This window comes from Miniopterus natalensis, chromosome 11 (genome assembly GCF_054644295.1).
Source record: "Miniopterus natalensis isolate mMinNat1 chromosome 11, mMinNat1.hap1, whole genome shotgun sequence".
NCBI classification, from domain to species: Eukaryota; Metazoa; Chordata; class Mammalia; order Chiroptera; family Miniopteridae; genus Miniopterus; species Miniopterus natalensis.
In genome coordinates this window covers 76,958,616-77,025,282 of record NC_142091.1, presented here as the reverse complement: position 1 = coordinate 77,025,282, position 66,667 = coordinate 76,958,616, and the positions used below count along the sequence as shown (strand labels likewise).

Here is a 66,667-nt window from a genome sequence, read left to right as displayed (position 1 = left end):
CCAGGATGCCTTGGGCTGCCCCGGGCTGGCCTTGGAGAAGCAGGGCTGCCTTGTGTTTGATTCTGAGGACAGCCCAGCTCGCTGGGGCCGCTTGGCTGCAGGAGGGCTGCCCGAGCTGGGCCGAGCTGGGCTGGCTGACCTGGCAGCCCACGGGCGTATGACTGCGCCCTGCCCGCGCGTGGCTGTGTCCAGCTCTAACCCAGCTCGGGGAGGGGCGCGGAGCCAGCCAGAGCCTCGGCGAGGCGTGGGCCGAGGGGCGGGAGCTGCGCCGCCCGGCTCTGGGCCACAGCCCAGCAGCGCCCGGTGGATCTTTGGCACACACAGGCCCCTGCCAGACACCCCTTTCCTCTCCGTGACCCGTGGCTTCCTCTCTTCTTGGCCCCGCAGCCAGCTCGGCTCAACCCTCCAGGCGGCCCGAGGACCCTGCTCTACCAGGGTAGCCGCAATGTCCAGAAATGTCCCACAGCCTGGGCCCCGGACACAGCCTCGACCTCGGCTTCCACGTGCCAGGGGCACAGAGGTGCCATGGGCGCCCTGGGGGCTCCCAAACATCTGGACCTTGGAGACTTGTTTGCAGGTTAAGAAAGGGAGCGTGTGCATGGGAAAGGTCTGAACCCTGAGCTCAGCCCACGTCACACGCCTGAGCAGGTCACACGCGGGTTCACGTGGGTCCTCGTGGGCTGGCCCAAATGTCTGTGCTCAGGGAGAGCATGGGGCCGCCTCACCCCTGCCTGCGTGCGACCTCCCACCCCGCCCAGGCCTCTCCTCTGCCCGGCCAGCCGCCTTCCTGCAGCCAAGCCAACTCCTCGAGTCCCTGCCCCTGCCAAGCTCTGTGTCATGGCTCCTGGCTCGTCCCTCCGCCCTCGCTGAGGTCCCCAGCCTTCAGGATGCTCCTCCTCCCCCTGGAGCCGCTCTGACCCTCACGGGGACACGCCTCACCCCTGCCCGTCAGCTCTTCACCTGGTGCCCCTTCCTAGCTCCCCGTCCCTTCCTGGTGGCCGTGGCTCCTGCCTCACCTCTGCAGTCCCATGGCAATTTGCTGCGCCCTCCACCCATTGTCACCCTGTCCTTGTCGGGTTCAGTATCCTTCAGTCCAGAGCAGCCCCCTCTCTCTGAGCATCCCGGACTCTGGGAAGCAGTTGGAGGAGCCCAGCCCACCACCCCAGGAGCAGAGCCCAGCCTAGACCGACCTCCATGCCCATTTCCTGGGTCCCTTGCTCTGCGCCCTCCTACTGGGGGCATCAGGACCCTCAAGACCACCTGGCCCCCATGAGAATGGCTTCTATTCCCTCTGTTTTTATTAGAAAGTATAATCAAACACCCCCAGGGGGCCCTGCCAGCTGGCATGGGGCATCCTCATGGGAGTGGCCTCTGGGTGCCAAAGGGCCCTCTGGTGCCCGGGTGCTGGGCCAGGCAGGCCCTCAGCTCAGTCCTCTGCCCGCTGGGCGGCGACCACACCCCTAGCTGCAGCACCTGAGCCAAATGCCAGGCCTGGCAGCCACATGCTGATCTTGCCTGAGGCTGGTACCAGGCCACCTGCTTGGCTATGGTACCAGCAGGTACCCGCTCGCCTCTGTCCTCTCCCAGCCAGCACAGGGGTGTGGGGAGGGCACCAGGGAAGGGGGACCAGGGCCCCAGGTCAGGTGTGTCTGCCCGACAGTCCGTCAGGCTGGCCAGACCGGGAAGGCCTGCAGGAGGCTGGCCTGGGGGTGCCGGGGGACAGAGCCCTGCCCGCCCTCTCTGGGCACTTATTCCCAGGGCCCTCGTGCCCTGGATCTCACTAGCCCGCCTTTCACAGGGAGGCCCAGGTCCCAGGTTCCCCCTGACCCCTCCCAGCCTCAAAATTGTCCCCCTTTTCTACAACTTAGGACTTGCTAAATTTGGCCAGTATTCATCCACACGTTTATTGGGTACCTGCTTGCTGGGTCCAGGTCCCATGTGCCCGTGACTGATGGCAGCTCTGGACTGGCTTGGAGCCAGGGGTGCCCCCCCCACCTGCACACATTTATCTCAACCCAACCTGAAGCCACTCTAAGGGCGGCCTTCCCTGAGACGGGGTGGCCCCTGTCCCCTCGCAGCCCAGATAGGTCACTGCACAGATGTGTGGGACAGGTGCCACCACCACACCTTGTCACCCCGACACTGACATCACTGTCTGCTGGGCGCAGCAGGGGTCACTTTCCGGGGCCAGACGGGAAGCCTGCCCAGGGCAGGTGGGAGGCCCATATTCCAGCCCCTGAGCCCACGGGCCCAGGAGTCACCTTGGGGTGGCCAGGCCCCACCCGCATGGCTCCTGGTCCTATGGGCCAGCCTCCCTCAGCCATTCTCCAAGTCACGGTCTCGAGGGAGCTGTGACCCCACATGTTCTGTCGAGCCCCCTGAGCCCAGGTGTGGGGGGTGGTTGTCCTCAGATCACAGGTCTGGATGCTCATGGCCACTGTGTGGAGACTGGCTTTGGGGACAAGTGCTCGCAGCCTGCGGGCTCATGGGATGTCGGGGGGACGGAGCTGGGAGGAAGACATGGTGAGGGCTCGAGCCCTGCAGATGAGGGGGGCTGGCAGGCGGGTCAGGGTGGCCTGACTGGCTGGAGTCGGCGAGAGGGGCTCTGGTCAGACTCAAGGAGAGTCAGGGAGGGCCGGAGCCCTCCACGCTCCACACCAGCGTCCTGGCAGGGGCACCTGGTGCTCAGAGGGGGGCTCCGGGGCCCACCCCCTGCCTTCTCAGAACCCCTCTGACAGCCACAGCAGGCTGGGCTCACTCCCCTCCCTGCCCCCACCCCAAAGAGCCAGCGAGCCCACTCACACCCCTCCCCTGGAAGCCCCACCTTGGCCCACCATCTAGGGGACCCTTGGGCTGCACTCACCACCCACACTCCCTCTCCGGCCACCGTTGTCTCCAGTCCAGGCCTGGACGTAGCTGAGTGCCAGCTGCAGCCACATCAAACTCTTTGCAAACCCAGAGTGCCAGCGCCTCTCCCATCTCGTCCCCTCTGCCGGAAATGTCCTTCCTGCCTCCACATGGAAAACTTCTATCCATCCTTCAAAACTCTGTTCAGACCGAAAGAGCTCTGGGTACCACAACCATATAATTCATTGTCCAAACCAAAGTTCTTGGAAGTTAAGAGGGGCCCATGAGTGCTTGTGCTGGAAAACTGACAGAAATTGAACCTGTGGCCACCCAGTTACCATCTGAAGCTTTGTTTCCCACTAACACTGCTCAGGTCATCCCAGGGGCTGGGCACTGGCTGCTGAAGCCCAGGGCTGCAGGATCCCTTTCCTGGTGGGCTCCCTGGAAACAGGGCCCCCACCTCAGACCCTCCATGGACCCTCTTACTCTCTCCACCTCAGCTTCTGCCTGGGATCCCCTGAAAATGCCAAGTCAGGCCGATTCCTGCTCCCACTGACCATCAGCAGTCTCTGCGACCCACTGCACAGAGCAGCAGGCTGAGGCCACAGGAAGGGGATGCCTTTCCAGGGTCACACAGAGCCAGGGGAGACCCTGCCCCACTGGGACCCCCGCCCCTCTGTGCCCCACGCATGTTTCTGTCACTTGCATCATGGAAAATGGAAGGTCTTGACAGGACAGTCCCATGTCCCAGCCCTAGTCTCAGACATGACTCCTGATGGATCGAAATCTATAAGCCACAGATGCAGAGGACAGAATGAGGCCGAGGAATTTATTCAAGAGGTTTTCCTGGCAGTGAGCTTCCAGTGGTCAAACCAAGATGCAAACAAAATTGTGATGGAAAGAGTGGTAGATGAATGGTGAGTGGATGAGTGGACAGACGGACAGATGGATGGATGGATGATGGACAGATAGATGGACAGACAGAAGGATGGATGGATGGATGGATATTAGGATGGATGGATATTAGGATGGATGGATATTAGGATGAATGGATATTAGGATGGATGGATGGATGGATGGATGGATGGATGGATGGATGGATGGATGGATATTAGGATGGATGGATATTAGGATGGATGGATATTAGGATGGATGGATATTAGGATGGATGGATATTAGGATGAATGGATATTAGGATGGATGGATGGATGGATGGATGGATGGATGGATGGATGGATGGATGGATGGATGGATGGATATTAGGATGGATGGATATTAGGATGGATGGATATTAGGATGGATGGATATTAGGATGGATGGATATTAGGATGGATGGATATTAGGATGGATGGATGGATGGATGGATGGATGGATGGATGGATGGATGGATGGATGGATGGATGGATATTAGGATGGATGGATATTAGGATGGATGGATATTAGGATGGATGGATATTAGGATGGATGGATATTAGGATGGATGGATATTAGGATGGATGGATATTAGGATGGATGGATATTAGGATGGATGGATGGATGGATGGATGGATGGATGGATGGATGGATGGATGGATGGATATTAGGATGGATGGATATTAGGATGGATGGATGGATGGATGGATGGATGGATGGATGGATGGATGGATGGATGGATATTAGGATGGATGGATATTAGGATGGATGGATGGATGGATGGATGGATGGATGGATGGATGGATGGATGGATGGATATTAGGATGGATGGATATTAGGATGGATGGATATTAGGATGGATGGATATTAGGATGGATGGATATTAGGATGGATGGATATTAGGATGGATGGATGGATGGATGGATGGATGGATGGATGGATGGATGGATGGATGGATGGATGGATGGATGGATATTAGGATGGATGGATGCATGGATGCATGGATGGATGCATGGATGGATGCATGGATGGATGGACTGATGGCTGGGTCGGTGGGTCAAGAGGGACAGGGTGGGCGGGTGGTGTGGGTGTGAGGACAGGCATGGACATGTAAATGCGTAGGCAGAGGGGCTGGATGACGGGTTGGTGGGCACAGGGAGGGTAGAGAGACCGTGAGCCGGGGGATCAAGTGGATGCTTGAACAGCACTTTCTTTGCTCAAGGTTGTAACCGAGCCACGGAGGGTGGTGGCAAAGGTGCCCTCCACCCTGTGCGTCTGGTTCCACGCTGTGACTTCCAGGGCTGCACATGCAGCGTGGCTTCTCCATCCCCAAATAAGGTGGACAAAGTCCACTCTGGCAGCCGGGGGCAGGAAGCCGGGTGGGTGGGAGGCCTTGCTCCCGGAGCTGAAGTCAGTTCCTTCTTTTCTAGACAATGGACCTGGCCTGAGCCTTGCCCTCCTCGCCCTCTCCACCCAAGCGGCCTCCACCTCCAACGGGGTGTTGGGGCCCTCGGAGATGGCTGCCAGGGAGCTGGGTGGGGGCAGGAGGGCGGAATGACCAGGGCCCTGCACAACTTGCAGAGCGCCCAGCCTTGGACAAGGTGCCATCCTCCTGGCTTTGCCCCCGCTGCCCCCAGGCCCCTGAGGAGACTGGCCTTGCTGCAGGAGGGGTAGGGAGGGGACAGGTGACACCTCCCACTCCCCCCCCATTGTCGAGGACACTGCTCTGGTTCCTTATTTGTGTCTTTCTTCTTAAGTCATTAATTTGAAGGCCCACCATGCCCTCTTCTCTCTTTCTTGTCCTGTGGTCACCCCCCTCCCCTCCCTGCCCCTTCCCACTCACTCCCACTAGCTGGCATGTGCACACTCTGACACACTTACACACTCACACACTCGTGCGTGCACACTCATGCATGTGCACATGCTTATGGGCGTACACTCACAAGTGCACACTCATGCACACTCAGTCACGGTGCCCTCTCTCACGTGTGCACACGCATTCTTGCACACTTTGCACACATACACATGCAGTGGGCCCCCTAGGTCAAGGCCTCCAGGGCTCTGTTCTTCCGCAGGCCTTCAGTGGACAGGCAGACCCAGAGCCCTGGGCCCGAGTGGGCATGCCCAGGTCCTGAGCCCACCCCAGCGGTCCCTGGGTCTCTGCCCTCTGCCAGCAGGAGCCACAGCCCCACCCCTAATCTCCTCTGATCCTGACAACCTCGAGCTGAGGGCAACCTCGGGGACCCTGGGCAGCTCAGAGTGTGCCAGGGAAGGGGGTTCAAGACAGGTCTCAGGGTGACACACCCGGTGCTGGGATCCAGAGAGCCCAGGAACCACCGACCAGGCCCCCCCCGGAGGGTCTGGGTGCCACTCTGCATCCTGGCAGTCACACGGCTCAGGACCCTGGTTGCCAGGATTAACTCCAGATTAGCCCGAGTTTCTAGGACCCCATGCAGGGTTCCAGGTGCCATGGAAACCTGGCTGCCCTCAGTGGGCAGGGCTGGCCCCTGGGGGGCATCTGAGCCACCCCACCCCCACCCCCGCCCAGCACCTGTGCCTCCTCCACAGAGCATTCGGCCCAGGAAAGTCTTAGGTTTCCAGAATCTACGATTTTCCATATATTGGAATAAAAACAAGTGACCAAACCTCTTTGTGCCCAAGTGGAAAGTGGAGCACTCCCCCCCCCCCCCCCCGCTGCTTTAATGCAGAAAACAGCCTGGCCGATTCACCCCGGGCCCAGGCACACCTTGGAACTTCTCTCCCCCACCCAGCCCGGGGCCGCCTGCTCCGGGCCCCTCTTCCTGCACCCCCGCCCCACCCCCTCTGCTCTGGGCGGTGCCTGGGCAGCCCTCCCAGGACTCCAGGGCCAGGGAAGGTGAAGGGGGCCAGGACGCGGGGCACCCATGGGGGGCTTTGAGAGGCCTCCCCAAGGAAGGGACTCCCGTGGCTGAAGGTGGGGGCAGACAGCAGCCAGGGCCCGACCCCTTCCCCGGCTGGGCCCAGCCGCCTGTCCGTGGCACTGTCCACCTGCAGACCCTTCCACAGGTGCCCGGCCCTGAACCCACCGTGCCCTTCTGAGCCTGCTGCCCCCCCGCCTCCTCCCGCTCCACCCATCAGGGCGGCTCCGTTCTCCCAGGTGCTTGGGACAAACCCGGGAGCGTCCCGGGCTCCTCCTGCCCCTCAGCTCTGCCTTCAGCCCCCGTTCAAGACCAGCCGCCATGGCACTTCCTCCCCAGGAGTCCAGGCGGGCGCCAGGCTGGGAAGGACTGACGGATGGAGAGATGAGTGTGTGGAGAGGGGCCGGTGGATGGGCGGTGCGCGAATGGGGGGGGGGGATGGAGGGATGGAGGGATGGGATAAAGGATGGATGACGGAGGGAGGGGGAGATGGGTAGGTGGATGGATGGGTGTGTGCCTAGAGGGATGCCAGCTGAGTCCAATGTGGGGGAGACTGGACGCTGCCTGGGTGGTGCCCACGAGGGAGGAAATAGTGTCGACGAGACAAGCGATGGGCGATGCTGCAGGTCAGTCATCCTCCTGCTGCTGCTCTTCTGACACCTGGGGAGCCCCCCTCCCCCCAACCCTACTGGCATCCCACCCACTCTGCCTCTATCTGGAGTGGACCCATCTCCCCCTCACCTGGGGGTGAGTCCACACCCTGTGTGGGGAGAGCAAGGTGGCCAGGCGCTCAGCTGGGGAGGCCTCGGGGTCCCAGGGGCCCCCTGGACACTGAGCCCTTCCGATGCTGCCTTGGTCCCACTGCCTTGTGGATTCACCAATCAGGGGGGACGGAGAGTCTGGGGGTCCTTGACTAGGATGAAGGGCTCAGCTGGGAGGCCATGAGGGTGGCAGAAGGGAGAGGAGGGCAGATGAGGCCCCGGGGCCACACTGTGGCACTGTCTGTGTGGCCACCTCCCTCCGCCCCAGCCAGGAGGAGTCCTCTCGGCTAGGACCCAGGCCCAGCTGCCAGGGCCTTTGAAGGAGGAGTCTTGAGGGAGAGTGGGGGGTCTCTCTCCACTTTGGGGGGCTTGGGCCCCTGGGAGAGGGAGCGAGGAGGGGAGGAGGGGAGAGGGTGACTCATGGAGGGGCCGGCCTGGAAGTTGGGCGTCTGTGGGCCCCAGATCTGCTGGCCCTGCTGAGGGCCTTCAAGGTCTTTCTCCCTGAGGCCCACCTGGCCTTGGAGGGCCTTTCGCCCCCGGCACTGACCCATGGATTGGGGAGGCTCGGAGCCTGGCTGGGTGGCTCCTCCAGCTTCCCGAGGGGCAGTGCCAGCCCTGGGCCCGGGCACAGCCAGCCATCGTGGCCCCACTGCCCTCCTGGGAGCTCCTGGCAGGTCGGCCTGCCCAGCAGAGAATTTAAAAATGACGCCTGTTATGGAAAGAACGTCATAGGGCCCCGGGGCCAGAGCTGAGCGGGGGTCATTTTTTTATTAAAAAGCAAAGCCTAAACCAAGAAAACAAAGTGATTAAGTTTCTCCTCGGAACAGCAGGCCCTGCAAAGATGGGGAGCTTGCGGCTCAGCCGACCGCCTGCAGGAAAACAAGCGGATTCTGACACAAACAGGAAGCAGCTGCCTCTCCCCAAACGTGAGGGCCGGGCAGGGGTCCCCGTGGGCCTGGGCTGTGGACACGGACACGGACACGGTGGGACTGGAGCCAGGCTCTCAGGGAGCCTGGTATGTGTCCGGGGAGGATAGGGCTCCCAGCCCACAGTCTGCTCACCACTGTGGGGGTTCAGCTACCCCACGTGGGCTGCCGAGACCAGCCCCAGAGCACGTGAGTTGAAGCAGGGGCTCTTCCGAGGGGCAAGGAGGGGGTGCAGGGTGGCAGAGATGCTTGGCAGGTCCAGGGCAGGCATCCTGCAAGCTGACCCGGGCCCGTGAAAGGCTGACCCACATCCACCCCACCAGCCCCTCCTACCTGCTCGTTTCTTCAGGCAGAGTGGATTCTGGGCTAAGAGGAGATGCATGTCCACCTGCGAAGCCCTAGTGTCCTTGCAGGGGCAGGGCTGCCTCATGGGGCCTCCTGGAGCACCACTGGGCTGCAAAGCTGGGACCAGGATGAGAGAGGTGGCTCAGATGGAACTCAGAGCAGAAATATGTTCAGTTGGGAGAACATTGGCTCAGCTCAGCCCAGCTGGGCATCACCCTCAAGGAGGCTCCCACCTGCTATGGTGAGGAGATGAGCGGGGTCTCAGGAGGAGAGCCAGGGTCAGGGGCTAGCAGGTCACTGTCAGTCTTGGGCAAGAGTGAGTTCCTTGTCAATGGGAGTGTGCAAAGAGAGGCTCACACAGGGAGGCCCCAGGCAGAGTGGACAGAGCAGGATGGAGACACAGACTGGGGTCCCCTGCTTGGTGGGGACAACATTTGAGACAGTAGTGCTGGAGTCTGTCGGGTGCACCTGGCCCAGCCCTCGGCAGTGGTGGGGGCTCAGAAGTGGAGTCAGGGTGGGGAGATTCGGGCCAGAGTGGGAGGACCAAAGAAATTAGCATGGGTTTTCTTCTTAATACTACACCAAAACTCGTCAAGTGGTACCTGCTCAGGGGCAAGATGCAGACTGGGCTCTGAAGCCAGGTCGAGGAAGCTTTCCGATGCTGTTACGGTCCAGCAGACAAAGGAGACAGGGCAGAAGAATGTGACGAGGTGCCCCGGGTTGGGAACAGAAACAGGACCTGGGTGACCTCCAAACGCCTGGAGCTGAGTCACGGGCCCATGTTTGTCTCCTGATTATCACAAACGCCAGTGATGCCAGGTCTTAGTGTGCAGATCTGGGAACTCTCTACATACTTGCAGTTTGTCTGTGAATCTAAAATTATTCCCAAACCAAAAGTTTATTGGAGGAAAAATTTGCTAGTCTGTCTTGCACACTTGGAGGTGGGTTTCCTGAGCACGATTCTGTGACACCTGCCCTGGGCACTGGGAGTGTTGGCCCGCCATACGCGCACCTTCCCAAGGCCCGTGGAGAGCTGGCGGTCGTTAACACACTGTCGAGCTCAGCAGGAAGGTCTTCGAGGAGTGGAGGCGAGGGTTCCAGAGTCCTGCTTTTTGCTTCAACACTCAAATGTGACAGCTGACAAGATCCATTACCGCCTTCTGTCTTCTGGAGGTAACAGCATTGGTTCATTCTAGAAAACACCCAGCAAGTGGCCTTGGCCACAAGTGCTGTGGCCAGTTGAGCTTGTAACTTGTGTGACCCCGCTCCTCACTCAGGATATTACAGACACACTCCAGGGTTGAGATTTCCTGGAAGGAATACAGTTTCCTGCTTCATCAGGGACATTCTAGGTGCCGGTTCCTCAGAGTGGAACCCCATGGGCTCAGAGACTCTCGTCCTAGCCCCATCTGGCCCCAAAACCAAAGTTCCCTTCTGTACAGAGTCCTGGTGGGGAAGCTGTCCCAGGCCCTCTTCTGTGTACTCTCTCCCTCCTGATTCAATTATCCTGCATCTTCAAGGCTTTCTCTGAGTGTCTCCTCCTCCAGGAAGCCCTCCCTGACCAGCTTGGCTGAGAGGAACCTACATCCTGGAGCCCCTATGTCCCCTCCTTCACCATCCCATGTGTTCCAGTGCCCCCAGCCTAGGCTGTGGACTTGCCAGGGGCAGAGGTCTCCCATCATTGAGGCCCCTGAGCTCTCTCCTGGCCCTTGGCCACCCCACGAGCCCCTTTCCCCAGCCTGGCAGTGGCTGCCTCCTTTGGTTCTGGGAATTCTTCTGACCCCCTGGTGACCCGTAGAGAGCTAATTGCAAGCAGAGGGTGGTGGGAGCGTGCGGCACTGGACGGGCCCCGCCCCGGGTTTCTTCTCATGCACGAGGCTCAATAATGAACTTCCTAGAATGTCACAAGGAATTAGACCTGACACCCAGCTGGCACGAGGCGTTTCCATGGGACTCGAGGCGGCAGGAATGACTGGGATTAAGAGACCTGAGTCCCTGGCCTACCTCTCCTGGTAGTGCTTACACAGGGGAGTCCCGGCCGGGGAGGGCGTCCCAGGCTCCAGGCCAGACCCCACCCCAAAGCAGCCCCTTCTTTGTGCCAGGGGCTGGCTATGCCCGGATGTGGCTCTCGCCAGGGCAGCCCCGCCAACACTCCCAGACTTGCCCCGTCACCCACAGGAAGAAAGCAGGCCAAGTGCCTGCCCCTCATTCCCGAGCTGCAGGCATCACCCAGACACCTCACACACAGACCCAACCTGCAGGATGCATCCAGGGGGAACCAGGGCTGGTGGGAGGGTCTCTGTCCAGCAGAGAGAACAGACCTAGTCCAACCCAACCCAACCTGTATGGCCTCGCACAGGCGGCCTGCTCTGGGGAGGCATCGCCTGTTTTTTTGTCATTTCTGCTTCCATCCTTCTGCCCCAAGCAGCAGGCCCAGCGGAGGGGATCTGCCTGTCCTGCGACACAGAGAAGGAAGCCTGGACACAGGAACATAAGCCTACCTACATCTGCACCCCCCAGGATATTTCCTGGGCCCTGAATCTAGGAGATGCTGGGGGGAGGGTAGGAGTGGTGCGGAGCCATGTCCTGGGGTGTGGGAGCCTGCGGGAGGGCTGGAGGAACAGCTCTGGCCTCTCTCCCCAGTGAGCCTGGGAACCGTGATGACATGAGGGCCAGGGCTGGGGGTCAGGGCTCAGGAACAGGTCCTGTTCACCTCTGTTTCCATGGTGGGGACTTCCCACAGAACTGGAAGTGGGGCTTGTCTGGGTGGGGGCCAGCCCTTCCTATCCATGAGCCCACAGGCCTGCCCCGGGGGTGCAGGGAGGCTGAAGCAGGCCCAGAGCTGGCACCTGAAGCCCCTCGGCCCAGGAAGAGCTGTCCCTGCCTTAGCTTGTGGGAGACTGACCATTGGAGCACCTTTCCAAGGTGCAAGAAGCTGCCCACTGCACCTGCGTCTGGGTGCGGGGGTCTGTGAGCTGAGTCTGGGCTGCCTGGAACACTCTGGCCCTGGGGTGGTGGAATCAGCAGCCAGGAGCCCTGTTGCTCTCCACAGTCAGCAATTATGTAATTGGCTCGTTAAACACCTTGTTAGCCGCCAGTCTCTCCCTCCAGACGGTGAGCTTCCAGGGGCGGGCAGCTTGCCAGCTGACTTGGCAATGCCCAGCACAGTGCCAGCACCCGGTGTGACCATCTGTGATGTGGGGGAACAGGCTCCACCTCTGGGGATTAAATGATCGTACAGATGCACAGCAGAGAGCATGGAGTGGCCCCCAATCGGTAGACACTGCTGGGTGAAGGCTGCCTTGTAAGTAGCAAGACTGGCAGACTACAGGTGCCTCAGATATGCCAGGTAAAAGGGATGGGGGTTTCTGACACCCAGAATCCTGGCTCAGGCAACTAAGTGGCTAAAATGGTCATTCCTGGAGATGAGAGCCCTGGAAGAAAGCCATGTTTGAAACACAAAGATCCGTGGGTGCTAATGGGTACGTTGAGCAGACATGAATCCGTGTTCCCGACCTTGGGGAGTGACACCAGGGATCCACGTTTGGAGTCTTCGGGACATACATGAGCAATAAGCTGGGGGAGCAGAGGCCCTCACTGGGGGACTAAGTCAGAGGAGGGGGAGGAAAACCAACACTGAAGGAGAGACCAAAAAAAACCCCAAAAGGTGAACAGGGAAACTGGACCCAGTGGCCCAGAGGCCATGAAGGAAGCCTGATTGCGGCTGTGAGAGACAGGTTCCATCGTCACCGGTGCCCACGGTTCTGGTGAGAAGTCTGTGTACAGGATCCAAGTCATCGTTTCCTTCTAAAAAACGTGTTGTTTTCTCCTTCCAAGATTTTCTTTTTCTCCATTTTGACTTTGATGGGTCTAGGCATGGTTTTCTTTCAGTTGATCCTATTTGGGTTTTGCTGAACTTCTTGAATCTGGAAGTTTGTATTTTCAACCAATTTGGGGGGTGTTAGGCATTATTTCTTCAACCTTTTCCTCCCCCATTCTCTCTGTCATCCCCTTCTAAGACCCCTATGACCAGGATAGTAAACCTATTAATATCATCCATATGACCTCGGGCCTCTGTTCTTCTTTTAAATTTTTTCTCTCAAAAAATTTTTTTTCTCTCTCTCTCTCTTGTTCACATTGGACAACTCCTGCTGACCCATCTTCAGATTCACAGACTTTTTCTTTGTCACCTACTTTCTGCTACTAACGTCATCTGGTAATGTTTTTATCTCACAAATTGTATTTTTCATTTCTAAATATCCATTTTTGATATATTTGATATTTTCTATTAGTCTGCTGAAATTTCCTATCTTTTCATTCATTGTGAATGTGTTTTCCTTTATCTTCATGGGCACAGTTATCATAGCTCCTGTCTGATCATCCCAACAATTGAGCCACCTCAGAGTTGGATGCAGTTAACTATCTTTTCCCTGGAGAGGAAAACACATCACCTTGGCCCTCACGTATGCCACTTGATTTTGGATTGTATCCTGGACAATGTGAATATTATGTCATGGAGACTCCAAATGTGTTGTATTTCTCCAAAGAGCACAGATGTATTGGTTCTAGCAGGCAGTTCACTTGATGAGGCTCCAGCTGTGAATCTCAATTCAGACTGCCTTCGGCCCCACACTGGAAACTTGGGTAGCATTTATACAGAAAATTTGGGATGCCCCCTTCTCCAGCTCATTCCAGGATTCCCATATCACTCTCCAGTGACCTTGATTGCCCCAGGCTCATATTCCTGGGTCCTCCAGGCAGAAAGATGGAAGTGTTGCTACTGGGAATTCAGATGTTTGCACCGTGCTGTGAGTGCCCTTCTCAAAAGACCTGCTTTTGCTAAATTCCTAGAGCCCTTTGGATAGTTTTTGCTAGTGTGTTTGTTGTCCGGGGTTTATAGTTGTCTGCAGGAAGGCTGGCTTGTTAGACACTTACAGCTCCACACGGGAAGTGGAACCCAGAGAAGTTTCAGGATGGAATAAAGGTGGAGCTGCAGCAGCAAATGCTCCTGAGGGGCCATCTGATGAAGAAAAAAGTGTCCATTGAATTCGGCTACAGGGATACTGGTGGTGAGGTAGCAGGATGGGACTGAGGGTGACAGGATGGGCAGTAACATCTCCTTTTGGGTTAATAAACTTTCTTTCTATTCCTAGTCCATTAAACGGCTTTTACAAATGGGAGTGCACGTTAAATTGTATGAAATATATTTTTGTCGCCTGCCACTATTATCGTATGACTGGTCTTCTTTGGGCCTATTGACACGATGGCATTTGTGGATTTGTTAGTGCTGAGTCATCCTCGCATTCCTGGAAAGGAGCTCCACTCGGTCTCGGTGTGTTATTGTTTTAATTCAATGTGCCTCTGGATTTAGTTTGCAAGTTCTTTTATTTACCACGTTTTCATCTATGTCGTATGTGAACTCGGTCTGTGGCTTACCCGTCCTTTCTGTTTTCATGATTGGGCTTTGGTATCAGGTTATACTGCACAGAAAATGAATGGAGATTTTGTCCACCTTCCACCCTTGAAACATTCTGTACGGTACAGGAAGGATCTTGAGCATTAAAAAACAAAACTTACTCATAAAACTCTCTGGGCCTGGTGCTTTTTCTAGGGTAGGGTTGAGTCACCTTTATCCACAGCTTGCTTATTGACATGTCCAGGTTTGCCAGGTCCTCTTGAGACAATTTCCAGATATGTGCTCACTTAAGACCTTTAGATTCCATTTAATAAACAAATATTGTTTAACTGCTATTATGTGCCAGACTCTAAAGCAGGATAGAGCACATAGAATTTTTAGGAGAATCGACATCCAGTAAATTTCAGTCCCTTCGCTCACCTCTTCATCTCCCACTAGGACTGTCTCAGGTGGGAACACAGGTAGATATTTGTTGACCTGCTTACATTTTGCATGCACAACACACCCATTTGCCTACCTACACATACACGTGTACATATGCATATATATTACACACGAGTGCATGCATATACCCCGTCGCTTGCCTATATCTACCTATCCACCCATACATGTGCACACGTGTGCATACATATCACACAGTGTATCTACCCATGCATACATGTGTGTGCACACATTACACACACATGCCAACCCATCTATTCATCCATGTGTGTGTATATATACATGCATGTTACATACGTATATCCACCTACCTCTACACCACCCATCGGCCCACCCATTCCTTGCCCATTCTCGGAGCCCACACTGAGTCTCCTCTGCAGGTCTAGGTGTGGGGTCCATGGCTGGGAGGATAGCCAAGTGCTGAGGGTTAGAAAACCAAACAGAGGTTCAGAAAGGTCCAGCCATCTACGACCATGAGTGGACAGAACGAGACAAGATGCTGTGCTGAGATCAGGGGCCCAGGGATCCAGGGTGGCAGATCTAACTGACTGGTTCTGGGGGGTGTCACCCCAAGCTCCCAGCGACTGGCCCGCCACAGGGCCCACCTGGGTCAGGAAGGACTTTGAGTCAGTGCCAACTGGGCATGCCCTCAGCCCCACTGTCCTCCTCACTTGAGTTGACATGCAATCCGCTCCTTCACTAGGACCGACCGAGGGCAGGGATGGACCTTGTTCACGTCTCGCCTCTGGGGCTGCTAACCCGCCCAGCACAGATGTTTTCCAGATAAGTAAGGAAGGACAGACAGGTGGTGGGAGGCAGTGGGCTCTCTTATGGCGACTGGGAGGGGCCCCGCACTCGGCCTGAACGCACTGGATGTGCACGGGCTGAGGAGGGCGCTGCTCAGCGCTGGTCAGGCTTCCTCCCTCCTACCGAAGCTCTGCACCCAGGTCCTGGGGTGGGAGGCCCACCCCCACCTGCTGGGGACACTCCAGCTGACAAGGGGCCTGGAAAACCTTTCTCACCTGAGGTGCCAGGCTGGGGCGAGAGCCCTGTGCACAAGGAAGGTGGGGTGGGCATCGCTGGTCCTCACTCCCCCACTCCCAGCTCCACAGAGAACCGAAGTGCCTTATCAGGAGCTCCTGCCAGTGACTGGTTAACCAAATAGCTAGAATTCCTGCTCAGAGGCACATCTGGTCCTGATCGAGGGAGGCCAGGGTGGCAGGGCGGGAGGGGAGCCGAGGTAGAGGCCAGGCCTTCTCCAAGTGATGCTCTGGCCAGGCCAGGGGGTGGGGCTGCCAGCTCTGCAGAGAGTGGAACCCACTTGCCTCCAGGGCTCCTGAGCCCCCTACCTCTGGTGCCCCCACCCCGCCACCGGGGAGCCAGACCTGCCCACTTCGGGGCGGGAGGAGGGCTGAGAAGACCCCCACCCACCCACGAGAGCACGGGTGCAGGGACGCTGGGCCACACGGGGCCCCTCCCAGCCGGCTGCCCGGCCTCCTGGCTGGACACTCTGGCACACCTAACCTCTGGCTGCAGCTTGTGCCCACACAGACCCTCTCTAGAACGCGCATCTGAGCAGCTCGCCCTGCCCTTGAGAACCTTGCTGCCCAGAGCTCTCTCAAGGTCAAGCTGAGCTTCTTGGCTGAGCACTCAGGGCTCTTGGCGCTCTGGTTGCCAGGCAGCTTTGGGTCCCTGTCGGCCCTCACCTGTGCTTTGCTCCTGAAGAATGGCAGGTTGATCCGAAACCGCCATGCTGTTCCCTCTCCCAGAACGCCCTTCCAGCCCTCGGGCCCTGCCAGCTCCAGGAGTTCCTTCTTCTTAGGCTCTGGCTCCCAGCACCCAGCACCCAGCACCCAGTGTGGGCATGGCCAGCAAGGTGTGCAGCAAGGAGCAGGGACAGGTGAGACAGAGGAAGGCGCAGACAGGGAGGCCGCACAAAGGATCCTGGATTACCGAATGGAATGGGTGCATGTGACATGGGGGCCAAGGCCTGGGGACCGTGTGGATAGAAAAGAGCCCTGTCATCCCTCCAGGCCAGGGCACCTGGCATCCCACCTGTCTGCCCACCTGTCCGCCCCACTGGACTCCAACAAGTGCCTGAGGAGCCCTGCTTTGCTCTTGCCCAATCTGGGTTGGCACCGCCAAGCTCCACACCTGACAGCCCATGTACCAGCCACTCTGGGCGCTGGCCCCCAGAGCAGACAGCGTGCCCCCCTCCGGTGGGCTCCTGGGCTGATCTGAGCCAGGAAACACGGGCTTCAGGTGTCAGGAGAGGCCGAGTCCTGTAACCGTGTGTCTGCAGGATGGGGTGAGGCTGTGGGACAGCAGCAGACTCAGGAGCTCCCTTGGGGGGGAGCATCTGGGGCACTGTCGCCCCTCCTCCCCACCCAGAGTGCTGTGGGGTACCCATTCCAGCAGATGGAGAGGCCCCAGGGCACTCCAGGTCACCAACAGCCTCCACCCCGGCCTGCGTCCCCTCCTGTCTCCCCCGGGCCAGGCCAGCACCCCTTCCTCGGAGGCCGCCCAGCGGGGAGGGCACAGCCATGGGTGGGGGGGAAGCCGGCCCAGGCGGGATGTTCTTTGCCAGTGTAAACAGATCATTGCTGTCTGCCTGGGGGGTGGGGGCCAGGGGAGGGAGTTGTCTTGAGCTTTGTTATGTTCTGAAAAAAAAAAAAGGCAAAAAATTTGGGTCACAAACCACAAACTGTTTTGCTTTCTGCACAACTGGCACGAACAGGCCTTTTCTCTGTGGTTTCTGGCAGCCGAGGCCGGGCTGGCTGGGCTGGGAGGGGACAGGCCTGAGGCTGCTGCCTGCCGGCCAGGGGAGGCTGGGCAGGTAGAGGCCCAGCCTCGCGGGGGGCCCTTGGTTGGTGCCCCCTTGGTTGGTGATCATACCTGTGGGGGATCGCCAGCTGGGTGCCAGGCCTGGGCAGCTGGGAGGAGCGGGGACCCCAGGGGCCAGGCCCAGCTGGGCGGGTGGACACAAGCTGTTAGGGATGGAGAGGAGAGCAGGGCCAGGTGAGTCACCAAGGTGGGGAGGCCTCTGGGCAGGTAACCCCCTGCCCCTGGGCCTTTTCCCCGCCAGCCCTGCCCTGGGGCTGCACAGAGCACCAGTGAGCGGGGGAAGACCTGGCCGTGCACCTGTGGTGACTGGCACGTGCGAGGGGCAGAGCGGGGATTGGTGCCAGAGCCCGTCCACACGGGAGCACAGACTCCTGAGACCAGGGCGCCGGGGTGGGGGGTCAGGACTGCAGATCCAGAGAGGTGTGCAGGGCCGCCAGGGTCAGCGCAGACCGGAGGGCCCAGGAGAGAGCAGCCAGCCCTGGAGTGAGGGGGGACTGTAGGGTGGGAGGGAGGGTTGCAGGTGCCACAGAGCCCAGGAAAGCCCAGGCTGGAGTTTGTGCTTTACCCAGAGGCCCACGGGAGCCACTGAGACTCCTGAGGGCAGGGTGGCAGAGCAAGCTCACCTGGCCCCACATGGAGAGTAGCCAGCAGGATGAGACTGGAGCCTGGACGGCCGCAGGTGGTGGGTGGAGCCTGTGCGCCTTGTGGGCCTACAGATTATGGGGAGGGGGGAGAGGGAGGGCCCTGGAGCAGTTGGGGAAGGCGGGCACCCAAGGAGGTGTCAGCAGCCCAGGGATTCAGTCCAGCGCCTCCTGCTTAGCGAGTGGCCGCTCTCCCTCCAGCCACACATGGCCAGAGCCTGTGTCACCCTCTGCCCTCCCCTCATCCCGATTATTTAGCCGGTAGCTGGGGACATGCCAACGTGGGCCGCCATTGTGGGAGGGTGCTCAGGGCAGGCTCTCCGAGCTGGTGCAATTCAGCAACAAGGTCAAGGTGGTGAGGAGCGACCCAGGCGGCCTGCAGGGCAAGCGGTCCAGGCAGGGCGGCCATGCAAAGGCTCTGAGGCAGGACCCTGTACATGGGCTCACCCAGACCCGGGGGCCGGGCAGGCCAGGGCGGCTGCCCCGTCACCGTGAGGACTTCACTTGTCTCCAGGAGCATGGGGAGCAGAGGCCGGGCCTGGCCTGGTGTCTCAAAGGCGACTGGCTCACTGTGGAGGCCAGTCGTGCAAAGAGACAAGAACCCTCTGGACAGAGGCGCTGGGACGGGACCCAGGGTGGCAGGATCCTGGGCACCCGCAATGGGGAGCGGGCTGAGAAGCCACGTCCTCACGTGGTTCACTCCCTACACGGGCACGAACCGGGCAGCTGAAAACAACAGAAACTCATTTTCTCCCAGTCCTGGAGGCCGGGAGTCTTGAGGGGCCAGAAGAGGCCCTGCCTGCCCCTCCCCAGCTGCTGGGGCTCCAGGCGCTCATTCCCAGGCTTGTGGCCACATCCGTCCAGTCCCTGCCTGTGTGACCTGCTCCTCTCTTATAGGGACACCCGTCGTCAGGCTGAGGCCCACCCCAGACCCAGGACGACATCTCGAGATCCTTCACCCGGTCACATCTACAAGGACCCTTTTCCCAAATAGTTGCATCCACAGGCTCTGGGGCTGAGGACGGGACACGTCTTTGTGGGGCCTGCATTCAGCCACCGCCAAGGCCCGCTCAGCCCCCATTACCGCTCGGACCTCACTCCCCCGCTGACCCCACCTCTTGGCAGCAGCCCCCCCAGGACCCCCAGGACCTGCTTCGTCTCCTTCCCAGGACACCCCACGCCCCGCACCTCCTCCCGGCCTGCACATCCACGCCACCCTCTCCCCGAAGCCCCTTCGGCTTAAAACAGCACCCCCTGCCCTGGCCAGGGTGGCTCAGTGGGCTGGGTGTCGTCCCATACACCAGAAGGTGGCAGGTTCGGTTCCTGGTCAGGGCGCATACCCAGGTTTCAGGTTCGATCCCCGGTTGGGGTGTGCCGGAGGCAACCGACCCATGTTTCTCTCCCTTTCCCTTCCTCTCTCTCTGAAATCAATGACCACATACCCTCGGGTGAGAATTTAAAGGAAGAGAGAGCACCCCACATTTCCCTCCAAGACACTGAGCCTGCAGCACCCTGCACATGGGGGTGCCCATCGCCTGTCTGGATGGGTGGCTGGGTGGCTGGGTGGCTGGGTGGATGGGTGGATGGGTGGCTGGGTGGCTGGGTGGATGGGTGGCTGGGTGGATGGGTGGCTAGGTGGCTGGGTGGCTGGGTGGCTGGGTGGCTGGGTGGCTGGGTGGATGGGTGGATGGAGCCCCAGGGGTGAGCTGAGAATTTTCGAAGGCGGGGGGGGAGGAAAGAAGGACCAGCAGTCCCAGAAGAACTGGGACACGGTGGCACCAAGCCCAGTGGGGTGGGGGCAGCAGCAGGCTGAGGAGGGTCCAGGCTCACCCAGGAGAGCGGGTGAGGGGACAGCTGTGCCCAGGGAGTCAGTGGAGGCCGTGGGGATCCTGGGGAAAGCAGGGTGCGGGTGGGGTGGGCTGCAGCAAGAGTGGGGGGATCCGAGGGGAGACCCTGGGTGGGGCGGGCCGGGTGCCGGAGAGGGCATGGTTTGCCCACAGCTGGGAGGAAGAAAGACCCTGAATCCAGCATCCAGAGAGTTCTGGGAGGGGGCACAGGGCAGGGCCTTTGAGGGCAGGTCCCACATGAGGCTCGCGGGAGAGGAGCTCTGATCTGCTCTAAAGGGTGGGCAGAGGGTCCCAGCCCCTGGAAGTGTCTCAGAGCATCTCACTGGGGGTGGGGGGCCAATCCTGCCAGGGCCCGGGCCCTCCGCCCACCCTGGCCCCCAGGCCTTGCCTGTCGGGCCCTTGCCTGCCCCAAGAGTTGCACGAGCCCCCTAACTCTCTTTTCCCCTTTCCAGTGCCCTCATGCTTTAAGGCTGACGTCACCTCCTCCAGGCAGCCCCCTGCCCTCCCCTTGGATTAATTCCCAGCGAGTTTGAGCTACATGGCTGCCCCTGTGAATGTGGCTCTAGACTCCAGAGGGCTGGCGTGAGAATGGTCACAGCCACTAAACGCGGCCTGGACCCCGGGCACAGACTCTGTTTCCTTGGTCCCCACCCCAGCCGCCCCTCTCCCCACAGTGGGCACCTGCTGAGGGCTCGGGGGTGGCGTGGATGAAGGGGCCCGGCCAGGCCTCAAGCACCTTGGAGGCCAGTCTCCCTGAGTCAGGAACCCAAAGGTCAGAGGTCTGAGCGGTCAGGGCTGGGGGCTGGGGGCTGAGCAGGGGAGGGGGTTTCCAGGGGCATCTGCTTCAGCTTCAGTCTTGGGGCAGGGGGAGCGTGTCTGCCTGCGCAGGTGACCTGAGTCCCAGGCGTGAGCAGCTCTGAGTCCCCATGTCCAGCAACAGCTCCAGTTTCTAGAATCTTCAGAACCTGCCCCCCGCCCCGTTGCCCACAGCTGGAAGGGTTCCCTGGAGCTGGGGCACCTCCTTTCCCCACAGGCCCCACCCCCTGCACCCTGTTTTTGAGGATTTGGTGCCTGAGATGGTCCCACCCAGAGCCCCCGGCCCCATCATCGGGGGGCTGTCATCGCACTGTGAGCGGCGAGGCGTAGATCCCGGGACTGTCATTTCACCGTGATGGGCAGAGTGGCGCCTGCATCTGAAGGCCCCCTCCCTCCCTCCCTCGGCCCCACACCCACGACCCCGCACCCACGGAAAGACCAGAGAACTCAGAACAAAATACATTTGAAAACTTTATTGGGATTGCGAGCATTGAAGGTTAAAGACAAAACCCAGGCCCTGGGCTTTGCCGGAGACAGCATGTTAAAGGGGTTGAGTTGGGGCGAACACGGCCGCGGTCGATGGCTGGAACAGCGGCAGGTGACACAGGGTGTTCCGCGCGTGGGGGGTCTTCAGGCGATGGCACAGGGAGGGACCCAAGAGGGGGTCCCGCTGAAGACTGTTGGGGGGGGGGACTCGGGGAAGAGACAAGATGGACAGCCACAGCTACGGGCGCGGGCGGTCAGTGGGGAGCCGGGTCTCGGTGGCGGGCGACCCGCGGAGAGCCGCTTACTGGGCGACACAGAGGGGCGTCGGCAGATGCCCCCGGAGCGCCCACCCCGGAGAGGCGAATGTAACACTGGGTGGGGTGGGCGTCCGGCAGAATGGGCAGCGATTTGGGGCGCCTCTAAGTCTTTTTGGATCTCTGGCCAATCTGGGTTTGCCAATTAGGACAATTTGGCTCTTTGTGCTTCTGCCCAATGTTCCGAATGGCCCATTCCCCGGGCACGTGCCGAGGGACCCTCTGTGCCGAGGGTGGGCTGGCGTGGACCGCCCCCGGGGTCACGCCAGCCCTGTTGCCAGGGCCCCGAAGCCTCGGGCCTCTAGACTGCTAGCCGGGTTGCCGGCAGGGGGACTGCGCTGGGGGCAGAAGTGGGGGGAGGTAAACCTCCCAGCCGCCCGGGTCCCTGCGGCAGCCCTGGGCACCGAGATAAACGGTGGCTGGGTCGGTACCAGACCCGTGGGCCTCGGGGCCCAGGCAACCCCGGTTGATGGCTCAACCTCACAGCTCTCCTGCTCTGCGGGGCTCCCTCCTGACCTCCCCTACTACCTGACCTCACCCCGCCTGGACCCCCAGGAGGCCCCGCGGAGCCTGAGCCTCCTGGGCGACCGGACGGGGTGCTGAGGAGGCGGGCAAGGTGTCACCGAGGGGTGAGGGGAGAGCTCCCCAAGTGTGCGGAAGGCGGCCACCTGCTCCAGCCCGATGGAGCCCTTCTTCTCACACAGCTAAAGCCCCTTCCCCCCCGGCGGCCACGGGCCAGCCGGGGGCCCCTTCCTGATGGCCTCCGAGCACCTTCCTGACGCCTGGGGAGACGCCGTCCCATCCCTCCTCCGCCCCTCAGGACCCCCAGGGACCAGCCACCGTCCCTGGGGGCCAGGCCAGGCAGTGGCCTTCTCCATTCCCCTTGGACTTCTCCGTGGGGCACCGTGGCCAGCACCCCACAGAGGCTCCACTCCCAACTCAACCCAAGCAAAAGAGACAGATAAAAAAAAAAAAAAAATTAAATGCAGGGCGATAAATGGCGGGGAGCAGGAGGTGGTGCTGGTGGTGACGCTGGCTTCGTGCACTGCTTTCGTCACTGCTCCCCTGTTTCAGGGTGGGGACGTTACATTGTGAGAGCGCGTGAAAAGCCAAGGGAGGGGTAAAAAAAAAAAACGGAAACAAGCCCCAGGAGCATCGAATTAAAGGGGGGAAATAGATCAATTGGCGTCAATTTGGGTCTCTAATTTGGGCGTGTAATTCTGCAGGTCTCCTCAAAACTTTCTCCCGACTTTGGGCCGAAACCTCGCTGGGCTACTTCCTACCCCAGGGCATCCCCCGCCCAGCCCCCACTGCCCCCCACCCACCCCTCCAACCGCCAAACTTCCCACTCTCCCCATCACCTTTGCCGGCCTCCCGGGGCCTCGCATTTCTGAGAGGCTGCCCGGGAGGCCGGCAAAGGTGATCCCAGGTGCGCGGGGAGCCCAGGTCTTTCGGGGGGCACACCCGGGGGTCAGGCTACGGGGCGGGCATGTCGTGCTCGGCTCAGCACCTCCAGTCTGGCCACATCCTGTCCTCGGGTCTGGGTGCGTGGGGCTCACCCTGCGGGGCCGGGCGGCGAGAAGGGGCACCTCCCTCATCTCACCCAGATGGCACCGCCAGCCCCGGCCTGGGACACACCCGCCCACCTCGGGCGCATCGCGGGGGCTGGAGGGGAGCTGGAGACATGAAAACCTCAGCAACGGAATTTGGGACGAAACGCGGTCTAATCGGCATAACACGGGGTGTTCAGTCTTTCTCATTTTTGCCATCCATCCTGGGTGTGTGTGAGTGTGCGTGCGTGAGTGTGTGTGGGTGGGTGTGAGTGTGGGTTAGGTGTGTGTGTGTATGTGGGTTAGGTGTGTGTGTGTGTTTGTGTATGTGGGTTAGGTGTGTGTGTGTGTGTGTATGTGGGTTAGGTGTGTGTGTGTGTTTGTGTATGTGGGTTAGGTGTGTGTGTGTGTATGTGGGTTAGGTGTGTGTGTGTGTGTATGTGGGTTAGGTGTGTGTGTGTGTTTGTGTGTGTATGTGGGTTAGGTGTGTGTGTGTGTTTGTGTGTGTATGTGGGTTAGGTGTGTGTATGTGTGTGTATGTGGGTTAGGTGTGTATGTGTGTATGTGTGTGTATGTGGGTTAGGTGTGTGTGTGTGTTTGTGTGTGTATGTGGGTTAGGTGTGTGTATGTGTGTGTATGTGGGTTAGGTGTGTATGTGTGTATGTGTGTGTATGTGGGTTAGGTGTGTGTGTGTGTTTGTGTGTGTATGTGGGTTAGGTGTGTGTATGTGTGTGTATGTGGGTTAGGTGTGTATGTGTGTGTATGTGGGTTAGGTGTGTATGTGTGTATGTGTGTGTATGTGGGTTAGGTGTGTGTGTGTGTTTGTGTGTGTATGTGGGTTAGGTGTGTATGTGTGTTTGTGTGTGTATGTGGGTTAGGTGTGTGTATGTGGGTTAGATGTGTGGGTGTGTGTGTGAGGTGTGTGTATGTGTGTATGTGTGTGGTGTGTATGTGTGTGTATGTGTGTGAGGTGTGTGTGTGTATGTGGGTTAGGTGTGTGTGTATGTGTGTATGTGTGTGTGTGTATGTGTGTGTGTGTGTGTGTGTGTTTTTAGGTGGGCATTGATGTATAAGATTTTGGGGTGTGTGGGGTTTTGTAGGATGGAATTTGGGGTTCGTGCCAATTAAGTTTCATTCGCGCCAATTTTGGTTTTCATGTTCCATTTCCTCCTTTGGTCTCATGGTGACAGGTGGTGGGACCCGAGCGAGGGCGAGGCTGGGTGGCCACAGTTGTTAGGGGCCGTTTAACACAGAAAGTGCCCAAGGGTCTTGCATGAGCAGGAGGTGGCTGGGAAGCAATGACATGCCCACCTGAAAATTTGGGGACCCCTCCTTTCTCCTGGATGGTGAGGAACTCGAGTCCATGGCCAATCTGACTCGGGGTCCAAAGGGGAGGAGAAGGAGGGGTGGGGGGGGCCGAATTCGTTTATTTTGCCAATTGTTTTTAAGCCAATTAGTGTTTTAGTATGTTTTAAGCCAATTGATTTTTTGGTTTTTTTTTTTTTTTTGGTTAGGCTTTTCAGGTGTTTTTAAAAAGCCAATTAGTTTTAAGGGGGCTGGTATGTGTGTGTGAGTGAGGGGCTATGTGTTTTAAATTTTGTTTTGTAATTTGGGGGGAATAATTTTGGTTGAATAATTTTGGGGGATAATTTGGGGAAATAATTTTGGATGAATAATTTGGGGCGATAATTTGGGGGAATAATTTTGGGGGAAAATTTGGGGGGATATTTAAAGCCAATTGGTTTTGTACATTTTTAAAGCTTGGGGATGACTCCCTCAGCCCGATGGAGGGGGCCGGGGGGAGTAGCCTGACATGGGGAGGTTGGGGCAGGGGGCGGGGGGGGGATGACTCTGAGGAGGGCGGCGCAGAGAGGCTTCAGAGGAGGACCTGATGGAAAGGTCTGTGGTCAAGAGGAGCGACGCAGGAGGAGGGTGGGGCCATTCCGCAGAATTACAATTTGGCTCACTTCCAATTGCTGGACACCTCTGGAGAGGCACCCCCGTGGGCAGCTGGGTCGTGCGTGGACAGGGCATTCAGGGGCCGCTGACGATTGGCCTCCCTGAAGGCTTCCAACTCCCTGGCCAGCATGTGACCCCGGCCAACCCGCAGGAGGGCAGGCAGGCCCCGGCGCAGGCGTTGGGCGGACTGCATCCAGGTGCCGTAGTGGAAAAACTTGCCCACGGGGTATCTGGGGAAGTTGTCCTGGGGGGGGAAGGGCCTGTCAAGGGGTGCCAGCACCCCCGCTCCAGCCCCCAGCCGGCCGGCGGCCCCCTGGAAGGGGCTCCAGAGGGGAGGGAGGTGGCCGTCTTACCGGAAGCACGGTCGGGAGAGTCGACACGTCCCTCTCGGACTTGGCGGGGGTGGCACAGTAAGTCTCCAGGAGGGCCAGGTCGCAGCTGCGGAAGCAGCACTCCTCCACGATGCCGCGGCTGCTGCTGCTGCGGCGGCTTGCTCGGCTGGCCGGTCTGCCTGCAACCGGGGGGCTGGTCAGCAGCGAGGCCCGAGCGGGCAGGGCGCCCCCAAGGAGAGGGGCAGTGGGGGGGCGCTGCGGGACGACGCCCTGGCCTCTGGGCGCCTCCCTCCTGGGACTGAAAGTGGGCACAGCCTCTGGGTCCCGGGACCCAGAGCGGCTTGGAAAATGGGCTCAGGGGGCTGCCCAGCGAGGGGTCCAGACCCCACGTTCGGGGACCAAGGGTCCCGTCCTGGAGGCCGGGCTGGGACACGGGTGCCGCCCTGAGCTAAGCGGGGCGGTGGTAGGAATGGGAGGAGAAAGAAGAAGACGGGAGGAGAGGAGTGAGGACCTGCAAGAAACCACGCCCTCCTCTCCTCCCGTCCTCCCCCTCGCAACCCCCGGGCTCCCGGGCTCCAGGTCTCGGGGGGAAGCTGCTGCTCGCCCAGCACCTCGCTGCGGCCCTTGGGGGGGCAGGGGGAGGAGCCCTGGTAAGGGGTTCCCTCACGGTCCCGTGGGGGGGGGGGGCTGGCCCAACGCTTTTCAAAGAAAAGCCTTGAAACGCCAAGACTGGCACTTGTGGGTCCATTCCGAAGGGTGGGTAAGTGGAGGCTGCAGAAGGGAGCGGCCCTGGCCACGTCCCCACCCTCCTCGGTCCCTGCCCCCTCTCTACAAGTAAGGAAACTGAGGCCCATGCCCGAGGGAAGTAGGGTCACCTCCAACTGGGGGTCCCAACCTGCTACACAGGGCACAGGGGCAGAAATCAAGTGCACCTCACCCCCCACCCCATGTAGCCCACCCACCCACTTGGAGCCAGGTTGCAGGAAAACCGGGGCGTTGAGTGCCACCCAGGCGCCCTGCACACGCCCAATAAATGCAGGCGGCAGGACCCACTGCACTGTCCAAAGCGGGCAGTCTTTCCCCCGCCCCCTCGGTGCCCAGGCACGGCCCGGGCCCCAGCATTTATTGAGCCCCTGCTGAGTTCGCCGCCCCCCGAGCCACTTACTGAAATAGAAGCCGCGGTCCCCACAGACAAACTGGAGGGTGTCCACCAGCTCCCCGCCGCACAGGGTCTCACTGGGGCGGTAAGCAGCGAAGCAGCACGAGGCGATGGCCAAGAAGGTAAACGACACCAGCACCGACTTCCCCACTGGAAGCGCCATGGGACCTGCGGGAGAGGGGGCTGAGTGCCACCTGCCCGCCGCGGGGACAGGGCCAGCTGCCCTCCCAAAGCACGGCTTCCTCCTTCACGCGACGCTTCTAATTAGGAAATAAAGTGTTTCAGCCGCTGTCGGGAATTTCGTGTGGGGCTCGGCCATTCGCAGAGCGGCGGGGACCGGCGCTGGACACTGGACCTGGCCCCCATCCTGTGATGTCACGAGGGCGGGGCCAGCACAGGGCAGCGGCCACTCCCGGGTCTCCCAGCCACAGCCAACATGGCAGACAGCCCCACCCCGCACACAGCCTGTGCATCCCAGAGGACCCAGCAGCAGGGGGGGTCCTGCCGGAGGGGGGGCGCCCCGCCCTCCGGGGCTGTGGCTGAGCAGAGCCCCGTCGAGGGTCCAGCGGTCAGCATGACAGGGCCCGCCTTGCGCTCCCGACACGCCCAGTCCCCCAACTCCAGGCTGCCCCGGGCACCCCGACGCAGGCAGAAAAGTCAAAACCTCAAAGCCCTCTCCCAATCTGGGGTACCAAACCCCACCCGGGGTTAGGCCACCTGGAGGCCAGACACCAAGTCCGCCTTGGAAGAAAGGGCAGGTCTGGGGACACACCCCCTCGCCCGGGCTGTGCGGCTGCAGGTCCCTTAAGGAGCGCGGGGCTCGGGAGGGGACCTCGGCACAGCCAGGAGGTGGGAGCCCCCCAGGCGGGCAGCCCCAGCCTGTCCTCTGCAGACCCAGGTAAAAGCCCTTTCTGGGGGCGCGGCGCCTCTGAGTCCACTGGCACCCTGGTGCTACCCGAAGGAGGCGGCTGATGTGCCCCTCCCAGGCTCCACACCCGGTGGGCACGAGGGGGCCCCCCAGCCTGGGTGGGGACCGCTGGGTGCTGGCCCAGGCGGGCTCCCTTCTCGATGCAATAAGTCGAGCAGGCGAGGGGAGGTGAAAAAGCAGCAGCTTTGCTTCATCAGCTCGCTAGAGAGCCGGGGCCAGCTCCGCGGAAGGGCGCAAGGTGCCACCTCGCCGGCCCCTCGCTGCCCTGGACTGGACCTCAGCTGGTCCCCCTGCGGCCCCCCTTCAGAATCAATGTGCCCAGCTAGTGCCTCGGCCCCGGCCACGCCGCTCCATCCCTCCGCGCGCCGGCCCCTCTCGCGTGGGGTGCAGCCCGGAGCCCCAGCGCGGGCGGCGCGGGGCAGGCGGGAGGCGCGTGGGGCGCCTCGCGGCGGCGGCGGCGGGCAGGCGCCGGGGCGCGCGGGCAGGCCGGCCGGAGCGGGAGGGCCGCGGGGCCCCCGCTCGACGGCGCCGGTTACCTGCAGCTGGACAGGAGGCTCCCGGGGCTAGGCGACGAGGAGGCTGGAAGGCCGCCTCGCAGGAGAAGCTAATGTCCAGTTCTCAGGCTGGTCAGTGCCGCAGCTTTTATGTGCGAGTCGACTCCTCCCAGCCCCGGCTCCACCCTCGCCCCCCCCACCCGCGCCCCGCTGACCACTCCCCCCGCCCCTTTGCTCCCGCCCCCTCCCTGCTTCCAGCCAGTCCCTTCTCTCCTCTGCGCCCCCCCCCGCCAGCCCGAGACCATCCCTTTGCAGAACCATGTGTGCGCGGGGGGGGGGGGGGGGGCGTCATCCTGAACCCCCAGCCCAAGTCCGCACAGGGCAATGGGGGCCAGGAGGGGGCCGCTTCCCGCCTCCTTGTATGGAAACTTCTCTGTGCCCACGGAGGGGGGGCGGTTCCTCCCTGCGGGCCGCGCGCTCCTGCCCCGCGAGCCCCACAGCAGCCCCGCTCCCCAGATTCCTGCTTGGAGATGCTGGGGACGGGGAGAGGGGGGCCGTGCGCGCGCGCCTGTGTGTGCGCGGGGGGGGGGGGGGTACTGCAAATGTGGCGTCTGGCAGGACTCTTGCCAACTCCGCCCCCCGCCCTCCATCCCGGCCCCGCCCCCCGAGTTTTCCTCGCTCCCTCCTGCTGGCGTGGAGTCAACATACCAGGGTGGGTTTCTGAGACTCGCCCCCCGCCCCCGCCCTCATCACCCACCACCCCGAGGGGACGGCCCGGCCCCCCGCCCCCCTCCCCCCCGCACGGCACAAATCACGAACTTTCAGCAACACACACCCCCCTCCCCCGCGCGCGCACACACTGCACCCCCAAACCGACCAGGAAGTCGCCCTTGCAGACCGCTCACACCTCTCTGGGCATTTTCCGACGCCCCCACCCCGCCCCCTCGGCCGCGCGACGGGCAGAGCGCTCGGGGTCCGCCGCGGGGAGCCCGCCCGCACCCCGCCCCGCCCCGCGCGCCCCGGGGCCCGCGCCCAGCTTACCTGAAGCCGGCACAGCTGCGCCCACCTCCCTGCTGCGTGATTGCAAACCGAGCAGCGGGAGAGCCCCTTCTGCCGGACACTCCTCTGCCAGCGCCGCTCTGGCCGAGTCGCGGGGGCCGAATGTGCGACGGGGCAGAACGGGGGGATGGCTTTTTTTTGGGGGGGGGAGAATCCTCTTGATTGTTTGGGGAGGACGGGCCGTCTGTGGGCTGGGGCGGGCCAGATGTTGTACTTTTAGGGGGGGAAAGGGTGTCGGGAAATGAGGTCAGCTGTTGTATCAAGGACAGAGGGGGGCAGAGATAGTGAGAGAGACAGAGTGAACGTGAACGGGGGGGGCCGAAGAGAGGGCGAGAGGGAGAGAGGACAGCGAGAGGCGGGAGGGCGCACAGCGGGGGAGCACAGCTAAGAGAGAAACAGAAAGCGCGTCGTTAATCAGAAGGGGGGGCGGGCTGCGAGGGGGGGCGGGCGTCGGAGGCCGGGGACCGGGGGGGACGGGAGGGAGCCGAGGGAAGGCTGCGGGAGAAGAGAGCGCGAGGGGCCGGGGCCAGATGCTGGAGAGGTGGAGAGGGGAGCACAGAGAAGCGAGGGAAGGGCGCCACTTCGGGGGCCGGGGGCGGTGTCGAGGGGGGGCGGAGCGGAGGCGTCACCCGAGGCCGTGGGCGCCCAGCTCGGTTTGGGCCGACGGAGCCCTCGGCCGTCGCGAGCCCGGGCCTCGGGGGGGCGGCGGCGGCAGCGCTGGGACCGCTCGGGACGCAGCGAGGAGTGGGAGCGGCCAGGCTGCGCGCCGGGGAGGGCTGGGGGGGGCGCGGGGGTGGTGACAACGCCGGCGGCCTGCGAGCCGGACTGCCTGCGGGGGGGACCGCCTCCCCGGGAGAAGCGGGGACGGGCGTTGAGGTAGATAGAAGAGGAGGCGGCGTGGGATCCGCAGGCCCGGCGGAGCGCGACCCCGCCGACGGCGCCCGTGATGGGGATCAGCAGCGGCGGACGACGTCGGCGCGGGGCCGCCAGCCCGGTGGAGGCGCTGGTGGGCCAAGTGCGGGCGGGCGTGGGCCAGGAGGCGGGGGCGGCCGGAAGGGGGGGGCCGGGGGCCGTCCTGGCCTCACGCAGCTCCGCCGGAGAGCAGGCGAACTGCGGGCGCCAACGCCCGGCTCTTATAGCCGCGCCACCCCGCGGCGCGGCGCCCGCTCGGGCCCCGCTGGCCTTGAGCCCGCGCCAATGGGCGCGCGCCGGGCCCTCGCCCCGCCCCCGGACCGCCTCCGCAACTCGAGCCAGGGGGAGGGGGGCGAGGGCCGCGGGGCCCCGGAGGCGCGCGGGTGGGGGAGGGGGACCCGGGGTGCGGGGGGAGGGGGGAGACGCGATCGGGTTGGGGGCAGGGAGCCGCGGAATGTGCAGGAAATCCCAACTCGCCCTTCTAAAGTGTTAAGGGGCCCCGTCTCGGGTTCTGGGGGTGCCAGGTTCCCTGCGCTTAGGCGCGGGGGGCGGGGGGGGCACGGGGCGAGCAGGGTGGGCGGTGTCCCAGGCCCTAGCGGCGGCGGGGGTCCCCAATTCCTTGGCAGGGGCTACGCGGCGGGGGCGCCCCGTCGGAGTGAGGGTGCAGGTGGCTCCGTGTGGCTCGGGGGGTCCCAGAGCCCCGCTGGGAACGGCGGAGGAGGGGGGGTAGACCCTGGGCGCGCGCAACGCGCGCAGCCGACACCTGCCCGTGCCGGCGAGGAGCCTGGAGCCGCGGCCGGAGCCCGAGCGCCCCCCGGTGCCGCGCGGGAGTCCGGCCATAGCCCCGGCGGCCGCCAGGTGCGGTCGGTGCGGAAAACCCGCCAGGCCAGGCCCGAGTCGGGGCCGGGCGCGGGGCTGGCGCGGCCGCGAGCGCCCCGGGGACGCGGAGCGCGGCGGGGAGCGCCGCTCAGACCCTACCTGCGCGGCCGGGCTCACCGCGGGGCGGCTCAGCGGCCGCCTTCAGGGCCCGCCCCAGATATCCGGAGAACGGTTTCCCGGTCCTCAGTTCGTTGCACTTGCGTAGACTCGGGTTCAGCCCCGGGGCCACCCCATAATTTGGGGGTCGGGGGGAGCCCAGCTCCTGGAGAGCTTGGACGGTGTGGAAACTCAGTTATGACTTTTCCCGAGTGAAAACCACGCACAGGCCCCGCGCGCAGCCTGCCCCCCGAAGCCCCGCCGCCCGCGCCTCTGCCCGGGCGAGGGGCTCGCCCCCCACTCCGCCATCAATCACCCCGCCCGCGCTCCGCGCGCGCCTCCCCGAGTCCCGGGCCCGCGGGCTGCAGGCGCCGCGCGGGCCGGGGGAGCCTCTGCTCGGCTTCCCTCCGACCCAGCGCCGCGTCCGCCCCACAAGCGCGATCTTTACAAAGAACAAACGAAAGCGGCGCGGGTTTCGGGGCGCCTGGCCCCGGCGGGTGCGGCCGCCCCGGGGCAAGCCCGCAGCGGTCCCCCCGCGCCCCGCGCAGGCTTCCCCGGCGGCCGCCCGAGGCGAGGGCCGGCCGGGCCGGGGGCAGGGGCCGCGGCGGGGCGGGCGGGGGCCGGGCGCGGCCCGAGGCGCCGGGAGCTCACCGCGGGTCCGGAGGCTGCGTCCTCGGGCGCTGGGAGCGAGGCAGGAGCGAGCGCTCGGCGGCGGGCGGCGGACGCTGCGGAAGGTGAGCGAGACCCCGGGGCCGGTCCCGGGTGTCTGGGGGCAACGCCCAGCCCGTTGGAAGACCCGGGGGCAATGCCCAAATTTGGGGGAAACTGGGGGCAATGCCCAGTCGTTTTCCTGGACGCGGGAGAAGTTCTGCCCACGTCCTGGCGGACACGCTGCCAGGCCAAGGGTGTTTGGGGAACACAGATATTTCCTAAACCCAGGAGCTCCTGGGACTTGGTAGGAAACGCGGAGACGCCCGAGACCCGGGCCCGGAGCGCTCGGGGCCGGGGGCTGCCCAGGCCGGCGTGTGGCCGGGAACAATGCCCAGATGTCGGGGGACACACGTCTGATTCGCGGGCTTAAAGAATCAGTGTCCCGAAGTAGGGGACCCAGGGGAGGCTCCCTGATGTGGGAACTGCGGTCGACGACTAAATCTGAAGCTCCAGAAAAATAGAGCCCGGGTGTGGGGATCAGGGGAAAATTGCTCCTTGCAGTTGGGGAAGGAGGGATCCGAATGTGGGGAACCCTAGAGCAATTTGTGGGGAGGTAGGTGTTTGGGAGACTCAAGAAAAATTCTCTCCGTGAAACTTGGGGGATACCCGAGAAGGCACATTGTCTAAAATTGAAGGGAGAAATCAATGGGCACATTTGGGGGGCCTGAGCAGAACCTCCACGTGGTGGAGGGAGGTAGAGACTAATTTCCACGATTTAGAAATGCCCGCTGTCGGCCTGGCCGCCCGCTCAGCTCAAGGAAAGGAAATCAGCTTCCACAATTGTAGCTTCGGGGGGAGTTCTCAATGTCCTTTAGAGACTCAAGAAACAGGATCTAAATTTGGGGGAACCCGGGGTGTGATCAGTACTTTTGGGGAGTGCAGAAAATTGGTGTCTTTTATGTTTTATTTTTTAAATCGATTCACTAGCGGTAGGTTTGTTTTTAGTGAACAGGAAAAAATATCCAATTTTCCTGAGCAGTGCCCGCATTTGGGGAACCCTAGTGAAACATGGCCCAAATTTGGGGGGGTCACTGGAAGAAACAGTCCAGTGGCGACTGACAGCTACAGGACAGGTTCTCGGGTTTGTGGCGAGGAAGCCTGCCGGACACAGTCCTGTGCTGCCTGCGATTTCTAGGGCCTGAGGATATTTTTCAGCCCCAGACGTTTTCATTTTAGGGGACCCATGGAAAAAAGTGCCTAAATTTAGGGGGTGCTCAGGGAAAGGGTCATAAAGTCAGAGGACCCATAAATCAATGTTCAGAAAAAGCTCAGTTGTTTTGTGGAGGGAAACTTCTCCATTTACTTTGGAGGGCTGGGGGCAGGGCCTTAGTTTGGGGGCCCCCAGGAAAGTAGTTTTTGAATCTGGGGATCCAGAGAAGCTGCTCCAGCCGTCAGGAAGATTGTGGGTCAAGGTCTAACTCTGGGGGGAAAGGATTGAGAGTTCCTAAGTCGTGGGGCTTGGAGAACCAGTGTCCAAAATTACTGGGAGTGAAGTGTGTGTGTGTGTGTGTGGGGGGGGGGGTGTCCAGGAAATGTTGCTTAAATTCAGGGTGCCTCGGCGGGGGGCCCGGGTGCTCTGGAGCCCAAGAAACCAGTGCCTTTCTGTGACCCCAGAGTAGCCCTGGATGTGTGTGTGTGTGTGTGTGGGGGGGGGGGGGCTGGAGGGAAATGCCTAATATTTGAGAGAACCCAGCAAATCCAAATATCGGTGGTCAGGTTCTGATCAGCGTCTGAATTTTAGAAAATCCGGGTTCTTGTCAGTAAGCTCGGGGGACCCAGGGAATTTTTAAATGCTCAAGACGTTACCATGCAGAGAACATGCCTATAATATTTGTCTCCTGAGGACACTCACGGGGACCCAGTGTAACAGGCATGGGTTTGTTTTGTGCGGGGCATGGCCCAGGGGGACCTGGGGGGCCCCATGAGATTCCGGGGAACCTGCCTAACTCAGGGTCACAGGCGAGCGCCTCAAACCTCGGGTGACCGCTCGATGTGCTTTTGGGGTGACAGGGTCTAAATTTGAAGGAACCTGAGAAGTGAGTGACCAGGGAGCTTGGAGAACCCCAGAAATGAGTGCCCCCAAATCTTCATGGCCCACAGGAAAAAAAAAAGTGCTCAGTGAGTCTGGGGGATCAGAAATCCCCCTCCGGGCTGGGTGGAACTCTGCGGACCAGGGCGCGGGCTGTTTGGGACTCAGAGAAGGGAATTCCTGGACCCCGTGGGGGCTGCCCCGCAACTTTGGGGGTCCGAGGTAACTTGCTTAGTGTGTCGGGGGACCTGGGGCTCTTCGTGGAGAATTTAGGGAGCCCAGGTTGGGGCCAGTAATTTAGTGGAACCGGGCAGATAAGAGCGGAGACTGTGGGGAAGCAGTGTGGGGGTGTCAGAGCGGGGGCGGGGGCTGGGGAGACCTTGGCGTTAACCTCCAACCTTGTGGGGACTCAAGAAAAAAGTGCCACTTGTTTTGGGGCACACACCTAAGTGCCACAAGAGCCCTGTGCGCCCTCGGGGGCGCCGGGCCAGTTGGCCAGCGCGGCCGCGGGACGGTTACTGTTGAAACTGGAGGGGGCCCGGGTTAGTGGCCCAGGGATCTCTCTGCAGGACCCCGAGGGGACGCGTGGAACTGTTGGGAGCCCGGGAGAAAATTCCCCGAGTGAGTGGGTGGAGAGACTCAAGAGCACGCGCGTAAATTTGGGGGAGCGAGCGAGGGCTTGCTCTGTTTTGAGGTCCCCGGAAACGAATGGCTAAGAAAATTCTTACTCCCGGGGAAAGTGTTGCGCGTCTTTGGGGGACTTGGGGGCCAGGCTGTGGCTCGAAGGACCCCAGGAAAAAAGTCCTGTGGGCCTTCGGGGCCGAGCGGGGTGGGTCCCCGGACACGGGACGCGCGGGTCTGCGCTCGAGAGGCCGAGGGCCGGGGCCGGGGAGCCGCGCGCGGGGCGCCCGCCGGGCCCGGGGACGCGCGGAGCAGGGGCGCCCTCCGGGGACGCGGCGCGGGCGGGGGGCGCGGGGCCGGGGTGCGCCCCGCCGGCCTCGCCGCTTTGTCTGTCGCCTAATTGCCGCCGCGAGGCCTGCGCGGCGGAGGCCGGGCCGGCGCCGGGCGCGGGGAGAAACCCGACGGCCCCGGGGCGGCGGCCGCGCCGCCGTCGGGCGCCCGGGGCCGCAGCTCCTCGCGCCGCCGCCTCCGAGCGCCCGCGGGCTCCCCGCCGCCGCGCCCCACGCGCTCCCTCGCCGCGAGCCTAGGCGAAGCCGCGGCCCGGACGCCGCCGCGGGCAGGCTCGTCCCCGGCTCGACTTGGGGGCCCGGGAGCACCCCCGGCGGCCGCCCCCGCCGCCCCCGCGCGCCTCCAGCGCCGCCCGGGCCTTGCTCGGTCCCCGCGCGGCGGTGAAACCGGTTTTGTTTGGGTAACGCGAGAAAGGAGAGGAAACGGGGAAGAAGGGGAGGAAGGGGGGGCCGGGGGGCAGCACCGCGCGGAAGCGGGGCGCCGGGGGTCTCCTTTCGTTTTCTGCTGAGACGGTTCACCGAAGGCCGCCCTCCCCGGGCTGGGATCGAGGGGCCCCGGGAGGCAAATGCTGACCCTCACTAGGTCCCAGCAGCTGCTGGCCGGAGCGGGGTCACCCCCTCAGACCTGGGCAGTGTTGGGGTGCGGGACAGTGACCCCCGGGGACCGGTGCCCGAGGGGCTGCGGGAGAGGAGAGCGGCTGGGCAGGGTGGCAGAGTGGTTAGGGACCTGGGGCCGGGACAGAGGCACTGCTTGTCCCCAGGGTCACCCACAGAGGGACCCCAGCTGGAGGGGCAGCTGGGAAGGCAGGGGTTAATGCCACCGGACAGGTGTGGGCTGAGGGGCCTTTCTCACCAGCCTGCCAGGCTGGACGGCCACCCCACCCCCATGAGAAGCAGCCCATTTTCCACCCAGAGCCCAAGGCACGTGGGGAATGTTCCCCCTTCGAATTCCAGTCCCCATCAATCACCCCCTGTCCCATTCCGAGAACATCTGGCCTGTCTCCCCCCACCCAGGACGGCCCCCTCCTCTGCACCAGGCCCCCACTCCGGCCTGTGCCTTGTGCCTACAGCAGGGAGCGGGGAGGGAGCCCCAGCAGAGCCGCCTCGCCTCCAGGCTTGAAGTTGCTCCCCACGCCAGGGCCACTTGTGGATTTTGGGGTGGGGAGAGCATGAAGGCAATGCCGGCCTGTGGGCCAGGGTCCCTGAGAGCCCAGAGCAGATTTCAGACCCTGGACCAGGGCGTCTGCTCAGGACAGAGGCTCCCCTGGCCCTGCTCTGGGTCCTCCGCCTTCTTTCTCCAAGCCGGCTTCCCAGGCCAGGGGTGGAAGCCCCGTGAGACCGAGGACTTTCCCCCTCGTGGGGTGCCTGGGGAGCACCCACACCAGTGGCCCATTTGGGGATCCCTCCCTGCCTTCTGCCCCTCACAGGCACTCGCCCTGGAGAAGCCGCAGCCCGGTGCTTGGAGACACGCCTGGACCTTTCAGGTAGGAAGGCTGAGGCCACCTTGGGTGCCAGGCCGAGCTGTCAGGGTGGGGGCGGGGGGCACACATGCTTCCCCCCACCCCCACCCCCACCCCCGCAGTGCTGCCCCAGAGCCCTGGCCTTATTTAGTCAAAAGTGTGGCTGAGGGGGCAGGCGTGTGGAGCAGATCCAGGTCACCCTCCAGCTCAAAAAGGGCACTGGCCACCCCCAGCCAGGACCAGCAGCCCCGGACTTCCCCAGTTCCTTCCGGCCCCCCACAGCAGGGAAGGACCTGCCAGCGACCCGAGCTCCTGTGGGGCTGGGGTCTCCTGCACAGGGCTTGGCTGGCAGGAACTGCACCCCCCCCCCTCCCTGCGCCCTGCCCGCCCGGGCACCAGCAGCCCTGGCCTCCCCTCTGGATCCACAGACCCAGATTCGGAAGAAAATAGTCGGCCCTAGGGGATCGGACTCACCCCGGCGAGACTGGCCCTGCGCCCCCCACCAGCTCCGCTCACACCGGCCTTCCCGCGCCCTCCAGTCTCTGGCCCTGCAGTCTGCCTCTCACTCCCAGGCTTCCTCCCCCGGCTCTGGCTCCGACCTGGCTGCTCCCCCCCTCCCTGGGCCCAGGCCCAGCGTTTGCAAACCCGGCTCCATCTCTGAGGGTCCCTGAGCGCCCCTCCCTCACCCCCCTCTGCAGGGCTCGGACTGTGCACTTGGCTCTGGGAGGAACGTGCCCGCTCGGGGTCAGCCTCCCTGAGGCTGGAAGCAAGGGACAGATGCCCAGGCCGGAACCGGAACCGCTGGGTCCAGCAGCCCAGCCGCCCGAGGCACAGGCGCCACCCGCCAATAGCCACAAGTAAGTCAGGATGGGGCGGGCGGGGGAGGGGGCTGAGCCCCGGCTCCGGAAGGACCCAGGTGTGGTCCATGGTACCAGCGGACAGGGGTGCGAGGACTTAGGACACCAGTAACGGAAGAATGCTCTGGGCTTCTCTGGGAGGGGCGGGCGGCCTGGCGGGAGGTCACCTGCTGGGCGAATGGGCCCCTGCAGGCTCTGAAGGTGGCCCCTGTTGCTTTGGGGTCAGGCACAAAGACCCAGACCCACCAGCCCCCCACAGCCACCCCGACCCTGGAGCTGAGCTGTCCTCCAGGGCAGCCCAGCTGGTGACCCCGGCACCCGGTCAGCAGACGTGGCCGTCGGCACCCAGCTTGCTCTGGCCGCGGCCTTTCTGATTGCCCCGCTCCACCCGCTCACACGGGAAGCCCCTTCCAACCTGACACAGTGGGCTCCCAACACCCCAGCTCCCCCAGGGGCTCAGGATGCCTGTCCCTTCGGTCAGTTCCCCACATGCCCTGCACAGTTCGGAGCAGCCGGGAGGGCTGCACTGTCTCCCGCTTTGACAAGAGGGAGCACAGAGAGGTCAAGCCGCTGGTGCGAGGCCCCACAGCCAGCAGCCTGGGCCAGCTCGGTGCCCTGGCTGAGGCCACGTCCCTGGGCTCTCCTGCCTCGTCCGTCGCTAACTTAGCGTTTCCCTCTCTCCTGTTTCTGCCTCCTTTCTGTGCTCACTGACCCCTGCCTTCTGCCCTGGGCTGCTCCCTGTCTCCCCTCTGACCTTCTACCAGGAGCGCCCTGCGGAGACCTCGATGCTGCTCACGCCGAGCCCCCCACCGAGAGAAGCCTGGAACGGCCCCCTGAACCCTGGGCACCAGGTCCGTGACTGAACGCCCCCCAGCCTCGCGGAGCCTCGGCTCCTTGGAAAAGGGGGGCCGGACTAGAACTGCCTGGGGGGCTCCCAGCACGGAAGGACGCGTGGAGAGGACACCTCGATCCTGCCTGGGGCTCCAGAGACACTCACCTCCGTGGGGCCGGGGCTGGCCGCCGCCTAATTCCGAGCGCGTGGGGACCGCCCGGGACACAGGCTGCAGCAGCTGGCCTGGGGGCTGTGCTCGCGGGCGGCTCTGGCCGGCTTCTGCCTGGGCCTCCGCTTGGGCCGGCGCTCAGGCTGGGCCGGGGGCTGAGCCGGCAGAGAGGCAACGATGGGGGGCTGGGGGTCTGAATCTGCCTCCGCCGCCTCCTCCAGGGGCTCCGCGGTGACCCTTCGGCCCCTGGGGAAACATCAAGGTGGTCTTCTTTAAAACAAATGCCCCTGAGCCAGAGCCCTGGGCCCCTCTACTGCCCTGGCTGTTTGGGGGGGGGGGCTTCAGGTCACCCCATCAGGGTTTCGGGGGGCGGCTCCCCTGCCTGTCACTCTGGCTGCTGAGCTCTCCCTTTGCCAAGTACAAGGGCAGGGACCTGGCCCACAGCTCACCCGGGGTGGGAGACCTCCTGTCGGACAGGAGACCCTGCCTGGGCGTGGGGTGGGGGCTGGACACACAGGGCCCATCTCGGGGAATCACAGCACATAACGTGAGACCCCCCCTTCCACTCCCAGCAACCCCACCATGGGTGGAAGCACAGAGGGGCTAGGCACAAAGCAGAGGGCAGGCTCCCACTGGGAAGGCTGCCAGGGCAGGGCAGTGGGCTCCTGGGGGGAAGGACCCTCCTGCCCACAACCCGCGCCCTGGGTGGACAGGGCAGCACTGAACGCAGTGTGCAGACGGCACACTGGGGGGCAGGGAGAAGCTGGACACTGCCTTGGGTGTCAGGGACACTGCTCCTCCGTCATGAGGGTCTATAGCATGGGGCGCTCTCCGGTATGCCTGGGAGGTGCAGGGGATGGAAGAGGGGAATTTGACTTTTTAAATGGTATAAAAAACAAAAAATGCTTCAAAACCTCGGGCCCCGGCCCTCCGAACTGTCTCATTTGTTTTCGGCTGGGATTGGGGAGGGGGTGCAGCAGAAGTAAACTCACACAGAGAACCCCTGCCCTTTGCATTTGCCAGCGCAGCTGTGCACTCCCGCCCGGAAAGCAGCCCCACCCTGTGCCCCAAGTTGCCAGCCAAAACCCAATTTTCCCTCGCTCTGGGCAGCCCCACAGAAAAGGCCCCTGGCCACCTGCCTTTCCTGTCCCCTCCTGAGAAACTGAGATCCCTGTTAGCTGCCCCGAGCCCCCGGCCCCCACATGTGGACACCCGGAGGAGCTGCGTGAGGGAGGGAAGCCCAGTTACCTGTACTCCAGTCGCTGGGTGGTCCCCGAGGTTCCGGGGCGGTGGAGAAAGAGGACGGGGGTGTCACCGGTGCCCCAGGCCCTCTGCCCGAGCTGCCCAGCCGCCGATGAGCCGCTGGCCGGGCCAATATTAGCAGCAGCTGCCAAAGCAAGGGGTGCTCCGGCCACGGAGGAGGGGGCCGAGATAGAGGCTGGAGAGATGGTGAAGGGCAGCTTTAGCTTGTGCATGATAGCAGGCCCTTGGGAGCGGGAAGGCTGCTTCGCCACTGAGCAGGCACCTGCCACATGCCAGCTGAGTTTATAGTTGGGCCCCCCTCGCCGCCTCAACCCCTGACGCCTTCCACGCCTTCCCTCAAGCCCCTCCAAATTTGGGTAGCTTCGCACCAAGTTGGTGGTGCAGGGGCCTCCAGGGCAGCTGGCCGTGGTGGCACTGACCCAGGCCTGGGCACATGCATGCCTGGGGGGGGTAGAGACTGGGCCCACCCCTGACCCTGCAGAAGGGGGTTTGTGGGCCTGGGCACAAGACAGACCCACTCTTGCTCATTAGCGGGGGAGGGGGGGTTGGGGGGGTTGGAAGTCACTAGATTGACACTTGGCAGTCACTTGACACCCTGGAATGTGGGGGGGGGCTTGGCACGGGTAAAATGGGGGCGGGGCCTAAGGGGGAGGCGGGAGATTTAAAAAGATGTCATAACAGTCGCCCTCCAGGTGGTCCTGACACAGCTGCAACACAGTATGGTCACGTCCTTCCTCCTGCCAGAGGCAGGGGATGTATCTGGGAGCTCTCTCCCTTCCCTAGTCACACCTGACATGGCCCCTACACTACAGGTGTGGTGCTGGGTACCCAAGGTGCTGCAGCAAGTGGCAGCAGCTGTGGGGAGCAGTGGCGTCCCACTCCCAGGCCCTCCCAGGAGGGATGGTGGGTTCACAGCCTTTGGAGCCTGGGTGGGACCCCAGGGAAGGCACAGGACTCAGAGGTCTCGCCAGCTGGGGGAGGGCAAGGTAGATAAAGGTGCTACCTGCTTGCACTAAATCCCACTGGGAATTTAAACTTCTCCTCCAAGCCTGCAGGGAAAGCAGGAGGCGGGACAGAGGTGCACCAAGAGGCAGAAGCACCAGCCCTCACCCACCTGCGCTCTTGCACCCAGGGTGTCCACCTGACCTGGTCACCAGCCTCTGTCGGGGTTTAATTCTCCCCTTTCCCTTTGCATTTCAAGCCCTCACCTGAACTTCCTCCCTTACCTGGAGAGATAGGGCATTCAGTGGGGAGGGCGGGCTCTCGGGGGGGACAACAGTCAGCCTTGAGGGAGACTTGAATTGGTTGGGGTGTACCCAACAGGAGGGAGGTGCCCCAGAGCCACACCACTCTTGGGAGGTGGGCAGGTGGGGCCCTGGGGTGAGGTGGGATGAGGGATGCTAAAGGCCTCAAGTCAGGTCCAGGACGTGTAGAGGGGAGCCAGGGTGAAGCAGCTTGCTCCTGCTGGCTGTGGCTCTGCTTTGGGTTCTGTGACTTGCAGGCTTCCTAGCCTTTGTCCCCCAGTGTCTGCTGCAAGATGCCCAGGTGTGGCAAGGAGCTGGGGCCAGGTCCCTATTGGGAGATGTTTCTGGGACTCCCAGCTGCAGGTGGGGCTGGGGAGGGTGACAGGCTGACCCCAGGCCACACAAGAGAGTTGAAGGAGAGGCCCACCGAGGAGGGTGTCCCCGCGGGAGAGGGTGGGCAGCTAAGGGACAGAAAGGAGGCAGTTGTTCAAATCCACAGATCAGCCCCCTGGACTTGGGGGCCTCCCCACTCCCCAGAGGGCATCTGGAACCTGAGCTCTGTCCTGGTCTGGATCCCCATCTCCACCCCCAAAAGGGCTCCCTCCAGCCCAGGGCTGTTTTATTACATCAGGATCTTGCAACCCAGAGTTTTTAAGCAAAGAAAGGGAAGGAGCAGGGCTGGGAGGGCCCATGGGAGACTAAACCATGGTGCCACTGAGGCAGGACTAGAGGCCTTGGGTGGGGAGGGCTGTGGCTCTCTGCAATGCCCTTGGGGACGCATGGCTTCCAGGGGACACAGAGTAGTGAAGGGAACACAGAAAGGGGCCTCGCTTGCAGGAGAGAGTGGGAGAGCCCCAGCCATCCCGGTCACCAGTTTCTTCCACTTGGCTGCTTTAGTGGCCGCATGCTGACACCTGGTGGTCACCTCTAGATTTACAGTGGCACCGCCCAAAGGTCTTAGGCACTGACATTCGGGGCACCCTAGGGAGAGGACTTGGGGCGGTGGGGACAAAGCAACCACATTTCTCCCTACCACGGGAGGTGCCCCCTGCAGCGTCGGGGTAAAGGGAGGGAGCTCTGCGCCTTTGCACGGGGACCTGAGGCTCTTGTCTGCCTCCATCCTGGCGTTACAGAGGGGTTAGTGGAGGCCCGAGGGAGCTTCTCCCACTGGGGGCTCCCTCCCCAGGGGATGTGGTAGGGTCGATGCCCAAAGCCAGAAGTTACACCTGGGACTCTTTCCTGAAGTTTCCGTTGCACTCTGAGATGTAGAGGAAACTATTACGTTCGTATTAAAATAGAATCAGATGTGTTACCCTGGCCAGTGTGGCTCAGTGGTTAGAGCGTCGGCCTTCTGGACTGAAGGGTCCCGGGTTCGACTCCTGCCAAGGGCATGTACCTCTGTTGCAGGTTCAACCCTGGACCCCGGTCTGGGGGAGGCAACCCATCGATGTTTCTCTCTCTTTCTCTCTCTTTTCCTCTCCCCCTTCCACTCTCTCTGAAAAGCAATGGAAAAAAATATCCTCAGGTGAGGATTTTTAAAAAATCAGACATGTTACTGAGAGGCAGAATGTTGGGGACCCCCCCCCAGGCAGGCAGAGACCCCAAGGCTGTGAGGGTGCAAGGGCCTAGCCCAGGATGCAGTTTCCCCACGAGGCTTTCAAATCTGGCCTGAGCCTGACACCTTGTGGCCATTTCGGGAATTGCAGCCCCATCCTCAGCACCTGGGTTTCCTGTAAATCAGTGTCCCCCTCAGGACAGGTCACCAAACCCGGGGACCCAGGAGCCACACAGGGACCCGGGTCCTGAGAACCCCACACCATCAGGTAACGCAGGGCTCAGCCGCCTTCGTGTGGGCAACCAACAGGCCAGGTGAGGCCGCCCCGGGCTGAGCTTGGCCTCAAAAGTGACAAGGCCACCCTGGGGACCCTGGAGGCCCTGGGGACCCTGGGGGCCAGCGCTGCAGAGATGACATAGCTGTGCTCAGATGGGGGGTGGGATGGGTCAGAAGAGGCCGAGAGGGTGACCCTGGCTGCGCTGTGGGCCCGGCCCAGCCAGTGCACCCCTGGTTCCGTGTCCTGTGGCCTCACCGGCCCCACGTGCTGGTGCACAGGGGCCTGCAGACCAACACTCGCTGTTCACAGCTCCCGGTACGAAGGTGCATGTGCCCCTAACCGGCTCTCCTGGGCCCTGTGGAGATGCAGCCCCAAGAGTTGGTCACTCAGCCTCAGGCCCTGCTGTCCAGGACAGCGGGGACACCTGCCTGCGGAGGCCCTTCCGTCTCCTGCATCTCCCGCAGGCAAGTTGCCATCAGGAGGCCGGCCAAGGGGGGATCTCTCAACGCCCGGCTCCCTTGGCTGGTGGGATGGGGTTCACTGAGCTGCTCAGCCCCTCCCGGGAGGGTGGCTGGCACAGGAGGAGGCCCTCCTGCCCTGAGCTGGCTCCAGGGGCCTTATCCCCCTTTCCTTCCCACGTCCTGAGCCCCCCGTAACCCAGCCCTGGGCCTCCTCCCCTGGGGAGCTGGTCACTCACCCACGGGCCACACCTGCTCACCCCAGGGGCTGTCACTTTACTGTGGAGTAACCCTCAGCTGCCTCCTGCCCACGTTGCCTGGAGGAAAACTAGGCCCAAGGTGGTGGGCCTGGCAGTCCAGGGCAGACCTCCTGGCCCTGCCCCGTGTCATTCGGGCCCAGGGAGGGGAGTGACCGGCCAGAGATATAGAGCAAGAAGCAGCGGAGCCCGGCCAGGTCTCCTGAGGCTGTAGCCCATCCTCTGCCCTCCCCAGCCTCTCCTACACGCCCGGCCCAGGGACAGTGAGCTCTGCGCAGTGACAGGCCCGGGCAGGAAGCTAGAGACTGCCCGCTTGTCCTGCTGAGGAAGGAGTTAGGTGTGGGGTGCGGGGAACCTGCTAGAACCACAGCCCAGGCCCTGGGAGAGACACCCCCTCCCACGTCCAGCTCGGGACCCTCGCAGCAGCTCTACAGGAGGGTGTCCTTTGATTCCCCTTTGAAGGATTGGGAACCTGAGCGGCAGGGCCAGGAGGTCCGCCCTGGACTGCCAGGCCCACCAGCACCCCCTTAGGCCCTGTGCCAGCGTGGGGTGGGCACCACAGTGGCCTTTTGTGCTGAGCACCTACTGGGAGATGAGGAACCCAAGGACTCGGCCCCTTGCGTCCAGACCTGTCCCTTAGCCGCCTCTTCTGTGTTGGCCGGGCTGACCCAGGCCCAGGCACGGGGAAAGGCCTGGGGGTTGCCCGCTGTCACTGTGGCTCCAGGAGGGGAGCACGGGCTCGACCACAGCCATCCCTGGGCTGGGCATGTACCCTGAACAGTGACAGCCCGACATGGACTCATTCTCAAGGTCCTGTTCCCCTGTGGGAGCCCATGCGCCTCCTCCAGGAAGGCTCCTGGCTTGCCCATCCTGATCCCCTCCGACCTGAGCTCTGATGGGCAGCAGGAGCTGAGGTGGGGCCACGGCCCTCCCCCCTCCTGTTTTCAGCTCTTCCTCCTGCCTGGGGTCCAGCCTTGCTGCCCCCCTTGCCCGCGGCTGGCCAAGAGCAGGAAGTACCCCCAGAGGGCATGGGACGAACCACCTTTCCAGGCCTTGGGGGAAGGAGCCCACCTTCCACCCTCTCCTCACCCCTGCCCTTGAAGCTGCCCTTGGACAGACTGAGTGTGTCAGACCCCAGAAGGGACCCAGGGAGGGCCGGGGAGAGTCATAGAGGAACAGGGGAGGCCAGGGAGGGACAGCAGGGACAGTCAGGGACAGTGACAGCCAGGACAGGCAGAGCCATAGTTTCACCCCAGGGTGCCCAGGTCCATCTCCTCCCTGTAACATTCTTGCCACCCTGTGGACAGACCCGCAGCCCGGAACCCGAGGCCTGGAGAGGGGAAGGCGTTTCCAAGGTGCCCAGAAGCGGGCCGGGGGGCGTGGGGGGCCGGCAGGGTGGCCCTGGGGGCAGCGGGCTGGAAGGGCCCAGCTCTGAAGCGGGGAATCAGCCTGAAGAACAAAGGTTTCGGCCGCAGGGAGAGTGGCCACAAGCTGGTAGGTTGCGGGGCGCCGGCTCTGTTTTCCAAAAACACAGATGGGCTGGGGGGGCGACGCGGCGCTGGAGCGAGGCCGGGAATGTGGGCCTGGTTCTGTTGGCTCAGCAGCTGGGGCACGTGGGCCGGTGCCGGGGGCGGGGGCCGGGGGCTGGCCCTCAGCGCAGCCCCAAGCCCGGCTCCCGGGCAGCCTCGGGCCGTCTGCGGGTGGGCGTGGGGTCCCCGAAGGCAAGGACTGGCTGGAGATGGGGAGTCTGAGGGGAGGTGGGTATGAACGGCAGGCCACCTGGGGCGGAGGGTGAGCTGAGGACCTGAGCGTGTGGGGACCCGGTGCTTGAGCCAGCACGGCCTGACCGGGCTGCAGGGGACCGTGGGGAGGCCCCTGCCCTGTCCCCCCTCCCGAGGACCCCGCCTGGCTGTTCCTGTACTGACGCCAGAAACAATAGTTGGGGAGAGAAGAGGGGCCAGTGCCCCACCACCCGCCTGTCGTCTCTGTGGTTCCTGGACACCCCCCTCCACATTCTTTCTGGAACTGACCTCCGGCCTCTCCACGCTGCGCGGGAGGCAGGCGATGAGGGTGGACGTGGGAAAGAACTGACCCCGATCCAGCTGGACCCTGCCTGGGGCCTTCTGGGCCTGGGGTCCCTGTCCCCAGAGTCCCGGCCTCATGTGAGCCTTCTGGCTGGAGGGGCGAGGTGGCTGCAAGCAGAGCAAAGGCTGCCTGGCTGACAGCGACAACCACCCCCGGCCCCAGCCTCAGTTTCCCCAGGGCCCTGGAGACCCTCAGCCAAGGCTCCCCGGGGCCCGGGCCCCCAGGCCTCCTCCTGCCTCGGTTTGCTCAACCATGAGTTAGGGGTGCCAGAGGAAATCACCCCTAAGGCCTTGTCGGCCTCTGATTCTGGGGCCCTGGGGGGTCAGACTCTCCCTAGGTGCTTTCCCGGGACGTTGGGGACCTGGCGTATTTGTCCCTCCGCTGCCCTGGAACCTGGGCCTGTGAGAGGCTGGGCGAGGGCCTGACTGGTGCTGAGACACTGGACACCCTGTCACCTTCCTAACCCCCCCGAATGCAGGTCCGACAGCCCCTCAGGCACCCCTGGGAGCCCCTGTGGCACAGGCAGCTGGGCAACAGGCCCTGCAGAAAGGAGGGGCCCGGGGAGAGCCCCCCCCAAGGGCAGCTCCGCAAAAGTGGGGCTCTGGCTCCCTCTGCTGGCCACACGTGTGAACGGCCACTCCAGCCCGCTGCCCAGTGCGGGCAGATGCCCACCGACGAAAGCTGCCCAGCCGGGGTCCTGGGCCTGCCTGAGTCCGGGGACAGACTCCCCAGGGTGGGCACACAAGTGTCCCTCTTCACATCTTAGCTGCACACAGGTGCCCGCGGAGCTCAGCCTGGGCTCAGCCGGGGGCTTTCTCCAGCAGCTCAGGCCCTGGTTCCTGGACCCACTTCCTCCCCCCAGGCAGACCCCACTGGGCACTGGGCACTCAAGGGCAGGGGGCCCATCTTGGCACCCCTATGCCCCTCTCTCGTGCCCTTCAGGGGCTGTCGGGCTTGGAGAACTGCGAGGATGGTAAATATTTACTGCCAACAGAAGGCAAACACTGCCCCACGGCCAGGTGGAGGTGCCAGTTCATTGTGCCAGGAGTGGCACAATCCAGGGAGCCAGCCTGGAGGCAGCCACCTGGCAGAATGTCCTTAGTGTGTGGGCACCAGAGGGACAGACATTCTGGCCCTGGCTTCAGCCCCCACTAGGAACTTGGGTGCAGCAGTGCTCGCCCCATGTGGCCCGTGGGATGGTGGCACACGGAACAGATGTGAGCAGAGTGAGTGGGGCGTGTGGGGGGGCTGCAACTCCATGACTCTCTTGGGAGACCTGGGACTCGGGGGCCCAGCAGGGTCAGGGGGCCTTTGGGACCAGCTGCTCACCCACCCCCCGCGCCAGGGTGACATGCGGTGCTGGACACTGTCGATCCCACTGCCAGCCCCACGGGCAAGTGGAGCTGAGTCAAAGGGCAGGCAGAGCCCGAGGACGTGGGAGGACAGGCCTCCGATTCCCAGAAGGGGAGGAGACCAGGCCTGGATGGATAGCAGGGCCCAGGCCTGTGGGCCTGGCTCCCATGGGGCAGCCTGGGGACCCCAGGAAGTGGGGCACCTGGGGTTCAGAGCCCAGGGTCTGATCTCACCTCCGCCTTCAGGACCACGTCTGTGCCAGGAACACGGGGAGACCCCCACCCCACCTTTCCTCGGACAGGGATGGGGGCCTAAGGACTGGGGCCAGAGGCTCCGGCGGAGGGTCTTGGGTCTCAGGAGGGGGAGGGAGGCAGGGCCCAGTCTAAGCGGGGCCTCGAGGACCATGTCACAGCACCACTGAGATTCCTGGGCAGCCTTCCCCATCCGAGGGCGTGACCCCTCTCCAGAGGCCCTGGGGGGCAGTCAAGTCACACCAGCACGACCCAGACCCATCCCGCTCTGAGTCCTGCCCGTCGGGGTAGCCCGTGCGCCCCAGACCCAAAGGGCCCCTGTTCCCCCTGCTCAGGGTCTGCTGGCACCCGAGGGGGAGGGAAGCCCCTGCTCCTCCCCAGGGTCCCTGGTCAGCAGGACCAGCCCCGGCGGCCCCTTCCCACCCCAGCTGGGCCCGGCCGGGCCTGCCAGCGCTCACGTACCTCAACTCCCACGGGACACCCCTGCCTCTCCCAGAGCTACTGGGGACACCTGGGTGCTCCCACGAGCAGCCCTTGCTGACCCCACCTCTCCTCTTCCGGTCCAGTGTCCACTGTCCACCCATCTGCTTAGCCCTGGCCCCCACTCCAGGGGCGGGGCTAGCTTGGGGCCTGTGACATCCCCTTTGAGGGCACCTATGTGGTCCCGGGGAGGGAGTGACCTGGGAGGGAGCCTGGGGGCTGCAGGAAGGGCTGCAGGGAGGGCAGGCGACTGGGCCTCAGCAGGAGGGTCTGCTCAGGCCCAAGGTGGCCTCTGAGTGGTCTGCAGCCCACGGGGCCGGGCCCAGGCCCGGGCGGAGCCTCCAGGGAAGGTGCAGATTGGTTTGGCTGGGTGGCTGGCAGGCTATCCAGGCCTCTGTGCGGTCAGGTGACCCACTGACCTCCCATCCATGGCCAGCTGGGCAGCTCTCTGGCTTGCAAGCTGGTGGCCTAAGTGAGTGCCCAGTGGGGCCACCCTGGGCTGCAGTGGGTGCTGAGGAGGAGGGAGGGTGATGGGGCCCTTGACGATTTAGACCTCGAGTGACCTTGTCTTCAGGCCCTGGTGGCACTTCTGGGGTGACCACCAGTGTGGGGCAGAGGAATGTGGCTGGATGGTGGGAGGAGAGGCCCAGGGGCAGTGGGAGTCCCAGCCCCAAACCCGGGCCCTGTGGGCTGCAGTTTGGGGGGACACAGCCAGGATGCCCCAAGTACTGGGTCCCAGGCCCCCACCCAGTGCCTGCGGCAGTCCCAGCTCATCCCCTGGTTCAGGGGTGCTGCCTGGCCCCTCCCGAGTTCCCCAGGGCCCTAGGGTGTTCCTCTGGCCAGATCTGGGCTGGGGCCACTGGGGGTCACTGCGAAAGGCCCAGTGTGGGCAGCCTCTCGTGCCCTTCTCTGTCCCCTGCCCCTGTAACAACCCACAGCCCAGCTTCTTCCCTCCCAGGGGCCCCCATCAGAAATAGCCCTAAAAGCGGGCCTCTGGGGCCATGTGGGAGAAATCTCTGGAGCTGCCCCATTCTGTTCCCTCGAAAAGCTCCCAGGGGTGCTGAGAGCTCAGGGCGTCCGAGCTGAGGGTGTCAGCTCCCACCCAGCCCCCAGCCCCAGCCTCCCAGAGACCCCACAACCCTTCCCTGGCCCGTCCTGAAGCAGTCGGGGCCAGAAGTCCTCCCAGTGACCGAGGGCAGGGGACGGTGGGCAGCCGACGGGAGCTGGCCACCTGGGGGGACCCTGCCTCAGGCTCCGGGCACCCCGTAAGCATGGGAGAAGTTGGGGGGCCAGTGCAGAGAGACGAGGAGGGGACTCGGGGAGAAGGCCCCCGAGCAGCCGTGGCCGAGGCGGGGGCCCCGTGTGTGCCCTGAGCACCCCTGCCCGCCAGCCCACCCGAGTCACACAGACGACAGGACCAAGGCTGGCTGAGGGCTTTATTGGGGGGCTGGGGTGCGGGCCGGGCTGCTAGTTGCAGTAGTTCTCCAGCTGGTAGAGGGAGCAGATGCTCGTGCAACACTGGTCCACGATGCCGCGCTTCTGCAGGGGCCCCTCCAGCGCCAGGGCCTGCAGGCTGCCCGCGCCCGGGCCCCCGCCCAGCTCCACCTCCCCCGCTGCCACAGAGCAGGGGTGGGGAGAGGGGACCACGGTCAGGGCAGACAGGGGACCCCGCCCAGCCCCCACGCCCGGCTCAGCCCCGGGAGAGCGGGTGCCGGCCACCCGCGTGGTCCCTGTGCCCCGCCGTCAGCCCCCAGGGCAGGGCCACTGCGAGAACCCAAACAAGTGTCCCTGGCACCTGGCGCCGGCCTGTCCCCCACTCCCAGTTCCATGCCGCCCGCCTCAGGCCCCGGGCCCACAGGCACCCCCGTTGCCCCCATGTCTCCCTGACTTCCTGGGTGACATTCCCCCCAGAAGCTGCTGCCAGCAGAGGCAGAGGGGGGTGGGGGGGACGGAGGCAGGGGAGGGGACAAGCCCACCCTCGGGTGTCGTCCGGCCAATACTGACCAGGGAGCTGGTCACTTTTAAGATGTGGCCAAGGGAAGTGTCCCTGGCGCCTGGCACCGGCCTGTCCCAGGAAGGTCACTTCTTTTTAAGCTCCCACCTGACCTCCTGGATGCCAGCCTGAGGCGGGGTCGGGGGTCGGGGGTCGGGGGGGGGGGCGCAGCTCACCCTGGGGGTCCGGCACCTCCCGGCGGGCCTTGGGCGTGTAGAAGAAGCCGCGTTCCCCGCACACCAGGTACAGCGCCTCCACCAGGTGGGAGCCGCACAGGTGCTGGTTCACGAAGGTCTGGGCAGGGGCGGGCGCCCAGGCGGCCAGCAGGGCCAGCAGGGGCAGGAGGCGCGTCCACAGGGCCATGGCGGGGCGTCGGCGGCCTGGGGACGGGCAGGGCTGATGCCGGTGCGGGCCAGGCCCCCGGGGACGCTCACCCGGCCTCACCCTCCGACGCGCTGAGGGAAGGCCCGAGTCCTAGAGACCCGGGGGCCCCGGGCCCGGCGGAGCCTCACCCCGGCCGAGGTCCCCTCACTGACCTGCTTGCTGACGGTCGGTGCGAATGCGGCCGGTCCGGAGGGCTGGGGGCTGCTGGGGCCGCTGGGCGGCCTTTTTTATAGCCCCCCGGCCTTCCTGGCTCATTAGCGCCCCGGGGGTGGCAGATGGCCCCGAGGCTGAGGCTGCAGTTTCTGGCTCATTTGCCCCGTGCTGGGTCCACGGAACCTGCCTGTGGTCGTCAGCACCTCTCGGGCCGAGGGGTCATTAGGATCTTAACGAGCGGCCTGATGGCCTGGCTGTGCCCACTCAGCTGCGGCAAATGCCCCCCAGGAGCAGAGCTTTGGTTTCCACATTTGTCCCGGGAGCTGGGGTGGCAGGAGGGGCTCTTCCCGCCCCAGCCCTAGAGCTCTGCCCGCATCTCCCGTCTGCCCTCAAGGCCTCATGGGTGGTCTGGGCCGAAGGGGAGGGACAGCGAGGGACATCTCCTCTCTGCTTTCGGTCCCATCCCCACCCGGCCCCAGTACAGCAGCTCCCCTGAGACCCCAGCTCCCCAGGGTGCTGCAGGGAGGGCTGGGCTTGGGGACCAGCAGCTGCAAGGCCCTCAGGTGACCCTGTTTCTCAACCTCAACGTGGGGACAGCAGCTCCGCTTCTGTGTTCTGGCCCCGGGACTCGTAGATGTGGCCCATCCACGTCCCACCCACCTGCCCTCTCGGCCCATCTTTCTGTGCTGACCCCTTTGAGGCCTGGCCCCCAAAACTCCAACATCCCCTCAACAGTCACATGGGCGGAGCCCCTGTGGTGCCCCAGCCCCCTCAACAGGCTTGGGGGAGGCCTGGACCCCCACCCTGCCCCCTGCTGCCTCTAAGCCTCTCTTGGTACCAGGGTCTTGGGGCCCTTCACCGCCGAGTCACCCGGAATTCAGTCCTTTACGTGAACCTTGGAGACCACCCGCCCACCGGCCCAGCTGTGAGCCCTGCCCCTGGCACCCAGCCCCAGGTGGGGCTCCCGTGGGCCTGTCTCCAGGCTGCCACAGAGACGGGCCGCTCAGCCAGGACCCCTCAGCCCTCTGGAGCTCTGGGTGAGCAGGAGGCGCAGGCCGGGGGAGGCTCGTGCTGGCCCGGGCTGCCCAGGAGGCCTCCCCGGAAGAGGCAGGAGAGACCTCTGAGCAAGGCTGGGAGGGAGTGGCCGGGCCGTGGGCGCACGGACCGGACACCAGGCGGGCACGGGCTTCTTTCTTTTATTAAGATTGTAAAGGGGCAGCACAGCGCGGCGGGTACACAGCGTGGCGGGCAGTGTGTCCAGACAAGGACACCGCAGGCAGAGCTGAGAAGCACAGGGGGGCTGGTGAGGTGCCCCGGGCAGGGAGGGTCTCCGGCGAGCTCGCGTGGGCAGGGCCCGGGAGGCCGGGGAAGGGCCGGGGACTCAGAGGCCAGCCTCCCAGGGCCCCCGGGGTCGTGCGCCCCGCACCTAGCTGATGGCACTGAGTGCGTGGGCGAGGGCATGCATCTCGTCCTGGATGCCCTCCAGGGAGCGCCCGATGGCGCGGGGACTGTCCAGCACGTCGATGGCCTGAGTGTATGGGTCAAACTTCACGGAGAAGGGACGCTGGATGCGGGAGGCGTAGCTCCTGGGGACAGGGTGGCATGGACCCTCAGTCACCCGGCGGGGACTCGGGGGCCTTGGGGGGGCAGGGGGGAGCTGGGGCAGCTTGGGGCAGGGTCTGTGGCCTCCAGGACACCCCATCCCTCCCTGCCCAGTTCAGCCGGTCCTCCAGGAAGCCTTCCCAGATCGTGCGCCCTGGCGAGTCCCAGTTATGTCTCTGTCCTTCAGGGCGGGTGTGGGATCCAGGCCTCCCCTTCTCCCCACTCTGGGGACACAGCCCCTAGGCCTCAGTTTCTCCTGTGACAACAGGAGCCCGGTCCTTGCCCAGGATAAAGAGGTGGGGTGTGCCCGGCTCGGCCTGACTCCCACTGCAGCCCAGGCCCCTGCCGTGGGAACTCCTCCCTCCCTCTAGGCCCCCCAGGCTCCCCCTCCCCCGTCTCCATCCCACCTTGTGGCCCCAACTACTCAGAGGGAGGAGCTGGGAGGGACCCCCACACACATCCTTCTAACAAAGGTCAGACTCTGCCTTTGAGAAGCCCGGCCTTGACTTGACCTTGACCTGGCGGCCAGCCTCAGGTCTCCCCCTCCCCGGACCTTCGGGGGTGCTGCCGTGGGAGAGGTGTTGTAACTGAGGTGGCCAGTTTTCTCCTCTGTGAAATGGGTTCACAGGCCCAGCCTGCCCACAGGCTCACCCAGTTTGGGGGCCAACGGGGGTGGTCTTGGCCCTGGGAGCCGGCCCACCTGAGCTTGTCCTTGGCGTCGCTGAAACTCTCAGACACAAAGTAGACGGACTGGTACGTCTGGTCCTGGTACGGCTGCAGGGCCGCCGCCTCGGGGTCGAAGGCCCGGATCTCGGGCTCCTCGGACAGTGAGTGCTGGAGGGAGGCCTCGGTCACAGGGCCAGCATCCCAGGGCCCCTCGGAGTAACCGGGTGAACTCCCCCTCCTCTTCCCTGGGTCCTCCCAAGGCAGGATGGGCAGAGAGCTTTCTCAGCTTTCTGGGGAGGCTGCCTTCCCCGCTGGCACCCCGACTCCCACCCTGCCCCCTTGGGGGCTCCTGTGGAGAGGGTCTCACCAGGAGCTCCCCGTAGGAGGACAGTAGCCCAGCACCGTAGGCCTTCACCTCCCCGTTCTGTTTGCAAAGCCCGAACTCCACGGTGAACCAGTACAGCTGCGGGGACAGCGCCCGTCGGCGGGGACAGTGGCTGCCCCACTGCCCCCCCCCGGGCCACCGCCCACCCAGGCAGACCAGGGTGATCCCAGCGTGAGGGTGACCCTCCCTGGACAGAAGCAGAGACCTCCACCCAGACGGAGGGGCCCGTCTTCGCCCAGGGGTCCTGAGCCCACCCACAGGCCCTGCAGGGGACGGAACCCACTGTGGACAGCTTCTCAATCTCCTCGTCTGAGGCTCCCAAGGACGCCAGGCCGATGTCCTGCGGAGGGAGGAAGAGGCTGACGGGGGAGGGCTCCCCACTATTGTGTGGGCGCCTGCACGAGGTGAGGGCCCTGGGGGCATCTGCGACCCACAGGGGGCCCTGGGCTCTCATCAAGGGCTCAGGGCAGCTCCTGCTGTTCCCGGGGCAGCCAGGAGGGGGCAGCGCAGGCCACGGGAGTCCTCCCCAGCGGGTCCCCTGGCTCCCCGGCCCAGGCTGACTTCCCGAAAGGGTGCTTCATGGCTTCTACAAGGTGCTCCTCCTGGGACAGGCCTGAGCGCCCCCCATGTCGGGGTGACTCATTGTCCCTGACGTCTCTTGGGCCCTACTGGGCACAGTCCAGCCACGGAGGGGCTCAAGCACGGTGCTGGGGTGCAGGGTGGCTCAGGCCCCCCCCCAGCCCCAGGCCTGGTCCCGCAGCCCCAGCTGACCCCAACTCATAGCTTGAGGCCTCAAGGACACACCTGGGAGAACTGGGCAAAGGTGCGATCCGCCAGCATGGGCACGTGCCCCAGCAGCTCGTGGCAGCAGTCCCTGTGCCAGGGGCGGGGAGAGAGGGGTGGTGGGGCTGGGGACCAGGGCCTGCCGCCCCCCTCCCCTCCCCCATGGGGACAGCAGGCCCGGCTGGGGACCCTCCAGGTGCACTCACGGCTCCGGGGAGTGCATGGGCGAGGAGGCGTGCCGGATGTACTGGGTGCACTGGAACACGCGGAAGGCCAGGCTGGCCAGGAAGTCCCGGGCGGACAGCAGGCCGGCCACGGGCCGCAGCTGGAAGCCCGTCTGCTCTGCAGGGCCACGGGGTGGTCAGAGGCCCGGGGGGAGGCTGGGGCCAAGGCGCGGGCGGTCCCCGGGCCCTCCCGCCCAGGGGCCCAGGGCCCGGGGGCTGCACCCTTCAGGAAGCGGGAGACGTCCTCCAGCTGGGGGATGTTGTCCTCCCGGTACCCGCAGAAGCGCTCCAGCAGCTCAAATGCCGCCAGGTGCTCGCGGCAGGCGTGCGTGGCGTACAGGCCCTTGAGCGTGGTGAACACCTCCTTCCTGCAGGCGGGCAGGGGACTCAGGCCTGTCCATGCCCCGGTCCCCACATAGGGCGGCCCCGCTGGCCTCTCCTGAAACCCTTGGCCACAGGGAGGGGCCTTCACCCGAAGTTTGGGGGATTCCAGGGGACGGGGTGGGGGTGGGCAGCCCTTGGCTCCCTGGACAACCCACCCAGGCCACCTCTCCTTCCAGGCCAGCATCTGGAGCCTCAGGAAGTCCCCCCCACTGGCCTTAGTCTGTGGTGCTGGAGGCTGCTGCCCTCGAACTTGGGGCTCTAGAAGTCACCCCCGGGCCCTCCCTGTCCCTACCCCAGCCCGCCGTGACGGGTCTTACCAGGTGGCAATCTCCTCGGCCGTGTACTCCACACGGGGAATCGGGTCACCACTGTGGAGGGATCGGCAGTCAGGCAGGGCCCCCTTGGGGACAGTGTGTGGGGGGTGGACAGGAAGGACTCGGGCTGAATGCCCAGCCGGCTGTGCGGCCTCCACAAGTTGCTTGACTGCTCTGTGACTCGGTTTGCTTGGTTGGGACTTGGAGACACGTGGTGACCACAGGGACAGTGGAGGTGGTGGTGCTGGTGACAGAGCCGTCCCTCCCCCGGGCCCCGGCAGGTCTCGGGCGAGGCTGTGGGCCAGGGCCTGGTCCCAGGGACTGAGGCCCCGGGGGGCGGGGGGAGGGGGCGTCCTTACTGCTTGTACTGGAAGGCTATCTCGGCGATCAGCTTCCTGCGCTGGCGGTACACCTGGTCGGAGAAGCCCTGGCGGCAGAGCGGGCACCTCAGGGGGCTCCCCTGCCACGCCCCTGCCCCCACCCCCCAGCCCGGCTGTGACCTGTGCCTGGGGGCTGCACCTGCTGGAGCCGGACACCCCTCCCGGGTCAGCCCGGGTCACGCCCACCGCAGCACACGGGACACGGTCGGGGCCGGCAGGCCTGGAGAGCCGCCCACTCACCGGGTGATCCAAGTCCAGGTCAGGATCAAACTTGGTGACCAGGTGGTGACACTTGTCCAGCTCAGAAACCTTCCTTGGGAACCACAAGGCTTCCCCGAGGACGGAAGGAAGGGGGACCCGTGAGCATCAGGCTGTGGCCGGGCGCGGCCCACCCTGGACGCAGCCTTCCCTGGACAGCCTGGGGGCCGGGGGCCCGGGACTGGGACAGCCGGAGACGCCCCAGGCCTGGGCACAGGTGGGAAACAGGAGGGCCGACGACCGGAGGCCGCAAGGAAGGGAGAGCCCCAGCCGCGCCACCTGGCCACGTCAGGGTTCCCCTCGGGGGCCTCTGCACCCCCGAGTTTCGGGGTCACGTGGTTGCTCTCGGGACAGAGGAGCTGCCCCACCTTTGTTGTCCCCGGGGCCACGCACGTCCTCCGCCACCCGGCGCACGGAGCTCAGCAGGTTGGGCAGGTCGGCGCTGGGCACCTCGCAGCGCACAAAGTACTCCAGGTGGGGACCCCCCGCCCGGGGCCGCTGCGCAGGACGGGTCTCCAGGTGAAGGATTTGGGCTTCGAATGTCTTAAGGAGCAAGAGCGGGGGAGCGGGAGGGAGAGATGGAGAGAGACAGGGAGGGGCAAAGAAACAGGCTCCCGGGGCCCGCTCGCCCTGCCCCGGACACACAGACCCTTCGGCCTGGGGGGGCTGTGGCTAGGAAACGGGGTTTTGTCTCATTTGTCACAGCCGTCCCCTTGACCGGTTTTCTGGGTGGTGCCAGCTGTGTCCCTCGGCCACCCCCAGGCAGCCCGACTTCCCCACCGCTGCTCAGAAGGTCCCTCCATCCTGGTGGCCTCCTCTGAGCCCACAAGCCCCACCCAGAGCTGGAGGTGGGAGGTCAGGAAGCTCAGACCCCCTCGAAGCCACACTGAGCCCCAGGGGCTGGCAGGAAGGGTCCGTCAGCTTCGTCACCCAGCAACGAGGGTGCTGGGTCTCCAGGGCCCTCCGGCCATGCAGCCGTCGTCACAGGCTCCGGAGAGCAGTCTGGCCTTAATGTCATTTGGGCGCCTGTGCCGGAGGCCAGTCTCCCACCCACCCGGCCTGGTGTGGCCTGAGTGGCCCATGCAGACAGCTGCCACATTAGCCATCAGGGACCCCGACCCCCCCACCTGCCCTGCTGGGAGCCATGCCCACTCCTCCGTGTGTGCAGGGTGGTGGGTGTGGGGCATGGATGGGTCCACGGGGCTTGGTGGCCTCATAGGGTTCCCGAGAACCTGGGGCTGTGATAGGGGCTGTGCCCCCCCAAAGTCCTAGCTCCCTCTCCTCTGCGGCCCTCAGTGGCCTGAGTCCCGCTCACACCGGCCCCCAGGTGCCCACCATGGGCCCACTGCCACCTTCACCTCAAACGCCTTCAGGGTGCGGGAGAGGGGAGCGGGCTTGCCCCCCCGCAGGGTGAAGAGCAGGTCCAGCCGGGCCTTCCCGTCCCGCTCCACGCAGGCCCCGGCCCCCAGGGGCTCTCCTGGCTCCGCGGCGGCGGCCGCGGCCTCTGCCTTCTCCCGCTCCTTGCGCGCGTCCTCGATGAGACTCTGCCTCCGGCCGATGAAGCGCGGGGACTGTGGGGACAGGGCAGCCCAGCTCTCCCGCGCCCTGGGGCCCTGACTCACCAGCCCAGCCGCATCGGTGAGCACCTACTGTGTACACCGGAGGGACCGGCTGGCCGGGCACAGCCTCAGCCCCGGCCTCCTGGCGCCGAGGGGGTGGGGAGGCACCCACGGCTCCGAGATGCTGTGGCCTGTCCCCAGGCCTGTCCCTAACTGGATTAGGTGGCAGGAAGGAGTGACTCAGGAGCCTCAGCTGCTGCCCCTCGGCCCCAAGGTGGACAGCGGCCAGAGCCCGGGGTGGGGGGCAGCGAGCCTGGCCTCTGCAGAGCAGGGAGCCGCCCCCACCTGGCCCAGGTGCCCTCGATCCGGCCTCTCGTAGGAGTGACCTCTCCTCATGGTCCCTCCCAGCCCCTCCGCACAGCACAGGGACACCTGGCCACACTCCCCCTGCATCTGGACACCGGTGCTCCTGTCCACAGCCTGTCCCGGAGACTGTCAGCCCCTCGGGTCAGCGAGTCTGATGCCTCCCCGACCCCCTGCACAGAGCTCCCAGGCCTGGACGAAGGAGGAGTTGGGGGGGGGGGGGGCGTGTTGTATTCCCTGGAGCTGAAGTTCCAAGAAGGTTCTGGTGCCCTTGGGTCTGGAGCATGGGAGGTGTGTGCATGGATCCCCTCTCTGGGTCCCCACTTGACCTTGGGGTGTGGACAGAGCCAGGGCCCTGGGCCTCCACGGACCCCCCGAGGAGGTGCCTGCTCATTAAACCTCTGGAACCCAAACCATGTGGTGGTTCAAGGTCTAAAACAAAAACCCACTTTAAATGTTCAGGGAGCCGGTCATTCTGGGGCACCCTGGGGACAAACTGAAGACCCCTCTCCCAGGCCCAGGAGCCCCCCCACAGAGGGGCCGGCTGAGCGGGGCTGCCCAGCACAACCCTCTTGAATTCGGGGCTCCCAGGTGGCAATGGCTTGGGGACCGTCCTGGGAGGTCGGGACGCCCAGGGCTGCTAAGCAGGGGCTGTGGGACACCAAGGGCGCTCATTTTCGCTGGGACGTGGGTGCATGGGGGTGGATGGGTGATGATGAAGGGATTTGCCCCAGAACCCAGGACACCCTTCGGCTCAGGCCGCCATCCCCTAGGGGCCTGCACCCCCCACTGTGAGCTGTGCCGGGGCCTGGGACACCCTCACACACAAGCTGGGTCCCGACGACCCACCCACACAGACTCAGAGACCCAGACCCAGGGGGTGCCCACCCAGCCCGGGCAGGGGACGTGCTTGTGGCCCGGTCTCCCCGTCAGGCCTGGGTCCGAGTCGTCCGTGTAGACCCTGAGCCTGGGGACGCCTGGGCTTCTGGTCCACTTTGGCCAGTGGGCGCCCGCTGCCCTCTTACCATGATGGCCTCGGCCTGCTTGGCGTCCAGCTCCGAGACGGCCCTGCGGAAGCCCTTGGAGGGCGGCGTGGAGGCCCTGGGGGTGGGCATGGCACCGGCGAAGCTCAGGGTTCAGGGCTCTCTCCACAGCCCGCGGCCCGGCAGCCTCTTATAGGCTGAGCTGACGTCAGAGTCCCCCTGGGTCCCCCACCTCCCACCGCCTTCCCATCCCTCTCCCGCCTGCTGCCGCCCGAGGGAGGCGGGGTGGGCTCGGAGCAGGGAGCCGGCTCTGTCCCATTAAATCTAATTGCCTCCACTGTCACCCGCGGCCTAGCGCGCCTGAGTCACCTCGGCTCCGGGGGGCCTGCTCTGCGGGCCAGGGGCAGCTGGAGTCCCCCGGCCCACAGGTGGGTGACTGGCGGGGATGCGGGGAGGCTCCCCACGGCCGTCTGCTGTGCAGAACCTGCACCTTGGGGCAGGTGCGGGAAACCAGGAGGAGAGACTGGGCTCCTACCCCGGGTGTCGGAGGCGATCTGCTTTTCTAGATGATTCTTCCCTTCACCAGTCTCCCAACAGGGTCCCACCATGTGTTTCCACCAGGAGCCGTCCGCAGAAGTGCTCTTGGCCCCCCCCAGCCCCCTGCGCCTGATCCCAGGCATCCGGAAGGACCCGAACTGTTCCAGAAGGACCCATCCCTCCAGCATGGAGGGGGCGGGGGGCGGGGACCCGGAAATCTCTCCTGATTGTGGTTCTGTGGGACCGGCTCCCCTGGGCTGCAGCCCCTCCTCGGGCCCCCCTCCAGCACCCGGATTCCCCGAGGCCCTCTGATCGCTCCTTGGGGGAACTTGCCCATCCCTGAGCCCCGAGGGTCCTGGATCCCCGCACCCCTCTTCCTCACTGAAGCTCCCCCGGGCCTCAGCCCCCACTTCAGCCGGCCCCTGGGATGAGGGGGCTTCTGGAGGCCTGAGGACAACGGGCCCAGAGTCCCCCTGGGTTCCAGACACCACATTTGTGGATGTTCTGGTGGTGGGACCCCAGCATCTCTAGGCCCTTCAGGGAAAGGTTTCCTCCCTCGAAAAAGGACACTCGAGGAAGGGACCCTGGGCATGGCGGGGTCAGCAGGGAGGGTGTGGACGGTGTACCTGGAGGCCCACTGACCAGCCGCTTTGCTCCCTTCCAGAGAGGGAGTGGGCCTGATGTGCAGCCACTGGAGATGGGCTTTCTGCGTCCGGCAGCCCAGGGGGACATACTGGACACAGCAAGAGCCAGAAGGCCTGTTCTCCATCCCCACCTCCCACAGGTCCGCCCCTGGCTGGTCTCCATGTGACCTCAGACCACCTCCCCGGCACCTCTCAGAACCTCAGGAACCACCATCCACAATTCATCACAGCTCCTCCCCTCCTGGACCTTCCCCAAAAGTGTTCTGATCACATAATTCCCTTGCTCCACAACCCCCCATGGCTCCCCATTGCCCTCTGGAAGCAGCCTCCCCTCACCTACTCCTGCTGGTCTTCTTGCCCTTCCTCCTCCAGGAGGGTTTGGTCTCCATGATACCCAGTTTGAAATACCATCCCTTACCCCCTTTTTCTCCCGGCGAGCTCCTACCCATCCCACAAAACTCAGCTCAGCTGCCGCTCACTCTGCACTGCCCTCTTTCTTGCACCTGGTGTTAACCTCCCCAGCCTCTGCGCTCCCCTGGCTTTCCCTCCTCTGCAAACTTCCCGAGGGCAGGGACCCCACCTGCGTGGCTCACAGCTGCCTCCCAGTGCCTGGGGCAGGCCGGGGCCTGTCACATCTCCTGGACTCTGGGCAACTTGAGAACAGTTTCCAGTGGCGTCTGCCTCCCGGCCCTGGTCCAGAGGAGGTCTGCCACGGGGAGGTGTGCCCGAGGGCACTGCCGGGATCTGCCCAGACTCCAGCGCTGACAGCGGGGGCTGGGCTCCCCCGAGTGAGCTGACAGGGTGGTCTGAAGGCTCCCGCTGCCCCATATCCGTAGCTGCCCAGCTTCCACGCCTGGCCTCTGATCTGGCCTCCAGGCCTCCAGCAGCTCGGGCCCCGCCCTGGGCCTTCATCTGCCCCCTCCAGGAGGGCTGCTGGGGACCCTTAGTGATGTGGGTCCAGCCCCATCTGTTTGCTCAGAGGGGGTGCAGGGCCGGGGGCGGACCGATCTGCTAAATACCACATGGGGGGAGGCCTCTGCTGGTGTGGACATAACCTTTTGGCAAATGTCTCCTGCGACACAAATTCTGTTTCTAATTCCTTTCCTACCTGAGCCGGCTTGGAGCTGGGTGGGAGCTAAGCTTTTCCAGTTCTCCCCTGGGGCCAGGCGACCCCAACTATGTCCCAGGCCCGTGCTGAGGACCAGAGCTGGTGGACACCCTTTGAGGGGACACTGTCCCCCTGTCTGTAGGCTCATCCATCTGTGTTTCCCCCGTGCATCCAGGGAAGCCTTCCCCACACTCCAAGGCTGGCGCACTCAGAAGCGGCCCCTGGTCCTCTGGCTGTGCCCAGGTGTGTTGCGCCCTCCACCCCAGGTGGTGAAGGCACCCACCTGCCTCCTCGCCTGGTTCCCCCTTATCATCTCCCTCTTCCCACCCCCAGGCCCCCCTCCATCCTAGGCACCCTGAGAGGTGAACTGCAGCGTCTGCCTTTACCGGCGTGGCATTATGGACCCATTCTACAGCTGGGAAGACTGAGGTGAGTGATCTCTCTCTGGGTCCTGCAGCCAGTGTTCCCGGGCTCCTGAAATTGCCTTTTCAAGGGCCTAGTGATGTCTGTGCGCAGGGCCTGTGGGTGGCTTAACAGGTTGATGCTGCTAGTACCCCTGGGCGAACGGACGCCCCGAAAAGGAGGGCTGGGCTGGAAGGGCCTCTGCAGGAAGGGGGAGGAGAGGGGCAGGATTGAGCGGAGGGAGAAGAGTGGGCTTTGGGGGTGAACTGAGAGGAGGGGCCGGCATGGGGGTGAGATGATGAAGGACGTGGCCATGGCCAGGGCTCCGACCACCCTGTCTCCCCACCAGCTCAGCCCTTGCCTCCCTGTGTACCCCCTCCCCTCACAGCCTCGATGAATGATCACAGCTCCGGCTGCAATCAGGAGGCCTTGAGCTCCACAGCGTCTTTCAGCAGCGAGGGCCTCGGGGACATAATAGCTGTAATGACAGTGAGCCCTCCCCCCAGCATGGGCATGGGGCACCTGGTGTTGACATGGGGAGCCTGGCCTGGGCATGGGGTGCCTGGTGTGGGCGGGGCAGGGCCAGCAGCATTCAGCCCCTGCTTTGGGGTCTCAGGGCTGCTTCCCAGGCCTCGGGGCTGCTCCCCCAGCTGCAGACCCAGCCCCTCGTCTCCTCCCATAACCCAGACCCCCAGGGAGGGGCCCAGAGATAGCTGCAGAGGAGAGAGGAGGGGGCACAGACCCAGGGCCCTCATCCTGTGGCTCTGCAGGACCCCACCACCAAAAATCATGTGGGAACAGTCAGGGAAGGGGGCTCCCCAGTGATCTGGGGTCAAAGGTCCCTTCCAGGGTGTGAGGTGGGGAGGCCTTTGTGTCCTGGGAAGACACACACACACAGAGCCCAGCTGGCCAGGTCCACCCCACGCTGAGCCCGGAGCCTGGGACCTGTGTCCCGCTCACAGGGAGACGGACCTGCCCGGACACGGACACACTCAGCTCTCAGGACAGGGCACTCAGGATGTCACGCTCCCCTGGGCTGTCCCTGGTCCCTGCGGTTCCTGGGTGCAGCAGGGACTGTGAGGCCTGCCCCCACCCCCTCCTGGGGCAGCTACATAGACCCCCGCAGAGAGCACACACCCACCCACGGGTGGGGGGTTATCAGGGCCGGAGTCCTCGCCTGGGCCCCCACCTCCAGCTTCGCCCCGCCCGGGCGCCCCAGCGTTTGGGGGGTGGAGAAGGAATCGCCCACCTTCCTCCAGCTCTAACAGGGCTGAAGATTCCCGGATACGCGGCTGTCAGAGCTGAAATGTCAGAGCAATTAGCCCGAGGAGGCCGCCCGATGGAGGCGGCGGCAGGCGAGACCTGCGCAGGGGGGGATATCGACAGGCCGGGCCTGGGCGGCCTCGGTCGATGGGGAGCGTTTAGCGGTAATTGGGCGGTCGGAAGCCAGCGGGGCAGCAGAGTGAGCGCGGAGCGGGTCATGTCCCCTGTCCCTCGGGGGGGCGCCCACCTGGCCCTCCCACGGGCCTCCCTGCCCCCTTTGCCTGACGAATCCTGCCAGGCCCTCAGGCTCCGTGGCTGCCCCTTCCTCCAGGAAGACCTCCCTTTTGCGTCCTCAGCAGGCGCGCGGGCACCAAGCTCTTAGGGGCGGGGCCTGCCTTTGGCGGGAGGCTGCTCTCCTGGCTCTGGCTGGAGACCCACCATTGGTGGCAGGAAAGGAGGTCCTGGCTTAGCCCTTGGGTCTGGACTGTTTTTCCATCCACGCAGTGGGAGACAAGGCTCTCAGCGCCAGGGGTTGGCTGCTCAGGCCTCCGGAGAAGCTCCCGCACCTCCCCGTTGGTCCCCATCCTGGGTCCTTTCAGGGGTGTGCCCAGCACTTGGCGAGGGGCAGCCCTCCCGGGGCTCTGCTGGGCCAAGGTGGGACGGAGGGCAGGGCCAGGCAGCAGGGCCCGCCCTGCTCTGTGGTCCAGAGGGTGGGAGCGTGTTTGGGGTTCAAAAGGGCCAAGGGGACTGGGTCAGGCTGTGCCTTCCAGGTGAGGGAAACCGGGTGGCCAGAGGGCCCTGTGGGACCAGACAGGGAGGGGCCGGGGAGGCAGAGGAGGGGCGGGATGGAGGCCTCAGGTCAGCCGCCCTGGGCAGTGCGAGCGAGGTCTCATAGCCCCGACTGACCATCAGCTGTTCACCTGGGAGGAAGGGCAGATAGCCCTGACCCTCAGAGCACCCCGAATCTCACAGCACTCCCTTTACTGCTCGCCTGCCTGTGGGGGGGCAGGATGCCACCCTCACACCAGGCCAAGGGAGCAGAGGCTCTGGGTAGCCGTCCCCCCATACCTGGAGGCCTGCACCTGGACATGGGCCTGCAGGGGCTGGAGACGCTGGGACCGCCAAGTGCACCCTGGTTGTGCAGTCGGGCTTGGAGCTCAGGACGGGAGCCCCACCTGCGGCTTTATTAATCTGTGTGTGTGAGTGTGCATGTGCGAGTGCATGTCTGTGAACATGTGTGCACATATGAATATTTGTGCATGCATGTGAACAAGTGTGAACACGTGTGCATGCGGGGGGTGCGTGTGTATGCATGTGACTGTGCTTGAGCCTGTGCACCGCGTGTGCTGTGTAAGTGTGGGTGCTTGCATGTGTCCGTGGTGTGCAGTTACAAGGCCTGAAGGATCCTGGTAGGTGACACAGGGTGACCTCCAGCTTCCTGTTTCTCAGACCTGAACATAATGTCCTGGCCCAGGGCATGGGCTCCTGCTGGGCACTTTTGGTTCCTGGGGTCCCTGTCCAGGCTCGCCCCCCCTTGCCCCTGTGCAGTGACTCAGCCTGACCACGGCCCCCACCCACCCCTCCCAGCTCCCGGCGTCTGACAAATCAGCCGAGAGAAAGGCAGTTGGCGACATTCAGTTCCTATTAGTCACTCACGCAGGCGACGGCAGCTGTGCTCTGACAGCCATCAGGTCTAATTGCAGGACCAATGTCCTCCCCACCCGGTGCCCTAGACCTGGGCTCCAGCCGCCTGCCCTGTTGGTTCGCCCACTCTGGGCTCCTGGGGCTCCCGGTGGCGAGGGTCCGCCTCGTCCCCCATCCCAAGATTCCCTTCCCATCCTACAGGGACGTCCATCTCCTGCACCCGACAGCCCCTCACTGTGGGGCTCTGCATTAGCAGAGGTATAGTGGCCTGAATATGGGAGGAGACAGCCTGGCTCTGCTCAGGGTGGGTCAGGCCATGCCAGCTGATCACATGGGCAGTCAGTGTGGGTTTCTCCAGGCCCCGGGCTCCACTTCTCGGTGCTGTCCCAGGTGTTGGGCACCTCCCCTGCACCCCCACCCCTGCACCCTCACCCGCACCGGCTCGGATGCCCGCCAGAACAAGGGGTCCCAGGAACCAAGCGCCCTGATCCTGCGGCAGACTAGTGGCAGGTACAGCGCGTCCATCAATGTCCCTTTTCCTGCCATCTGTCCTCCTGAGACACAATTTGCTTCCCCCTGTCCCCCGGCTCTGTAAATGCAGAGCTGGACCCCGGAGCACCAGGACCTCAGGGTGACCCACAGGGGGAGAAGGTAAGACGCAGAGAGGGGGGTGACCTGGGAGATCACAACCCCCAAACTCCCGTGTGCGGCGGGGCCGTTGAGTACAAGCGGGAAACAGGCTCAGAGAGGAAACAGATGTACCCCCATCACATAGAGAGAGGAAGAACCTGTGGGTCCCCTAAACTGCACCACCTCCCCGCTGGGGGCTGCCGGGGCACCTCTCTCCCCGGGGCTGCCTGCCCCCGCCCCAGCCTGGGTGTGTGTCCCTTGCTCAGCCCCTCGGCCAGGCCCCCCTGCAGCTGGATCCTTCCCCAGGATCCTGGTGGCTGAGATCCCGGGAGCCTGCGCCCAGGTGCCCGGCCGGGTCTCAGGCAGGAGGGGGACACGGGCCCTACATCCAGGTGCCCTCAGCCAATCCGCGCTCGGAGGGGCCCCTGCCCCCAGCTGACATTTCCGGCTGCATCGCCGACCTGCTCGCCGTGACATTTAGACAGGGCTCATGTGCGATTACCTGTGTTTGATGACTTTGGGGCCCGGGATGAGCTCAGCTGACACCCAGCTGGCCCGCCTCGGTCCAAGCTTGTTTTTAATCAACTCCTCCTCGCTAAGCGGCTCCCTCCAGCGCGCCGCGGTCCCCGGGGTTCTCCTGGGGTTGCTGGATGGCCCCCGGCTTCCACATCAGGGGCTGGCCCCGCGGAGCCCCCAAAGCTGAGGCTGTGGCTCCTTCTCACCGCCCGGCCCCCCAGGAGAGGGCTCAGTGGGGGTCAGAAGAGGCTGCACTCATCCCCCTGAGGCTTCCTTCCTTCACCCGTTCACCCGGCAGCATTTCCCCGGACGCCCTTGGGGAACCACAGGGCCCTACCCCTTGAGGGCCTTGTCCTTGGTTGGGAAAACCCATGGAGCTCCCTGGCCGATTTGGCTCAGTGGTCAGAGCTTCGGCCTGTGAACTGAAGGGTCCTGGGTTCGATTTTGGCCAAAGACATGTACCTGGGTTGCAAAATCGATCCCCAGCCCCGGTGAGGGCGCGTGCCGGAGGCAGCCCATCACGGTGTCTCTTGCACATCGATGTTTCTCTCTCTTTCTCACTCTCTCTGAAAAGCAATGGAAAAAATATCCTTGGGTGGGGGTTAAAGAAAAAAAAGGAAAGAAAACCCATGGAGGGTCCCCGCAGCGCAGGTAAGAGCCGGTCAGGGCCTCCAGCCCCACCCGGAGGCCGCTGGGACCAGCCCCAGGCAGAGTCCTGAGCCAGGAGCGGAGATGCTGCAGACCCTGCAGGTCCCCATCCCAGCCTTGGGGTGGGGAGGGAGGAATGGACAGTGTGTGGGGGGCGGTAAAGATGGCAAAGGTTTTTATTTGGGGGACCTGCTGCCTTCCCAAGGGGCTGCCCTGGAAACACACCATTGTCCCCCAGAGCATGGGCTCCCCAAGTCTCCCCAACTGTTGTATTTTTGCCGAAGGCAGGCTCCCAGGGCGGGGTCCCCCAGGGCACCATCCTTCTGAGCTTCCTGGTCCACTTCTCCCGACAATGGTCCCCTCTGCGGGGTCCCCATCACGTTGCCTTGGGGCATTTGGGTCCGTCCTGAGCCGGACACGTTCCTGTATGTTCCCGACGCTGATCTTCTTTCAGAAGAACTACCTTCCCCGCCCTGGCCCGGCTGGCGCTTGGCTGATGAGCCCCTGGTCACCAGAAGGGTTTGGCTCTGATGCGACCCCGGGAGTCAGGCGGGCTGACCTTCTCCTTGAAGCCTTTGCAGTCTGGGTCTTGTGTGGGGACCCCACCCCCAGGTGGAGCAGTGCCGGGGTCAAGAAGGGATGCACCCCTCCCGCAGCAGCACAGGGCAGTCCCCATGGGGAGGGGCCTCACAGGGATGTGACCTCCAGGGCAGTGCTGAGGTCGATGTTTGTCAGAGGGTCAAGGGTCACAAAAAGCAGAGAACTGTCCCAGTCACACGTGCCCAGGTGGGGATCCCTATGGCTCAGCCTCATGTCCCCAACCCAGTCTGCCACCTTCCAGGTTCCCCCACCGACCCCTTGCCTCAGGGCCCACCTCCTTCTTTGCACCCCCCCCCAGGCATTTGGGGTCACAAACACACACCACGGTCCATGAGGCACAGGCTGCAGGCCCCTGAGCCCAGAGGTGGGCCAGGACTCCGGGACACCCGTAGAGACCTCCCAGCTCCTCCCAGCCACCCCACCTCCCCCTTCCTGGTCAGTCTTCTGACCCTGGTGCTTCAGTGATCTCCAGAAAGTACGTCTCCTTGGTCACTCTCTCCCTCAAGCACCTTCAGCGGCTCCCGATGAGAGCGAGACCTCGTCAGCATGCAGAGCCAGAGCGCCAGGCTGGGCCAGCTGCCCCAGAACTCCTGTCCTTCTGCCTGGGTGACCCCCACTCTCAGAGCCCAGGGGAGCAGCCCCACGACCCCAGGAACAAATTCCAGGCACTGTTGGACGTCAGTGAGAGTGGACATGGACTCCCACATGTCTCAGGTGCCCGGAGGAGCTGGTTTTGTAAGCAGCCCCAGTGAAACAGCATTCTCAGCCATTGCTGCTGGGAGCGTCCCCTGGAGGTGTACACAGTGTCCCCAGGACAGCAAGCCCTTGGTCAATATTTCTCCAAATTATGAAGGACCTTGCAGTGCCACCAGAGTGTGTGTCCTCCGGGGAAAAATCACTGCCCTTTAGCTGGAAGGACAAGCCTCCCACCCACCCCGGGCCTCCTCAGTGTTGCAGAGACGGAGGCTCTGGCTACCGGGAGCCGTCTGCAGATGGACACAGGAGGAGGCCGCAGGCCGGGCAGTGGCAGGAGCTGCTCTTTGAGATAAGACCCTAAACAGATTAATATCGACACTCACACATGTACACACCTGCACCCCCCCCCCCATGCCTGAGGGTCTTTCCTTGCAGACG

General features: G+C 63.8%; 5 protein-coding genes across 6 annotated transcripts; 1 reads left to right on the top strand and 4 right to left on the bottom strand.

Moving 5' to 3' along the window:
• Positions 1-24,448: 24,448 nt before the first annotated feature.
• Positions 24,449-29,039, bottom strand: IGF2 (insulin like growth factor 2). 2 transcript variants are annotated; one of them, XM_087822086.1, is made up of 4 exons: positions 28,957-29,039; positions 26,500-26,661; positions 25,356-25,513; positions 24,449-25,246 (listed from the first exon to the last, which is right to left on the bottom strand). In XM_087822086.1, exons 2-4 carry the CDS (start codon positions 26,654-26,656, stop codon positions 25,007-25,009), a joined length of 555 nt encoding a protein of 184 aa, XP_087678212.1. In that variant the 5' UTR covers positions 26,657-26,661; positions 28,957-29,039; the 3' UTR covers positions 24,449-25,006. The 2 variants fall into 2 exon arrangements, with proteins under 2 accessions (XP_087678212.1, XP_087678213.1); XM_087822087.1 differs by lacking the exon at positions 28,957-29,039 and adding an exon at positions 27,958-28,054.
• Positions 29,040-31,907: 2,868 nt separating this feature from the next.
• On the top strand, positions 31,908-39,029 carry LOC107539914 (uncharacterized). Its single transcript, XM_087822312.1, has 5 exons — positions 31,908-31,959; positions 34,052-34,222; positions 35,997-36,053; positions 36,728-36,886; positions 37,651-39,029. Exons 1-5 carry the CDS (start codon positions 31,908-31,910, stop codon positions 37,743-37,745), a joined length of 534 nt encoding a protein of 177 aa, XP_087678438.1. The 3' UTR covers positions 37,746-39,029.
• Positions 37,911-39,362, bottom strand: LOC148092128 (insulin-like). The gene is made up of 2 exons (XM_087822311.1): positions 39,136-39,362; positions 37,911-38,133 (listed from the first exon to the last, which is right to left on the bottom strand). Exons 1-2 carry the CDS (start codon positions 39,360-39,362, stop codon positions 37,911-37,913), a joined length of 450 nt encoding a protein of 149 aa, XP_087678437.1.
• Positions 39,363-48,577: 9,215 nt separating this feature from the next.
• INS (insulin) lies at positions 48,578-49,466 on the bottom strand. Its single transcript, XM_087822088.1, has 2 exons — positions 49,280-49,466; positions 48,578-48,723 (listed from the first exon to the last, which is right to left on the bottom strand). Exons 1-2 carry the CDS (start codon positions 49,464-49,466, stop codon positions 48,578-48,580), a joined length of 333 nt encoding a protein of 110 aa, XP_087678214.1.
• A 1,600-nt stretch (positions 49,467-51,066) lies between these two features.
• On the bottom strand, positions 51,067-57,673 carry TH (tyrosine hydroxylase). Its single transcript, XM_016216527.2, has 13 exons — positions 57,584-57,673; positions 55,995-56,207; positions 55,005-55,179; positions 54,619-54,707; positions 54,358-54,425; positions 54,002-54,052; positions 53,523-53,668; positions 53,283-53,418; positions 53,098-53,167; positions 52,577-52,633; positions 52,276-52,371; positions 51,943-52,076; positions 51,067-51,226 (listed from the first exon to the last, which is right to left on the bottom strand). The coding sequence occupies exons 1-13, from the start codon at positions 57,671-57,673 to the stop codon at positions 51,067-51,069; spliced, it is 1,485 nt and encodes a 494-aa protein (XP_016072013.2).
• Between the last annotated feature and the right edge of the window lie 8,994 nt (positions 57,674-66,667).

Excerpts from the sequence above, each read along its gene's own strand:
- IGF2 (XM_087822086.1), bottom strand. The coding sequence starts at position 26,656 with ATGGCGCTTCCAGTGGGGAAGTCGGTGCTGGTGTCGTTTACCTTCTTG. Across the intron at positions 25,514-26,499 it reads GGACCGCGGCTTCTATTTCA|GCAGACCGGCCAGCCGAGCA; the intron begins GTAAGTGGCTCG and ends CCCCGGTTGCAG. Across the intron at positions 25,247-25,355 it reads CTCTCCCGACCGTGCTTCCG|GACAACTTCCCCAGATACCC; the intron begins GTAAGACGGCCA and ends TTCCCCCCCCAG.
- LOC107539914 (XM_087822312.1), top strand. The coding sequence starts at position 31,908 with ATGTCGGGGGACACACGTCTGATTCGCGGGCTTAAAGAATCAGTGTCC. Across the intron at positions 31,960-34,051 it reads TAAAGAATCAGTGTCCCGAA|TGCCACAAGAGCCCTGTGCG; the intron begins GTAGGGGACCCA and ends CACACACCTAAG. Across the intron at positions 36,887-37,650 it reads CCACCCGCCAATAGCCACAA|GAGCGCCCTGCGGAGACCTC; the intron begins GTAAGTCAGGAT and ends ACCTTCTACCAG.
- LOC148092128 (XM_087822311.1), bottom strand. The coding sequence starts at position 39,362 with ATGCACAAGCTAAAGCTGCCCTTCACCATCTCTCCAGCCTCTATCTCG. Across the intron at positions 38,134-39,135 it reads ACCCAGCGACTGGAGTACAG|GGGCCGAAGGGTCACCGCGG; the intron begins GTAACTGGGCTT and ends ATGTTTCCCCAG.
- INS (XM_087822088.1), bottom strand. The coding sequence starts at position 49,466 with ATGGCCCTGTGGACGCGCCTCCTGCCCCTGCTGGCCCTGCTGGCCGCC. Across the intron at positions 48,724-49,279 it reads GGAGGTGCCGGACCCCCAGG|CGGGGGAGGTGGAGCTGGGC; the intron begins GTGAGCTGCGCC and ends GCTCTGTGGCAG.
- TH (XM_016216527.2), bottom strand. The coding sequence starts at position 57,673 with ATGCCCACCCCCAGGGCCTCCACGCCGCCCTCCAAGGGCTTCCGCAGG. Across the intron at positions 55,180-55,994 it reads GCACCCTGAAGGCGTTTGAG|ACATTCGAAGCCCAAATCCT; the intron begins GTGAAGGTGGCA and ends TTGCTCCTTAAG. Across the intron at positions 53,669-54,001 it reads GCCGAGGAGATTGCCACCTG|GAAGGAGGTGTTCACCACGC; the intron begins GTAAGACCCGTC and ends GCCCGCCTGCAG.